At 43.7% G+C, this 72,089-nt stretch overlaps 1 pseudogene; it reads right to left on the minus strand.

Moving 5' to 3' along the window:
• Positions 1–9,397: 9,397 nt before the first annotated feature.
• On the minus strand, positions 9,398–36,617 carry LOC111157009 (annotated as a pseudogene).
• Between the last annotated feature and the right edge of the window lie 35,472 nt (positions 36,618–72,089).

Consider the following 72,089-nt stretch of genomic DNA (forward strand, 5'->3'; position numbering starts at 1 on the left):
AGGATGCCACAAAATGCCCAAGCAAAGTACAAAGCAAAAGCAAAAGAAAAGGCAACAAACTCAGATAAATTGTCCAGTCTGTCTTGAAACTCAACCACCCTTTCTCTTACAGAAAGGCCAACTTGATGTCCTCTTTATGAATGAGAACATGGAAGCCTTGATAGGTGTTGGAAATTCATTCCTAACCACAACCCCTCCACACACACACAATGCAAACACATAAAGGCATGTGTCTACACAATGCACTCATATATGTATATACAAGCATACACATGCACGCATGTGAGTACACTCAGGGATGTGTATATACTTGCACCCACATATACTCACACATGTGTATTCACTCAGACATGTATACACACATGCATGTGCACAAACTTACATGAACACACAGGTGCACATACCATTAGGGACAGGGGAATGGAAACTATGCCTTTTCCTGCTCTCCCACAATAATTTTCCAGGACAAGGTGCTTACACACAGTCCCCTGTTTTTCCACCTCTTCCTGCTCCCAACTCCTCTCTAGTAGTTCTAGAAAAGTCTCAAGGAGAATTTTCATATCTTCCCTGGAGGCCAAAACTATTAATAAATTGGATTGTATAAAAATTTCCATTTTGTTCCTGAAAATTATCTTATAACCAATTTCACACAGTTCAGTCTAATGTGTTGTGTATTTTGACTTACGGAAATATAATCACATATAATAAAATACACAACTTTCAAGTTTGCGGTTTGATGGAGTTTAACCAATGTGTAATCTGTGCAGCTAAGATACAAGTCACTATGTAAAACTACTCCATCACCTCAAAACATGGCCTCACACCTTTTTACAGCCAACCTCCTGCCCTCCACACAGCACCATTTTAATTTTTATCAGTATAGCCTAGTTTTGCTTGTTCTGGGACTTCATATAATGGATTAATGCAGATTTCCTTATGTCTGGCTTCTTCCATTCAGCATAATATTTCTGAGATCCACTGATGTTGTTTTATGTGCTAGCAGACATTCCTATATATTGCTGAGTAATATTCCATGGAATGAACAAACCATAGTTTGTTTGTTTTTAAAGATAGATTTATTTATTTATTTATTTATTTATTTTATTTATTTTAGAGAGGGTGAAGAGAGACAGAGGGGGAAAAGAATCTTGAGCAGACTCCATGCAGAGTACAGAGCCTGATGAGGGGCTCGATTTCATGACACTGACATCATGACCTGAGATAAAACCAAGAGTCAGGCACTTAACCAGCTATGACACCCAAGTGCCCTCAAACCAGTTTTTTGTTCTCCTCTCATTGGGCATCTAAACTATTCACAGTTTGGGCCTAATATACAAAAAAATAGATAGATAGATAGATAGATAGATAGATAGATAGATAGATAGATAGGAGATAGATGATAGATTAAAGCTTGAAAGCGGAGATATAAAAGCTGCTGTGGACATTCTTGAATGAACCTTGACATAGAGGTGTAGACATATGCTATCATTTTTCATGGGCCAGTTCATGGGTATGGGATTACTGTCGCATTTATGAGGAACTGCCTATTGACCAAAGCAGCAGCACTGGTTTTCTTGAAGTGATCCTACATTCTCAATAACAGTGCGTTCAAGATGCCCTTACTATGCATCCAGCCCTAAGCATCGTCAGTCTTTGTAATTACAGTCATTCTACTGGGTGAAAAGTAGTATCTTGTCACATTTTGTCCATGCATAGTGATGTTGAACACTGTTCATGTATACATTGGGCATTTACATTTTTTCTGACATACGATTTAATTGAGATTCAGAAAACAGCTAATTGAATTAGGCACATGACTAAATCAGTAACATGCAAATTCAGGAGCACAAGTGGGAGAATCACTATTTCTGCACCTGAACTGAGGCTAATCAGAAGGAGAACAGCAGAGCAAAAGCTATACATCAGGAGTGAGATGGGACACAAGCATCATAGGGATGCTGAACATTCCAAGTATGTCTTAGACTGAGTCCCAGTGGTTTCCTTGAATGTGTATTCTGTTCCACTATAAGCTTCCTTTTCTTGCTTAAACAAGGTCAAAATAGTTTCTGTTATATTCCATCAAAAGCAACTTAAATAATCCCAAAATTTTTCGATTATTAATTTTTTAGCCTATTACAAGTATTCATGTCTTTTAGTTTCTCTTTGAAGTTGCGGAAAGTATCTTTACCTGAATATTTTACCTATATTAATTTAACCCCTCTTAATTAAAATAAATTAAAACTACATTTATGACAAACACCTCCTTCGGCAGCATTCCAGTTATTTTTTAAGGAAATATGTAATAATTTGTCTTTTGCCGATTTTTAGGGGAAAAATCATTGGCTAGAACAAAAGTAAGCTGAAACAATAAGTAGTTTGAAATTAATATTTTCAGACCATGGATTTTGTGTGTTTTATTTTTTCTCTATAATTAATTACTTTAATGGGGCACCTGTGTGGCTCAGTGGGTTAAGCCTCTGCCTTCAGCTCAGGTCATGATCTCAGGGTCCTGAGATCGAGCCCCACATCAGGCTCTCTGCTCAGTGGGGAGCCTGCTTCCCCTCCTCTCTCTCTGCCTGCCTCTCTGCCTACTTGTGATCTCTCTGTCAAATAAATAAATAAAATATTTTTTAAAAAATTACTTTAATGTATAATGGGAAAGTTTTATAATTTTTAATTTTTTTTAGTTTATATTTAAATCATCTGCTAACAAAGGTAAATGAATTTCTCTCTCCCTAATCTATACACTTTTTTTTCGTTGTCATATTGTGTTAGCTAAAATTTGCAAGAGTAGTGGGGAGATGGGATGTCCTTACTTTATCTCTGATCTTAGGGAAAAATAATTCAGTTTCCCACCATTAGGTAAATATTAGCTGAAGGATTTTTGTTTTTTATCATGGTCAGGAAGTTTTCTTATATTTCTAGTTTTCTGAGAATTTTTTTTTCATGGAAAGGTGACTATTTTTGTTGATTTTTTTCTGTATCTATTAACATGATCTTATGATTTTTCTTTTTTTTTTTTTGACCTGTTGATGTAATGAATTAAAATAATTGATTTTCCAATGTTAACTAGCCTTGAATATCTGGAATATATTCTACTTGGTCATGGTCTGTATTTCTTTATACACATTGTTAGATTCAATATGGTGTTGAGGATTTTTACATTTAGGTCATGAGATAAATTGACCTTTTCTATAGTGTCTTTGTCTAGTATTAGTATTAGGGTAATGCTGGCCTCATAGGATGAGGAAGGAAGTATTCCTTTCTCTTCTATTTTCTTTATAGATTATAGAGAATTGTCACTATATCTTCTTTAAATGCCTGGTATACTTCACCAATGAAAACATCTGAGCCTGGCACATTCTGTTTTGGAAGGTTATTATTTTTTTATTCAATTTATTTAATACATGTTAAGATATTGGTAATTTACATATTATCTCTTTTTCTCTTGGTTACTTGGCTAGGGTTTTATCAATTCTATTGACTTTTTCAAAGAACCAGCTTTGAGTTGTGTTGCTTTTCTCTACCATGTTCCTATTTCAATTTCATTGATTTTTCCCAGATATTTTTTCTTCTTTTTACTTAAAACTTAATTTGCTTTTATTTTTCTAGTTTCCTAAGGTGTTAGCTTACATTAGTTTTTTTTTTTTTAGATCTTGTTTTTCTTTTCTAAGATGTGCATTCAAAGCTGTACATTCATTTAGTGCTACTTTCACTACATTCTACAATTTTTGATAGGTCATATCTTGTTTTCATTCAACATATCTTGTTTCATTCATTCAAAAATACAAAATATTTTTAATATTATTTGAGATGTCTTTGATGCATTTGTTAGTTAGAAGTGTGATTTTTAATGTCTCCACATTTTAGGATTTGCCACTTGTATTTTTGTTATTAAGTTCTAGTTTAATATAATTGAGGTCTGGGAGCACACTTTGTATAATTTCTATTCTTTTACATTTAAGTATATTTTATAGCCCAGAATGTGATCTGTAATGGTAACTCTTCCATGTAAGACTGAGAAACGTGTATTCAGCACCGTTGGGTGAAGTACTCTATAAATGTCAATTCGATCCAGTTGATTGATGGTTGCTGTTCAGGTCCTCTGTGTTCTTTCTGATTTTCTATCTGTTGGACTGTCAGTTACTGATAGAGAAGTGTTGAAGTTTCCAACTAGGAAGGTGGATTCATCTACTTCTCTATGCAGTCCCATCAGTTTTGCCTTATGTATTTTGATACTCTGTCATTAAATAACTTTGTTATATCTACTTGTAGAATTAGAGCCTTTATCATTATGAAATTCTTCTCTTTATCTCTGACAATTTTCCCTGCTTTGACAGGAGCTTTGACTGATATTAATATACCTACTTAATCTTTCTTTTGATTAGTAATAGCATGGTTTAGCTTTCTCTATCCCTTTACTTTTAATCTAAATCATTATACCTAAAGCGAATTCCTTATAGACAACATATAGGTAAGTCTTTTAACTTTTTAAATGCACTCTGACAGTCTCTGTCAATCTCTGTTTTTATTTGATGTATTTAAATTGTTGGTATTAAAGTGATATAACTATATTAATATCAATCACATATGGAACAGTTTTTTTATCTATTGCCTTTTTTCTTTGGGTGTGTGTGTGTGTGTGTGTGTATGTATGTTCTCCTTTTCTACATTCTCTGGCTTTATTTTAGCATTTATATGATTGCATTTCTCTCCTGTCTTAGCCTATTAATTACACTATCTTTTAAATGTTTGCAGCCAACTCCACTTTTGAGTGACATTTTACTGCTTCACAGGTGGTGCAAATATATTTTAATGGAACATTCCCAATGCCCCTTCCCACCTCTTAAAATGTGGTTGTAATTCCCACCAACAGTGCATAAGGGTCCTTTTTTTCTACATTCTCACCAACGTTTATTTCTTTTTTTTTTTTTAAATGTTATGTTAGTCACCATAAAGTACACTGTTATGGGGCACCTGGATGGCTCAGTGGGTTAAGCCTCTGCCTTTGGCTCAAGTCATGATCTCAGGGTCCTGGGATCGAGCCCCATGTTGGGCTCTCTCTTCAGTAGGGAGCCTGCTCCCCACCCCTCACCCCTCCATCTCTGTCTGCCTCTTTGCCTGCTTGTGATATCACTCTCTCTGTGTCAAATAAGTAAATAAAATCTTTTAAATGTTTTTTTTAAAAAGTACACCATTAGTTTTTGATGTAGTATTCTGTGATTTATTGTTTGAATATAATACCCAGGGCTCCATGTGATATGTGCCCTCATTAATACCCATCACTGAACTAATCCCCTTCTCTTCTAATACCCTCAGTTTTCTTTTTCCTGTAGTCCATTGTTTCTCATGGTTCATCTCCCCCTCCTATTTCTCCCCCTTCATTTTCTCCCTCCTTCTCCTAATGTCCTCCATGCTATTCCTATATTCCACAAATAAGTGAAACCATATAATTGACTTTCTCTGCTTGACTTATTTTGCTTAGCATAATCTCTTCCAGTTCCATCCATGTTGATGCAAACATTGGGCACTTGTTGTTTCTGATGGCTAAGTAATATTCCATTGTGTATATGGACCATATGTTCTTTATCAGTTTCATCTGTTGAAGGGCACCTTGGCTTTTCCCACATTTGGCTATTGTGGACATTGCTGCTATAAAACATTGGGGTGTATGAGGCCCTTCTTTTCACTTCATCTGTATCTCTAGGATAAATAACCAGTAGTACAATTGCTGAGTCATAGGATAGCTCTATTTTTAATTTTTTGAGGAACCTTCACACTCTTTTCCAAAGTGGCTCTACCAACTTGCATTCCCACTGAGAGTGTAAGAGGGTCCCCCTTTCTCCACAGCCTCTCCAACATTTGTTGTTTCTTGCCTTGTCAATTTTTGCCATTCTAACTGGTATCAATGTGGTTTTGATTCGAATTTCCCTGATGGCTAATGATGTTGAACATTTTTTCATGTGTCTGTTAGCCATTTGTGTGTCTTGTTTTGAGAAGTGTCTGTTCATGTCTTCTGCCCATTTTTTGACTTGATTATTTTTTGGGTGTTGTTTGAGAAGTTCTTTATAGATCTTGGATATCAGCCATTTGTCTGTAATGTCATTTGCCAATGCCTTCCCCCATTCTGTGGGTAATCTCTTTGTTTTATTGATTGTTTCCTTTGCTTTGCAGATGCTTTTTATCTTGATGAAGTTCCAAAAGTTCATTTTCACTTTTGACCCCCAGAAATTTTGTGGAATATGGACATGTGTTTGTGTGTGAAGCACCATGACTCTCATTAGCAGCTAAGACAATTATGTAATGAGCAAGAGTATAACAGTACAAGAGCAGGTAAATGCTCTGGGAACTCATCCTACAAAATCCTACTCTACCTACAAAATCCTACTCTACCTACAAAAGCTCCCTTCTTCCAGTGAGTTGGAAACAGATATTAGAGAGTGTTTGTAGAGACAAAAGAGGCAGACAGACAGACTTGCATGGATTTAATGCTAAATGCCAAGAAGCCTCACCCACCATGTTCACAATGACTCTTGGAGAGGAGGGAGAACAAACCCAAAAATTAGCAGAGAAGTATTTTTTTTTTCTTTTAGGCTTGAGGCTGTTTGAGATATATCACTAGTATCCATTTATATAACAGATGATCAATCCTTCCATTTTTATTCTGACACAAAGTAACTACTTAATGTTTTAAATTTCATCAGCTAATGAGTAATCATTGTCATTAAACAGCCATATCACAGAAATAACAGAGAGAAAAGTCAAAATCCTCAATATTTTCCATTTTCATTGTAGCTGACTTAGGTACTCTTCTACGGATATCAACTCTGGTATTTTAAGTAACATTTCATGGAGGCTGATTCCTCCCTGCTGTCCTGCTCCCCACAGTTGCTCACACGGCCTTTTCCTTTACCTTTGCCCTCTGGGGCAAAAAAAAAAAAAAGGCCAACATGTCTTGAAGAGTCATTCACCCAGCAAAGGGTAAGACTGCAAAGAGAATGAAATATAATAGACATTCAGCATACAACTCAAGGCACAAGGAGAGAAGATATTTTTGCAGAGTTAGAAGGGGGTGGGAAGCCATCGTGCCAGGGAAGGTCAGCAGCATCCTTAGTTATGGCAGCCAAATATTGCCTCACTAATTGGATCATTTACCTCCCTGAACTGTGACAAGGGTCGCTCATCTGCACTTGTCAGACCTGTAAATGCCTCAGCTGATCAGGTGGCTTGAAACTGAAAGATTCTGTTAATTAGTGCTAATTGATTCCACCTGGCATGACTTTATATTTAACCCTCCACAGGATGGCCAGCTTCCTGACCCGTGAGGAGTGCCTTGTGTATCTGATAGGTAGGAAAAATAAAAAGTCTGGATTAAACAGGGAGAAAAGCACATAATTTTAGCAGAGAAAACCAGTGTCTGTGGATTTATTTGTATGTCTCTCTGACTTCCTAAAGTTCACAGTCTTTTGTAGGGACAGTTTGTCCACACATGCCTCTGAGAATTGCCAGGTAAGGCCAGGATCTATTCCTAGAAAGGGTGGGAAGCCACAAAGCTTATCAGGAAGCTTTGATGGTTAGACAGTACTCTTTCCTGGGAGATTAAGATGCCTATGCTATGTATATCATATATTATTAGGATTATATATATTTTACTCAGAACATAAGATTTTTAAATTAACAGCTCAAAACATGTTATAAAACTCTTGCTGATCACAATCCTGCCCCCCCATATATGATTAAAAACATAAGTACGAAATTCCATTTATCTTGTTCTAATTTTCTTGCTCGTCAACAGCAGTTCTGCCCAGCAAGACATTTCAGGTGAGCAGAATACACTTTGTGCATTTGGCAAATATCCCTCTATCATGACTGGAAGTATTTGAGGAGTACTTATAACCAAATAGCAGGAATAACAATTGAATAGACATGAATAGACTTTCTAGAGAACATTAGTGTGGAGGCAAGTTCCCATACCTACATTTCTTTTCTTTTTATAATTTTTTATAATGTTATGTTAGCCACCATACAGTACATCATTAGTTTTTGATGTCGTGTTCCATGATTCATTGTTTGCGTATAACACCCAGTGCTCCACGCAATCCATGCCCTCTTTAATACCATCACTGGTCTCACCCAACCCATACCTACATTTCAAGAAGCTCAGAGCTCTTTACAGATCTAATCACTTGTCCAAAAAAACCCAGCCAGATCTCATTTCTTTCTTGTGTCCTGTTATGCTGCTGGTGGTTTCTCAGACATAGGATATGGTTACACATCTGTGGAGTCTTGTGTCTTCATCTTAGTGATGTGGGGTTGCATTGTTTTGTAGAAGCATCTTAAGTAGCTCTGGGAGATTTTTTTTTTCTTTTTTATAAGGACCAGTTACACAAAAAATTGCAGATTACATTCTCTTTGTAGAATTCTAAGACGCATAAATGGACATGTCTTCCCAGAAGGCAATTGACAGCAACTATCAAGATTCTGTATATATGTAGTCTTTTTGTATGTATCCATCTATTTCCTTCAGTGTGCATAAGTTACCACTGAAATATACAGTGTATAACATATATATGTTATCTATATATAATTAGATATAATTATCTCATGTTACACATGAAATATTATATATATATATATTATACATACATGTACACGCGTGTGTATGTGGTATATCTTTTGACCTAGTTAAGCCATTCCTAGAAAATTTTCCTATAGTGACAATGGAACAAACATGCATAAATAGGTATAGAAAAAAGTATACTGAAGCTATGTTGCAATCATGAATAAATGGAACTGCCGCCCATGAGTGGAAATAAGTTACGGAAATAAATGAATCACAGTATGTCCATCCAGAAGAAAAGTCTTCATTCATCAGTGATAATGCAGACTTATTTATTCATATAAACAGGTATCAAGAAGATTTAGCTGAAGGAAAAAAGAACATTGTGTGTAATAATATAGTGTTATATATGTTGAGAGAGAAAATAGCTGAAAAGCTGTTTTTATTAAAATGTCAACCTCCAATGGAGATTGTTTTAACTTTCTTATAATATTTAATGCTCTTAAATTGTATTTATAATCATAAGACAATAAATGTTTTCTTTAAGATTTTATTTATTTATTTATTTGAGAGAGAGAGCAAGTGGAAGGGCAGAGGAAGAGGGACAAGCAGACTCCCCGCTGAGCCCAGAGCCCAACACAGGACTCAACCTCACCACCCTCAGATTATGACCTAAACTGAAATCAAGTGCCAGACGGTCAGCCATCTGAGCCACAAAGATATCCCAAACTTTTCTTTCTCTCTTCCTTCCTTTTTCTTTCTTTCTTTCTTTCTTTCTTTCCTTCTTTCTTTCTTCTGTGATGTCTGATCTTATTTATTTGTCACTCTTAGAAAATCTCATTTTTGACTGGACTCAGGCTTAGAAGTGGAAACTCTCATAGAGGACATTCTCCATCTCAATGATCTGTTCCTGGTGTTTTTCTCTGGCCTCCTTCATTCTCTTGGCCAAAAGTTTAACACATTATGCAGTCTCTTCCTTATTTGTCTTAGTACACTGTTTATTCAGAGCAATATACCAACACTTCTCTGAGAGGATAATTGGAGTAACAAGATGCTGAAGCTTGGACAATTTGGTTCTAGGTTTCTTGCCTTCTTTGCTTAAGGACTTTCTCACATCATAATGGTAGATGTCATCTTCTTTAGAGAGATGGAAAAGTTTGCAGATTCTTCTAGCTTTTGGGGGTCCCAGGCAACAAGCACGAATCCAGAAATACCCTTCTTCCCTTTCTTTACCTGACCAAGTTGATAACACTGAAATTGGCCTCCACAATGGAACCCCAAAGAGATTTGTGCTTTCTTTCTCCAGTCCTTCTTGGTCTAGAGCAGAAATGGGTCAAGACACCCTGCCTCATGGGGAAGCCATGTTTGTCATTGCCGCCACTGATTCAGACCATATAATCCTTCCATTATTCACCCAGAGTATCAGCAACAACTTCCATGGCATAACCTTCTCATAAAAGGTACTAAGTTTGCATTCATCATCCACTTCAATAAGTTTCTGGCAGCCAGTAGCTGGGAAAGAGATGTTCAGCTTTATCCTAAAGCAGATTACCACCTCCAAGGTGCCAATAAAAAAGAGCTCCTATTTTCATTTTACAGAGAAAACCCCACATATAGGACACATTTGAAATAGCAAAATAACGGAAAATAAGGGGGCACCGGAGATTTGAACTGCTACCCACACCCAGACACTACCAGCCTAATAGCCTGCAGTGTGCAAAGATCCTTCCAGGGCCTGAGCAAACAGGAGTTCTCACAGCTTCTTGCTGGATCCTCACTCCCAGAGCTGCTTACTGGGCAAGCATTTCTTTTGAGGTTTTCAGCTTAACAACCACTCTGCCCAGTGATTGTTCCCCTACATTTCCACTGTGTACAGCGACTCCCATTCGAACCCCTAGATAGTGCTCCGCTGTTTCCGTGTAGAAAGTTACACCTGCTGAAAGAAATGACAGATTATGATAAAGAACCTTCCACTGAGATAGCAGAGTAGGCACCACTCTGATTCCACTCTGACAGATAACTATCGAGATAACAGAGTAATAAACACAGGAAAACCCTCACGGATGCTGGAACTAGGGAAGTGAGACAGGCTCTGCGAGGAAACAAGACATTTCTGCTGCATATGATGCAGATGGGGAAAAAGCAAAGAAAGAAGAAAACAGCTTCCTGGAAAGGAAACAAAGGATATGTGGCAGGAGCCAAATTATCCCCCTGTTTAAGAGAGGTCAGAACTAGAATTGGGGGTTCTGGGGACACATGTGGACTCATGAACGAACAACTCAGAGAACTCTCAGCCTGGACGGCACCATGGGGGCCCACATGTCATCCTGATGATTCTGTCCCTACCTAACTGTGGAACCATACCCAGGACACAGAGGAAATTCACAGAAATAAAGATTCTGAGCTGAAATTAAATTTACAGCAAATTTTTACTTTTCCTAATCAAATGAAAATCTGGACAGATTCCATCTGAGTCCTTGTCTGAGATACACAGAGGCTCTTCTCTAGAAATATACATTTAAAAAAGCACCTGCTAAAAAATAAGGGGCAATGGACACAGAGACCACGGTGTCTCTCTTTGAGAGAAAGGAGGAAATGTGACGAACCCTGAATCACATCTCCCACACCATTCAGTGGCCTGTGGTATGCATGACACCATCAAGGACAGTCAGAAATATGGGGCAATCCAAAGTCAACCATCAAGTGGAAACAAAAGGTTATCATTGCTGAATTTAAAATTGCAGCGGGGGCAAGGAATATGTGATGGGATACTCAGAAGCTGAATTAAGAAAACTAAGAATTCAAAGTGTAAGAAATTAAGAATTCAAGTGTAAGAAATTAAGAATTCAAGTGTAAGAAATTATCTCAAAATCTAGGAAAAAGTTCCCAAAAAGTTAATGTATTAAAGTAAACATACAAACATATAAAATGAAGAGAAATAAACAGAGCCAGAAAGCCATCCTCAATAGAGAGCCAAAATGCAGAGAAAAAAGAAAAAAATAAGTAAATAAATAATAATCAAAGAAATAAGAGTGTCACTCCCTTGATCCAAAGCCCTGGCTCAGCCCTCAGGCCACACATTGAGCAGTTCTATTCCTGTCTGGCTTGTCTCCCTCCCTCACCCACTGGGCCTGGATGTAAGAGCACTTCCATTGCTGCAGTTGGACAAGCACCCTCTCTCCTGGGGACTCTGTTTGTGCCAAGACACTCAGCTGACCCACTGCCTCACCTCTTCCTGGCCCGCTCAGACTCACAGTCCCTGCACGTGCACATCTGCTTGTTTCCCAGGGGCTCTCTATCCCACCTTCTCTGCTTTCCTTGTCTCCACAGCATTGCTTTCAGAGAACACACAATGTACTAATGTATTTTTTTTTTATCTCATGTCTCTTCAGTTACCTCACTCGGGCAGGCATATTATCTATTTAACTCCCTAGTGTAGGGTTTGGGATCAGGAACAATTTTTTCCCCAGAGCAGCATAGGCGATGTGTAGCAACATTTTTGGTTGACACGACTGGGAGGAAGAGGGGTTGCTACCAGTGCTTCTTGGTGGGGAAATGCTGCCAAACATTCTACAATTCATAGGAGAGCCTTCCCCTTCACAATGAAGAATTATCCGGTCAAAAATGTTTATAATCCTGAGGTTGAGAAATCCTGCCCTATGATACCTCCAACACCTAGAATGTAATAAGTACACAATAATATTATTGGATTAATAGTGGATGAAAGGACAGATGGATGGAGTGATGGACACATAGATGATTGGATGGATGGATGGATGGATGGATGGATGGATGAACTGAAGATAACATTCCTGAGCTGAAGGTAACCTATGGAGTTTAAAAAAAGGTAACAGATTGTTAATTTAAAATAATGGGAAGGGGAAACAAATGCATTTCTATAGGTATTCTGGCACTTTGAAATTCAGCGTTTTTAAATAATTACAGGCACTGAAGCAGGGGAAAAGTTACCAGTAGATAGACAGATAGATAAATGGAGGGAGAGAGACATATAGAGAGTCCTAGGTGCTTCCACACCACAACTGCCAAAGATAATACATAGATGGTTACAGGTTTGGTGGGAAATGATGGGAGCAAGATATTTTAACCTCAATTAAGTGTTGCAATATGCGGCCGTGTAGGATACAGAGCTTGAACTTGCCAAGAGTAAATTCTAAAAACTGCGCTCTAGGTAAATGAGAAATAAGTCAAATCAAATAATTCAAGATTGGTAGGCAGCGCTAGCACACAAGGTTGTCCCAAAGCAATGTAGAGTCATTTGACTAAGTACTATTAACAAGTAAATGAAACTTTATGCAAATGGAAAAAAATGAAGCTTGGAGAGGAGACATAGATAAAGTCTAAAATAAAATCTGCATATGAGATTACAGCAAAGAAACTGGGATTGAAATCACTTAAATATAAGCAGCATTAGAAACATCACAAGAAAATATGGTCAACATTTAACAGATCTCAAGTAGAAAAATGGCTTTCCAAATATCAGTACAAACAAAAGAACTAAAAAGGGAAAATATGACAGACCTCCAAACCCAACTAGACAAAATTTTAAGACCTACAAGAGAGTAAATTTTACAAGAACAAAAGGCAAATTGCAAGCTAGAAAATAGATGAGCAACATATGGGTATGGGCATGCAGTTGGGAATATATCCCAGTGCTCCTCAAGCATTAGAAACAAAACTTCTTCGAAAGAAAGAAGAGAAAGATGAGCCTCTTCGGAAAAACCTGAACAGGAGAAATACATGTGCACATAAATTCTAATGGCCAATAAATACTCTTAAAATGTTCAACATCTACTTGTAATAATTACACTGTTCTCTCATATTATTTTTCCTATTTAAGTAGAAATTTTTGTAACAATTGAAACAATAATTATGTGGAGTAACAGTATTGTGGAGCCCAAGAAAAGGGGTGTACCATGCTCCTTCTGTAAAAGTAGAGAACTTTGGACAAACCACCTGGAGGCCAGTGAGGAAGCATGAGGATTCAAACTCAAAAAACCACGTGCGCTCTAATGAAGGGACTTCATTTCTAGCAATTTGTCCTAAGGAATCAGTCACAGATGTTTAAAAAGATGCATGTGCAGTGCTGCTCTTTGCAGCATAATTTATAAGAGTGAAAAATTGGAAACAATCTAAGTGGTTGCCAATAAGAAATTGGTTTTTAAAATATGGAACATATAAACGATGATGAAATTCAAGAGAATGACTAGCAGTCATGTGCAAGAATACCAAATGAAATGGAGAATGATCAGTGAGGGAAATAGGCTCAAAATAATGTGTAGTGTGACCTAGGGTTGATTAAAATATGTTTAAATATAATGGTAACTATTTACATGTATGAAATATGTGCAAGGGAAAAGGTTGAAATTAAATATAACAGTGTGTTATTGGACACTCTCTAAGTCAACTTTGAAAAACAAGAGCAGAGTGGAAGAACGTTCCCTGCCAAATCTTAAGACACATTACAAAGTCTTGGCAAAACACACATTTATTGGGCCTGAGGAACAGTCTGTAGGAGGAAGCTTGCTTCTCCTTGCTAGACGGAATGCTTCCTTATTCACGAATTGCTGAACAAAGCCAACTCGATCCTCATAAAAGAATATAAAAGAAAAACAAAGAAACAAAGAAATGTCTGGAGGACAATGGAATCAGGTGGAGATGTCAGAGATAGACTGATTTATAGACGAAAAATAATAATAATAATAACAATAACCTTTGATAAAGATGCCACCAGAATTCAACAGAAAATGTACAGGTGGTTTAATATAATGATGAGAAATTGGTTCATTGAATGAAGAAAAACAAAAATTGCTTTCTACCTAATGTCATGTATAAAAGTGGAGTCTGGCTTTAATAACAACTTAAATGTAAAAGTAGATTTTTTAAGTTAATAGGGAACATTGTAAGAGAACATTTTTCTGGCAGAAAGAGGAAGATTTATGAAGGAAAACTTCAGATATATACACCCTATCAAAGAAAACAGTGAATTTAACAATAAAATTTAATGAGATCTCTTCACTTTTAATAGCTTTCCTTGAGGTATAATTGATAGAAAGAACCACACATATTTATGTGCATGGTTGATAAGCTTGGACACCCGCAAACACCTTACAATAGCATCCCATTGCCACCATCAAGAGTTTCCTAAGTTTTTCTTTTGTGGTAAGAACCCTTCACAGGAGATCTACCTTATTAGGGAATTCTGAAGTGCCCAGTACCATATTGTACAGACCCTCAGCTGTGCAACAAATTTCTAGCACTTACTCATCTAGCACAATTAAAATTCCATTGCCGTTCAATAAATTTTATGAAACAATGCCAAAGCGGGAGGAGATATTTGTCATACCCAGATGAAAGGGATCCATCTCTATAATAGCCAATAAGATCTTGCAAATAATGAAAACAATTGCTTTAATTTTAAGAAGGGTAAATGTTAAAAAAGGAGTAAGTGTTATAAAGAGAACACACAGACAAGTAAACCTAAAAATCTATAAAAATATGAAAAGACGCTCAAATCAAACAGTAGTCAGAGAAATACAAGTTAGAGAGGAAATAACACATCACTATATACAAATGAGACTCGGAAAACTTAGGAAGCTGGAAAATGCTGGAATGGGTGTGTAGAGAAGAGAACAACATACCCTACCATGAAAATGTAGATTGGGAAGACATTTCAGAAACCAGTCTGGTTGGCAGCAATGGGTCAAATATTTCTATGTTTGTAACATAAGTTACATTTTGACTGCTGAGTATGGAACCTAAAGATACTCTCATGCAAATGGATTAGAGTTATTTATGTAAACAAAGCTAGGGAGGGATTTTACCAAGTTGCTAAGTGAAGTCATACAAAATGTTTTAAGATAAAATTAAGGGGAAATATTCAGGCAAAGACCTTTGAGAAGAGTGTTACCAAAGCAATATTCATAACAAAAAAGAGAATTGAAGGCAAATGCATTTCTAGATATAAAGTATCAATGCATAATGATAAAAGTTCACATAATGGCTAGATAAGTCATTGCAAACACTTGTGCATCAAATATACAAAAAACAAACAAACAAACAAACAAAAAACTTTACAAAACAAGGTGAATTAACAAATTAATACATTTCCTTTAGTACTTTATAAGTCAGGGAGTCATAAAAACAAATAAAGCAGGAAGACTTTATTTTGATATGGAGAACACATTTAAAACACTTGGATGTTATACATAAACAACGAATCTTGGAACACTACATCAAAAATGAATGGTGTACTGTATGGTGACTAATATAACATAATAAAAATAATAATAATTTTAAAAATTAAAAAAAAAAACACTGTACCCAGCAGCTAAAGAATAGGCATTACCTTCAGGCACACCTGCAATATTTACCAAAAGTGTGACCAACCATCAGGTTACAAACCAGGCCTTGACAAAATAAGTCCAAGGATAATAGAAGGAGAAATGATGAAAATGAGAGGCAAAATGAATAATATAGAATAGATTTGATTCGACAAACTACATAGTGCATTTACAGAACATATACAGAATATAATATATAATAGTATCAAATACACAGGTGTATATTATATATTTTAAAATGTAGGTTTCATAATATATTTTATACAATGTTATAGAGCATCTAATATTTCAGCGTATATTTGAAATGAGTATAAAGTTCTAGTGGGAATAATTAAGCAGAAGGCTTCAACACAAGGTTAGAAAAAAATTATAAATGCTGTGGTGACAAGGATAAAACGGTATTGCTGTGAAGAAAGAGAGAACACAGCAGATCTGATTTTCTCAATTCTTGCTTCTCTCTGAGGACACCTGGAGCCCTGGCACTATCCCAGGGTCAAATGCTGAGGGCTTAATCCCTGGAATATTCAGGCAGTCTGTGGTTAGGGTTAGGGTGCTGTTCTGTGTGCCCAAGGCAGTGGATCAGGAAGTCTCAGGCTGGCCACCTCATTTAAAGTGACCATGAAAAATCACCCAGGACACCTGGTTTGGGATCAGCACCATGACTGGCTGTAGAGCCACTTGAAGACTTTATAAGAACTCAAGACCCCAAGACCCAAGTGGGCTTCCCTGGGTGAGAACACACCTCACATCTGTCTCTGGGGCTTACAGCTAGAAGGAAAGCATACCCATGCAAACCCCATGGGGAAGGACTGCTTAGATCCTGTGCCTGCCCTTCCAGTCTTCACTTCGCAAGTATGCTCTTTCTGCTGTACTATATCCCATGCTGCAATAAATCCTATTTGGGAAGAAAGCTTTATGTGGAGGAGTGTGATCCCTCTAGTGAATCACTGAATTAGTGAATGGTCTAGGGCCCCAAAAATAATTTTAAACAACTTTATAACCATAAATATGAAAACCTGGAAGAAATAGCCTCTTAGACAATATAGCTTAGAAAAACTGACTCGAAAAGAAATAGAAAACCAGAAGTCCTGTAACAATTATAGTAACTATAATCGAATCTGTAACTATTCCAAAAAGTAAAGCACTAATCCAGATGATTTTATAAGTGATTTTATCAAAGCTTCAAAGAAAAGATAAATTCAGAGACTAGAAAAGTGGTAACATCCCAAATTATTTTATTAATTGTACAAAACAGAGCGTAAGGTTATGGGGCCAGGCAGACATAGGTTTAATTCCCCAGTCTACCAGGTGATAGGTGTGTAACTCTGGAATAATTTAACCTAAGCTGTAATAGTTTTCTCATCATCCACCCAACAAATATTTATTTGGCACCTACTATGAGCCTAGAACATGTGTGCATAGTAGAGATACAAGAGGGAGTAAAAAAGGAAAAGCTCTTTTATTCATGGAGCCAGGGAAAGAACATACTGACAGGTAGGGAGCAAGCATTTAGACGAGGGCAACGTGCACACAAGGCCAGGGAGGGAAGCAGGGCAGAGATAGCCATGGCCCCAGATAGGAGAGACCAGAGACTTAGAAGGTATGGTTGGGCAGGCTACCGGGGCCTGGGCTACATTTGACCTTGTTTGGCAGGAGTGATAAAAATGAGACAAGGACTCCAAGGTTCTTAACATGAATAAATGGAGTTGTTTTTAGATGATGGGGAGCCGTTTAGGGAAGAGTGCTTCTTTTCTTTTTATGGAATTTAGGAATGGAGACTAAAGTAATAGCAAGTAGGGAAACCACAATAAAAGTAACTTCAAGAAGACCAGCCTTTGATAGTTTAAATAAAGGAAATTCAAAGATTGTCTTCAAGTTGGTACAGAAGACCATCAGTCAATCACACTAAATAACATTTGGGCGTAGGTAGAAAGGCATTTTAATATTTTTCTAATCAAACCTCTGTATCTTGTAATAGTCAGTGGGAGAAAAATTATTCTGGGTAATTAGGAATCTTGGGAAGGACATCAGGTGGGAACAAGATCAAAAGGAAGGATGGAAAATCAGGATCACAAAAGGATTGAAATCAAGGTAGCTTCAGGGGGTCTTGAAGGTAGAAATGTAATAATAATGTTGATAATAGTGTTGGCAGCAATAACAATAGTAACCTAGCTTCTTCTGTTGATAGGTATCATGCCTGACGAAGTCATTAATTCTCACGACAAATAACTATGAGATACTTGTTAATATCCCATTTGGAGATGGCAAAACTGTGACATGGACATCCCTTGCCAAACCTTTATGAGCTTGTACATAGCAGGAAGCCTCACTTGAACCCCACTGTTACCCACAGTGACTCAGTTTCTTTCAAGGGTACCAGCCAAAGGACTGATTGGCTCTAACCAGTTTCTTTGTTACACCAGTGCCTTCAAGGCTCACAGTACCGGGGGATCCCAGAACCTGGGGTTGTAGAAGCAGACCCCCTATACAGGTCCTAGAAGTCTACCCCACTTTCACGCCTACCTCATAAGGGTACACCAAACCTCACACTTATATGATCATTTGGCCCAATTAACTCCCTTGTGTCAATTAACTTATGAATAAGTTCAAGGTAACAGATTCCTTTTTCACTGAAGAAGTTTGACTTCACACACACATACACACACACAGAGCACACCTATCCCTAACCCCATCTGGCCATGCCTAGAATTTACCAGTGACAGATAAAACAGAGTTAAGGAAGAACAATCAGGATTCTCCAGGAGTCTTGTCCACCAAGCACTGGGCATTGTATTTCATGAAGACATCTTCATCCCATCCTCAAAAACACCCGGTAGTGGAGGTCATATTAGCTCCATTTCACAGCTCTAGACATCCTGTTTAGCGAGGCTAGGAAGCTGCCCCTGGACAGCCAGTCGGTGGTCCCAGCGTGATCCCCATCTGGTGCTCTCCACTTCCAGAGCTCAGGCTCCTGTTGCCCAGGTACGGTAGTGTGCACATCTGCCAACAGTCATAAAAAATTAATGCCACTTGCCATTGGTGGGACAGCTGGGTCATCTTCTGCAAAAAGGCTGAAGATCATATCCTAATTTATCACTTTAATTTCTTCTACGCAGAGAGAAGTCGGGGAAGTCATTGCAGTGCCACGGTGCTCAACGCAGATGGTCCCAGAAAAAGTCAGCAGAAGTGCAAAGAGCCAGCAAATTTGAGGCAACTAGTTTTACTACACAAATACAATTTAATTCTCCTTGAAATAACCAGTGTAACTCCATTCCTGCAACTTCCTGGGTTGTTTTTTTGTTTGTTTGTTTTTTGGTTTTTTGTTTTTTGTTTTACTGCTTTGTTCCCGCCCAACATTTCCTCCATTGCTGCAAACTTTGATTATTTCTGAGACGTCTCCGCTGTATTTTATCTCTCAGTTCTATTTGTGGCACTGCTTTTAGATTACAGGGTGTTGACACAGACACAAGCTTCAAACCAAAATTCAAACAAACAAACAAAAAAAAATCGCATACATAATGGTTTCCGCATCAAAGATCCCATGGAGGTAAAGAGGAGTGGCAATCAAGGACCAAATTCCCAGGGTAAGTCCAGCTGAGAGCGATGAAGAGGGTGGGAGGTGAAGGTTACAGAGGAAGCCTCTAAGCGGATTCCTCATGGCCAGCAATCCAAGTAAAATAAGCTAAAGCCGGCCATCTGCACTTGAGAGAATCATACTGACCTCAAGCTGCAAGAGGGGAAAAAATGGCCATAAAATGTTGAAAACTCTAGAAGTAAACATCCCAATTGAGCCTAAAAACCAAACTGCATTAAGTCTGAAGTCCATCTTTTTCTCTCTTCTCAATTTCACTCCCCCTCTGCCCTTCCAGTTGGGCTTTTTAAATTTAACTGTAATTAGATATTTTCACGACATTTTTTTCTGTAATCTAATTTTTGCACAGTTCTTTAGAGCTCCTAAAATAATGTTTCAGTGTGCAGTCTAAAGAGAAAACTAGGACCAGCCTCTCTCCACAAGCCTATAAAGGTTCTACAGGGCAGTATACTGGGCAGTATACTAGCAGTATACAGGGCAGTTTGGCTAAGACCACAGGGGGTCATACTGGGGAACAGGGACCCTCTGTGTGAGCACAGTGCAGGAGTCCCAGGGTATGGAGCCCCAGGGACCGTCCGTGGGAGGGTCACTGGACCATGGATTGCCTCCACCTACTCTACACCTCTTCCGTGTGTCTTACCTACTGCTAACTTGCCTACTGTTGGCAGATCAGCCAATTCAGGACTCTCCAAAAACACACTTCAATCCCCCAATGACACAAATATACTAACTCACTCCAATTCCGTGAGAGAGAAGAAGAAACTTCTTCCCCCAAAATGCAGGGCTGTGCCTTCCCCCTCAGCTGAAGTCAATGAAATTATTTGTTCTCATTTTCCAATCATTGCTTCACACTCCCACTGCCTCTCCTCTGTCCCCTCTTCCTACAATCCCCTTGATACCTCTGGTTCCTCCAGAACATTCTCCCACCTTAGTACTGAATTCCTTGGGAGTTCTGATCACTGTTCCCATCCTAAAGGTACCTAGGACATCAGCCCCCTTCAACTAAGGAGAATATCTAGAATATCTACATAATAAACATAAACGACAGTGCATATGGAATTTTTAATTTTCTAGTAGACACATTTAATAAAATAAAAGGAATAAGGAGAAATTCATTTGACTAATAGATTTAATTGAATCCAATATATTCAAATATCATCATGTCCATGTGTGATGGAAATTTCCACACTTCAAGTGATTGAAAGTGACACATGGCCAGTGGCTGCTGGTGGAGAGGAGACCTACCCCCTGCTGAGTTCTTGCTGTGCAGAAGAACTTAACATATATTCTCACAATGGGGTGATCATCTCCACTGCATAGTGAGGAAGTCGGAAGTCAGGGAAATCATGTGTCCTGCCCAATGTCACACGGCTTGTAAACGGAAGAGCTGGAATTTGAATTCAGTCTCTCTGATTGCCCAGAGCAGGCTCTTCCACATCATCATGAATCTTTCTGATTCCAAAACAGGCAGACTCACCGACCTAGTCCTGCAGCCAGCTATGCAGAACATGCAAAAATCCTTGAGAACTTCTTCTCTCCAGGCTAATTATGCCTCAGTCACCTCCTCCAAACTCTGTGCTCTTGATACAGAGAGAAGAGAGGAAGGGAGAGAAAGAGACAGGGAAAGATTAATGTCTATGAACTTATACTACCCAAAAGCACAAGGAAGTGTTCTCTGAGCACCTTGACAGGTTTGCTACTTCCCGTTGACACCCCCATGTGGCCTGAAGTTTCTTAGAATCCGTAATCTCGGAGTCACATGACTTCCTTTTCTACCACTCTATTGGAATGTTTTTGGAGGTCTTGGGTCATCTTTTGATACCACGTAATGATCATCTTTTTTTTTTTTTTTCACTTCCACAACAAGAACCCAGTGCCTTACAAATAAATTATGCTCTGTAAACATTTTTCATGAATTATTATTCACATGAAGTTCTTAGTACTTCTCTGAAAGATACTTATTATGCTTCCATCTCAATCTGCTTTAGCTGAAACTAGACCAATTATAGATCCATCAGAAGAGGATTTCTGTTTTTTATTTTTTTAGTATGTTCCTACATTCCCCTACATTTTAGTTGGGAAATATTCATTAACCTGCTTTGGTCTCTAAATAAATTCTTTTCGAGTCTTCACTGGGGGTTTGTGTAAATCAACGGCATAATCAATTCTCATTTTAAATATGGCTATTTCAACTATGGTTATAAGACATACTAAATGGTTGTTAGGGGAAAAAAGGAAAACACAACTATTAAGTTCCTAGAACACAATATTTTTTCTTAAAACAGTTTCACATATATTGATACTTTGAATCAAACCAAAGGCCAGCACTGCCCCAAACACTGGCTTTCACATGGCCCATCGTTTTGCCCCATCTCTTTCTCTACCTTTTTCTCACAGCTTCTACCTACATCCTTCTCCTATGACTCGGTCACTTCTTTCCTTCCCAGAGACCTTCTGATATGCATGGTTTCCTGGAGGGACCCTAAGGGTAGCAGACTTCCCCTCAGCCTTGATGCACTTTCTCTTTACTGACTGGGTGTGTTCCCATCTGTTCCCAGTGCCTCACCAAGTGCCTCACATGTAGTTGGTGCTCAGTAAACAGCTCTGGAATGAATCAACAAATAAATAGATAATGATGGACCAACTGAGTGGACACTAGTCTTAGGAGATACTCAACAATAGACTTCCACGATATGGGGACTGTCCCAACCACTCCATCATAGGACAATGCATTGTCGATCCCAGGTCAGTATGACTGCAACCAGTAAGCAAGGCATGTGGGATGCTGCAGTGTCTCGGACACAGTTGGCGTGAACCAGGGAACATTAGGGATGTACATTCATAGGGACTCCAAGCCACCCTCCACACTGCTGCTAAACACAGAGCTAAATCATGGCTGTCCCCACCTCAAAAATCATCTTGGTCTCCCTAGGGATGGTAGGAGAAGCTTCAAGCCTCTGTTACCTAATATGGCTCATGTGGTAAGGCAGGACCCACGGAAGACCTGCTGTGCTAAACGTTCAAGCTCCAAGGTTCCCAGATTTGCCTTCAGGTTTCACAGCTAACTCAGGGCCCTGAGGCCAAACCAGAGGGTAAGGTATGTTCATCCCTGGAAAGACTGGGGAGAAAGGAATTCACTTTTTCATTCATCGAGACAAGCAGTATATAAGCATAGTACATATAACAAATAGTACATTATGTTATAAATGGTATATATGTATACATACACATGCACATTATATATGGTATGTGTGTGTTCATGTGTATGGTACATATTTTTATTTTTAAAGATTTTATTTATTGCGAGAGAGAGAGCCAAAGAGAGAGAGAGCACAAGTGGGGGTGAAGAGCAGAGGGAGAAGCAGACTCCCTGCTGAGCAGTGAGCCCAAGGCAGGACTCGATCGTGGGACTCCAGGATCATGACCCGAGCAGAAGGCAGACGCTTAACTGACGGAGCCATCCAGGTGCCCTTATAGTATATATGTTTAAAAACCAGGATCCCCAATTAACATTCTTATAATTCCACGATGATTTCCATTTCCAAGATTACCTGGTACTTTCAGTGTTAGCAGGGGTTCTAATAAACACTATTTTTTGTAAATTTCTTCCTTTTAAGATTTTATTTATTTTATTAGACAGAGAGAGAAATCACAAGTAGGCAGAGAGGCAGGCAGAGAGAGAAGGGGAAGCAGACTCCCTGCTGAGCAGAAAGCCCAATGCGGGACTCTATCCCAGGACCCTGAGATCATGACCTGAGCTGAAGGCAGAGGCTTAACCCACTGATCCACCCAGGTGCCCTGTAAATTTACTTTCGAGTGAGAGAGAACACCAGCAGGGGGAGGAGCAGAAGAAGGACAAGCAGACTCCACGCTGAGCACAGAGCCTGATGAGGGGCTTGATCTAATGACCCTGAGACCATGACCTCAGCCAAAACCAAGAGCTGACCACTTCACTGATGGAGCCCCCCAGGCACCCCACAATAAATGCTATTTTAGAACAAGGTGAAAACTGGACAATCCGATTTTACCAAAACAGGACAATCTGATTTTACCAAACTATGATTATTTAGTTCACAGACGATGGTAATGTTGATTTCAGCACATGCTGAACTGAACAATTCTAACATTTGGTTCATGGGGAAGGCACTGAAGGAATCCACTGGAGGAGTGCCAGAAGTTTGGTCAACTTCACACAGAAACCTAAGCAAGATGAGAAAACTAGAGTAAAACCAGATGGCACATAAGTTCCTTTCTCTCTCAGAGATAATCCAGGCAAGAAGGGTCCTTTTCTTTCTTATTTTTTTTAAAGAATTCAATTTATAAATAAAAATGTAAATATTTTTCTTGTTCTCTGCTGTAATGCTGTAATTTCTGATTAGGACCAAAGCATCAACAGCTCCTCTATGTGGAGGTAAGGAATGAGAGGGATAAGGGAGATAGTCTGAAGGGGAAAAAAAAAAATAGCAAAATGCAGAGAGATGGAGGGGAGGGAGAGGGAGAGGGAAAGAGAGCAGCTTTGAGCAAGAAGCTGCATTTTTTTTTTCAGTCTCTGAATACTAGACAGTGACTCCCAGGAAATATGGAATACGGTGATAGTAAAACAGAAGATTTTAAACAGCTTTGTGGTCGGACGCAGCTCTCAGTTGAAAAGAAAATAAGACAGAAAGCAAATTTATTTTTATCCTTATGATGTACCTTAATTCTTTCAATTAATTGATCTGAATGACAGTTGTGGATAATTAATGAGTTACAGATGTCCAGCTCCAAAATTGCAAGCAAGAAAAACACGGCTTATCAGTTCTTTTTGAGAAAAAGATAAGGATTTATCGTGCCTTCTTTTCCATCAACTCTGCCATCTTTGTGAAATCTCTCTGGCTCCATCTTCAGAGAAGTCCTGTGTGTGCAGCTTGGAAAGAGAGACTCATCTGTGAAAACCCAGGCTAGTTTATCAGAGCAATAACGCACGCCGCCTTCCTTCGCGATGCAGACCGATTCCCGGGCTGCGAAGACAACAAGACACAGACCTACTGCCTGATGGTGACTTTCTATGCTGAATTCTTTCTTGCAAGTTGATAATGTATTTATTTCTAAGATACATGCACAAGCTCTTCGGAAAAGGAGTCCTATTGCGAGGGATGCTGTGGACGATGATGCAAATCTTCAGAGTTGACCTGAGTGTTTCAGGGGGAAAATCGGAGCAAGACAGGTCTGGCATGGGCAGCCCAGTGCTAAAATGACTTTGGATGGTTATGCATCAACTTTAAATACCAGAGGTGGAGGAGTCAGAAGCCCGCTCAGATTCAGAATGAGAAAGCTTAATTCTAACATCCTAACCACACGTGAGGTTCAGAGACTGCGCCTGTGGCCAAAGGACCGGTTGGAACACAGATGAGCTACCAGCAGCGGTGGGAGTGGAGAATGTCCCTCAAAGGAGACATCTGGCTGACACCCTGACAGCTGCTGCCTCCAGCCAGTCCTGCAGCACACCAACGGGAACTCCCAGGAATCAGAAATGTTGACCAAGGGGTACGGTGGTGCGCAAGGTCAGAGAATAAAAGCAAATAGAAATCTAGATTTTTCTCTTCTCCTCCTGAGGCCCACATCAGAACAGATTGAACCTGTTAAGCTCACAATTACAAGGATAGTGTGGCTTTTAGTGGGGCCTCGTGTAACAGATCAGGGGAACTTTTTTTTTTTTAAGATTTTATTTATTTATTTGACAGACAGAGATCACAAGTAGGCAGAGAGGCAGGCAGGGAGAGAGAGGAGGAAGCAGGCTCCCTGCGGAGCAGAGAGCCCGATGCGGGGCTCAGTCCCAGGACCCTGGGATCATGACCTGAGCCGAAGGCAGAGGCTTTAACCCACTGAGCCACCCAGGCGCCCCCCTTTTTTTTTTTTAAAGATTTTATTTATTTATTTGACAGAGAGAGATCACAAGTAGATGGAGAGGCAGGCAGAGAGAGAGAGAGAGAGAGGGAAGCAGGCTCCCTGCTGAGCAGAGAGCCCGATGCGGGACTCGATCCCAGGACCCTGAGATCATGACCTGAGCCGAACGCAGCGGCTTAGCCCACTGAGCCACCCAGGTGCCCCAGATCAGGGAACTTTTACAGGATATCTTTAAAAAGCCATCCTGCCGTGATTCACCAGACACTCAGGCGGTAATGAAAATGCCTTGATGCCTTAGTATTTCCAATAACTGAAATTTAAATCCAAGAGAGTCAATACTTACATTATTTATGCTTTTCAATAAAAACTAATTAAAGCTACTTAAGTTTTTAGCGATGGGCCTGGGAATGTAATTGAGCAAGCTCAGATTTAGCAGGCCATTAAGTGAGATCTCGATAAGGATCTGAATGGAGAATGAATCAGTGGCTTGTGGATGTGAGTGCATCCGTCCCCGGAGGTCTACCAGCAGGCAGGGAGGGAAGCCTCAGAGTCTGGCTTTTTCTCTTGGACCCTTGAGGGACAGAAACCCAGATTCTTTTAAAGGCATTGTCAGGAGTTCTCAGAGACAGAGTCTAGATGACGTTTGTTTTTAATTTTTCAGCTGGGTCATTATTTCTTGAGTCTGTGAATGGAGGCAAATGCCAATCACGGAACAGGAAAAGAAGGAATAATTAGTCACAAGATGTTCAGGTCCCTTTTAGCTCTGACTTTTGTCTCGAACACTGCCTAGAAAACACTCCAGTTCTATTTTAAAGACATCTTTGCATTCACAAAAGGCTACGGCACATGCTCGCTGCTGGCTGCTGTGAAGGGAAATTCAAATTCGGGCAAACTGCTGCTTTCATCTGGTCCTTGAACAAAGAAGCTATTTTGAAATTCTGATTGCATCTTGGGGAAAATAAGACATACCCCAAAATTTAGAAAATAAATTTAGCACATTCCGTGTGGAACTGTTAACATCCCCAGGGAAAAGGTAGAGTCCTTGCACCAACACAACGTTCTAGAATTGGGATGATTTCCAGATCAAAGGCAGCATCTCCCCACTGGAGCTGCCTGCATGGATCCAGGAAGCTACGGGGTCCAGCACTGGCCAGTGGGCAGCAGCAATACCTAACCTAATTTAGAGCAATGCCAGGGGGACTAGGCACAAGCTGAATTTTGTAGTAACACCCTTCAGCTTTACTTTTCAGGATTTTTCCTCCAAATAACCCAGGCTCTCCTGTAGGAAATACACAGTTAGATTCAGATACGAGTGATCATTCATCCCTAATGACCCAGTTTTACTCCCTTTCCACAAACAAGTGCTACTGAGGATGTATTTTTCCTGAATGACACCTTGTCTTCTGCTCATCTCTACTCACTGGACTCTCTAAGCTTCTCACTTGGAAGAACTGCAGGATGAGGTGCAATGCTCCTCTCACACTCTCCAACAATCAGCAACACACAATACCAAGGGCACCCCCACCCAAACGCTGCATTGCCTGTTCAACATCTGTCTCCCCCCTGGGTGGAAACATGGTAGGAAAGGGACCTTTGAACATCCAGTTTGGTCTGTGCTCCCCAGGGCCTAGCACATTGTAGGAAAGCAAAATGAATGATGGTTGAGCTTATAAAAGAATTAATCATGGAGCTGATTTTTCCCCATGATCATATCACAATATGATCATGCGATTACAACTATATGTAATAGCTCACAAGATTTTGTTTCATTTTTCCAAATCAGCTCAGTGTTTTATAATATTGTATGCCCAGAAAGAGGCTTTTGATTGGCTATTTAATTGAAAATATTTCTCCTGTAATATTCTGTGATTTTTTTTTTCTAAAATAGTTGTTCCAATACAGTGTTTTCTGGTGCTATAAACTCCTTGTATAGGGAAATAACCCTAATCATCCATGGTATTTGCAGTAAGAAATGTTGTGAAGGCACAAATTTAACCTCAGTGTCTGGGAAACATTCAGCAAACCTAGTCAACAGCCCCGTGTCCGTATCTCAGCCTGTTTTTTTTTTTTTTTTTATTTGATATAGGTCCTCATCTAATCATCACATCAAACACAGAGAATACAAACTAAGTGCTATTTGCAAGTTTGTTCTCGAAGGTCTAAAAATGTCAAGGATCTTGTTCAGTTTGCCTCAAACACAGCTAGATGCAAAAAAAAAAACAAAAACCCTACATTTTAAGGCATAACACTTTGCACCTGCTTTCTGTGTAAGACAGTAGTGCGTTTTCGTGATTGTGCTCACTTTTGAAGGGCATTATGTGCGTGCGTTATGTACATGCACACAGTCATCGTGCCATACGTGGCTCAAGCTGAGACAGAGTGAAGCTTTATAGGGTTGGACAGATTCACATACAGACAGCCCAGCAGAGGAGAAGTCCCTTAATTAATGTTTCATTAATGCATATCCTACTCATCGAAGGTGATTCAGGCAATTCTGATTGTATCTGGCTGACTTCCCCCCATGCAGGCTTTCTCAACCTTTGACATGTAAGGCCCAACAATTCATGTTCATTGTGGGTTAGTTAGCAGCATCTCTAGCCAGACCACAGTCTGCCAAGAGCACCGTCCCTAACGTGATACCCGAAAAGATCTCCAGGCATTGGTAATGATCTCCTGGTGGGAAGGGGATAAAATCACCCTACTTGAGAACCACTGCTTTTTGTAGAAATAATGCTAAACGGTGGTGCTGGTGAAGTAGACAACACATGTCCTCAGCATCCCTACCACGTCCCTACCACAAACGCCCCCTGTTCCCGCTACTCAGCAGAGAGAGTGTAAGCACCGCTCCACGGCAGACCTCTATCAGAAGAGCAAATGCACCTAAAAGAAAAAAAAAATGACATGTTTAATGGCTCCCAGTTGAGACATTACAAAGCTGTGCTGAAAGCCCGGCGGTCATCATGCAGGACTGTGTACAAAGCACACGTTGTGCGCTTAAATCGTTTCATTCAATCTTCTGCAAAACCTCACAAAGAAAAGAATGTCAGTCCCTGTTTATAAATGGAAAACAGGCTTGGAGATGTTAGGGATTTGTTCTACGTCACACAACCAGGGAGGGACAAGAGTGGCTTTGGGTTCTGCACTACCTAGTCTCAAGTCTTCTGTTCTCACGTTGGCATCATGGGATCTCTCTTAATCTGCAGTTTCTGAAAGTGGGATTCAATTCATTGACACAAGCCTTGAAATGGAGTCAAGAGGATGGTGGTGAAAGACAAGGTCTGTGGCAAGCCTAGGGCAGTGACATCATCCTCTAATGTAGCCTGCTTCTGCCTCGAGCTCTACTCACCCCTGGTGGTTCCCAGATCTAGGGACCTTCAACAGCCCCTGCCCAGAGCCTGTGCCATCTGTCCTCCCTCCAAGTGTTATCTCCCCAGAAACCACCCTATGATGTGGAAAAGCTAACCCGACTGTCCCAGGGGAAGGCGAGGAGACCTGCAGGCCTTATCTGGCCTCTTCTGCTCCAGGGCTGATGATGCTTCTCTCCTACAGGACAGGAAGACAATTTGGGGCCCAGAGAAGCCCAGCCGAGTCATATACCTTGTGGGGGAAAGGAGTTCCTCAATCCTTCACCCCCAGTGGTTCACTGTTCCTAGTGTCTGGTTTCCCACCCAACCTTCTATAACTTGATTTTAATATGGTATCCTATTTCCCGTGGTCTTGTGCTTTTCCATAGGGAAGTGTAGGTACCATGGACAGGAGAAATGGAGGTGGGGGCTCCTAAGAAGCCCCTTTCCAACTCCGCCAATCTCTCCATCTGCTCAGCCCTGCTCACCTCCTCCGATTTCTCCCTTTATTGGCATTTTGTCCTCCTTTTCCTGCAACTTGGATCCATTAACAAGAGACTAAAGCAGGAGCTTTCCTATGAGGACAAGGTAAGGTGTCTAACCCCCACCATCCCCAAGGTTTACCGAGCCCAGAGCATCAGGAGGGGCCGAGCCTTCTCCAGCCTTGCCAAAAGGTCCCAGAGCCCAGGTCCCCACCTGAAACTGAGGCAGAGGTCTGTCGCCCCCAAGGCCATGGGCTCAGCAATTCCTCCGGCCGTTCATCAGGCTGTGCTCATCATGCTAATTAGAGTGAGCAGCTCAGTGCAATCTGTCTGACTAATGATGTTATGAGAGATGGACAGAGAAATCAGGTCATGAAACAGGCTTATTAGTGATCATCAGCATATGTGCCTGCAGCTGTGTACCTGTTTTAGCAGCATGAAGACTGGCTTGGGCATCTCTCTCCATTATCTGAGCATCCGGGCTTCACTCAGCACTCAGCACTGAGTCTGAACAGTCACTGCCTCTTGCAAATCTTTCTTGTCCTCCTACAGATGTGTCTGAGAGAGTGTAGGCTCTGGCTACGTGGAGGGGCCCCTGGGCCAGCAGCACAGACTCATTAGAAATGCAGATTCTCCTTCCTATCCCAGAAAAACTGCACCATGACCTGAATTTTAATACCATCTCCTATGGATTCATGTAAACATCACATCATGGTAGGGTGAGCACATTGTGTAGGGGGGCACCGTTCATCTAGGAGATGTCAGTGGTCTTAAAACGGCTTAGGTTCCAACAGAAATGGTTGTGACAGGTGAATTGTGATCCTTAAAAATTCGTATGATAAAGCCCTAACCCCCAGGAACTAAGAATGTGCATGTACTTGGAAATAGGCTCATAGCAAATATAATTAGTTCAAATGAGTTCATCCTGGAGGAGGATGGACCCCCTAATCCAAGATGACTGCTGTCTTTATAAAAAAGGAAATTTGGAGATAGTCACAGGACAGGCAGACCACCAGGTGGAGAGGGAGGCAGAGATCAGGGTGGTGTTGCCATAAGCAAGGAACACCAAAGATGACCAGCAGCCACCAGAAGCCGGGGGGAGGCACGGAAGAGGTTCTTGGAGCCCTTGGAAGGAACCCACCCTGCCAACACCCCAATCTCACATCCAGCCTCCAGCACTTGGAGAACCGACATTTCTGTCTTGTGAGCCAGGGTTACAACCCAGCAAATGGACACAAGAATGCAGAGTGTCAAGTGAGAACATGGGAGATTCTCTGTGCCATGATTTCCTCTCCTAGAAATTGGGACCATTGGTTTCTTTGTCCTGGTTTGTCATGGGCTTAGAGGAAGCAAGTATGAAGACCCGGCCAGGTATCTGTCATTCTGTTGCAAGCCAAACCTCTCCAGACAAAAATCAGGACCAGTGACTGTCATCTTCTGTTTGAGAATGTCAGAGAGGTGGTTCCTAAGAAGTCCGCTCTTCGGCAAGATGTTTCTAGGCTAAAATCCATGAGTATGAATATTCATTGTATTCGTGTTACTATTAAAGCACAATGACTGTCCAACCATGTGAGAATATCTTCACACTCACCAACACACAAGTGGCTCAGGAGGGCCCCCACCACACCAAGTATAGTGTCTTGATACATTGTTTGGCTGCAGACCCTTTGGTTTCTCCTGACGCCTCCAGGAATTGTTGTAGAACACTGAGACTTTTCCTTTACTCCTCTGCTCTTCACCATGTCCCTTGCAACTCTGCCCACTCCCCAAGGGGTGTCCCAGGATGTGGGATATCCAGTTTTCACCCTGGGGGAGTCTCAAGACAACTGGGATAAGTTGGTCAATCTTATAGGTGAAGTGTGACCCCCAAATTCACATGACGGAGTCCTAACCTTCAGTGCTCAAGAACAAGGACTTCTTTGATGACAGGGTTGTTGCAGATGTCATTAGTTAAGATGAGGTCATCTTGGGACAGGGGACCCCTCCCCTGATGTGGCAGGTGTCCTTATACGAAGAGGGCACTTGGAGATAGTCACGCACAGAGGGAGAATTCCGTACGAACATAAGACTTACATCATGACCTGCCAAGAAATGACTAGAAGCAAGGAGAGGACTGGACTAGATCTTTCCCTCACAGCCTCAGAAGGAGCCACCCCTGTGGACACCCTGATCTTAGACTTCCAGCTTCTAGAACAGTGAGACAGTGCAATTCTGTGGTTCGAGCCTCCCAGTCAGTGGTGTTTTGTTATGGCAGCCCAGCTCAGCATCACCCTGACTGATATCGACTCCAGAAGTCTGAGATAGACAAAACTTACAGAATTCATCTCAGCAGTGCTCTATAAATACCAGACAGAAAATCAGGGTAATCTCCCAAATTAAAAACAACAACAGCACCACCCTTCCTTGGACTTTCTGTTCTGAGGTCTCAGTGGCCAAACAGTCCCTGTCCTTGTTGTCTCCCCTTAGACTGGTGACCATCCTTGAGGCTTTATCGAAGCCATATTGTCTTGTCTACATCATCCTAATTCCCATGATGCAGGCTGGAGTTAGCATGGGAGGATATCTACAGCATTGATAAGATGCAGAGACATAATTTCACAGCCCAGGACAAGCTGGCAGAACCAGACTATGTTATAAGAGGAAGCACTGCATGTTTAAGAAACGAATTTTACATCTCTGGCAGGGATGGATCTCTTGCTGGCTGCTCGTTCATGTTAACACAGACCCTAATTTATTATTTATGTAGTTTGAAAGGTGCCAGCTATCTGTCATTTAAAAAAAAATTAACATGTCAGTATGGTTCTTGGGATCTTAAATTTTAAAAAATAATAATCCTTTAATTAAATTTACAAATCTACTTTTAGACCCATTTAAGACATGAGTAATTGAAGATCAAGAAAGACAAGTGAGTTGTTTAGCATCCCAGAGCAAGTAGTGCTCGAAACTTTGGTTCAAAGTTTTCTTCCCCTGCTTTGTATGAACAAGAACGACTTGCTTGCTCTTGTTTGTTCCTGGCATCATTCCCTGCTCACAGAAGACTCGATAACATAGTGCTCAAGTTCATAGAATTCAGTGGGGAACATTTGAAGAATTAAGGGCCTTCCTTCCCCCTACCTTCCAAGCCCTACAAACGAATGACAGCCTCTGCCTCTCATGCAAGGGATCCATGGAATGGGATTCAGCCGCTGTGCACCTGCCACGTGGATTGTGAGCAGATGGGACAGTTCTGGGCCACCGGCAGCAGGAGCAGCCTCCAGGGCTTTGGGTTGGGTCATCATAGCAAGTGACACTGAAAGCGTGCACAGTGACAGGGAGCTTTCCAGAGCCAGGGGCAACCAGGTCCTGCACTGCAGAGGTCTGTCCCCTCCACAAGGCACCTTGGCTTACTCTCCTGGGAGCATGCAGGGGATAAGGGCACAGACCTTAGTGCTCCAGATGTGCTTTCAAATATGGGTCTGCTGATACCTTAACTCTTTTGCATTTCAGTTTCCTTGTGTATAAAATGGGGCTCTAGTGGTATACATGTGTCAAGAGTTCTTCTGAGTATTAAAGTGTGTGTCATGCATGCGTTCCGAACCCACCAGGAACATCCAGGCAGTGAGCAATGCCTGCTTCTCCAGAGCCCCTGCCAGGACTCCCTCCGACTGGGGAGACTTTGGGTGGGGGGGATCCTAGCTCCTGAAATATGACCTCTTGACCCCCTTCTCTGTATGCCCTGAATGTAGCACACATGCTACATCTAATGCCCTAGACCCACTCAAGCTAAAAGAATTGTAACCTTTCTCTAGTTAGACACCCAACCTTAGCTTTGCTCCAAGATACTGGTGATCAATTTCGCAGAGACTGTGGGAACCCAGACTCTAAATACCCTGGCCTTTGGGCTCTGGCTGCCTTGCCAACCTGGCTCCATCAGGCCAGCCGATGACACAGGCTGCACTTGGATAGCTGTGTTGCCTGCCTGCAATGTCACATGGCCCATTTTTGAAATGTGCAGAGAAGAATGACTTATGTCCATGCTTACCGCATAAAGTCCCACAAGCTAGTGCTCAGTCTCGAGCAAGCATTCTCTGTTGCATTTCCTTGCCACTAGAAAAGCCATCCTTCTCTTCCCCTAGCAGTCTACAGGCCAAAGCAGGGGAGAGGACCCTGCCCATGTGAGTCCTAAGGGAGCAGTATGTCTGGGGTCTGGCAGTGCAACCTCACCCTTGAGTCCAACTTCCAAGAGCCTTAGAAAACCAGGGGAATCTGTGCTCCCTCCTTGGGAACAAATTTCCATGCAGACAAAACTATAGGCGCATTCTGGAAAAACTACCGGAGACAGTGTGACGTTCTGTCCGTCCCTCCATCCTTAGATGTCACCCTGGGAAGTGGATCAAGCATTGACTTCTTACAGCATCACTCACCAAGCTTTTAAAAATCCCCTTCTCCGAAAGAGAATTTCAGTGTCAGATAGAATTTCCCTGTTTTTGCTTTGTACTTACATTTTTATGAAACTTGTTTCCCTAGCACAGCAACATAAACTGTTGATGCATAAAGATGCTTTCTTAAGTAAAATGGCAAAAAACAGCACGAATCAGGATCACCTTGAATATCTGTGGTCTTTCATCACAGCACGTTCAGAAAGCATCTTTCTTCACAGAACATATATCTAAGCTTGTCAGCAGAGAGACTCTAGTAATTCGGGGTATTATAGGGTTTTCCACATAGACAATAACTTCAGCAGAGCCTGGATTTATGTCCTTTTGCTCAGTGCTGTCTGATCTGCATGGAGTCCTGTAAAAGAACAGTGGACCGTAAAATCAGAGGTTTTCCTGAAAAGATCTGTTAGAACAGGCAGCCTATCGCCACATGGCCCAGCCCCTCAAGATAAAAAGATGCGATTTCTCTCATCTTTATTGACGATTTTCTAGTTCTTTAGCAAGTGTAAAGCCCTCCCCTTCCCCTGATTAGTTGTCACAGCACCAACTTTTTCTTCCTCTTTCCCCTTTGTCATCCTCAGCACATCACGCACTTTCTGATAGCTGTTTGTACTCGTTTGAAGTTCCCTACCTTTTTTTTATCCTAATATTTAAGGTGTTATAAAACTAATATACATTATTTAAAAGGTGTATTCTCATTGGCTGACCTTGCCAAGTTACAGGAAGTAAATAAAGCCTCATGATGAACGCAGCACATAGAGACTTTGTGCTGTACTAAAGCAGTGGGAGCACTCCTGCGGGAGCCACTGATGCAGTGGGAACACTCCCACAGGAGCCAATGATGTGGTGGGAGCACTCCCCTGGGAGCTTCTGATGTGGTGGGAGCACACCTGTGGGAGCCTCTGATGCAGTGGGAACACTCCCACAGGAGCCAATGATGTGGTGGGAGCACTCCCCAAGGGAGCTTCTGATGCATGGGAGCACTCCTGCCAGAGCTACTAATGCCCTGGGAGCACTCCCACAGGAGCCTCTAATGCAGAGGAGTAGTTCCATAGGGCCTCAACTTGGGTTCAACCCCAAAGTTATTACATACAAGATGCTGGTTTTTAACCTGCATTTACCCTAATTCTCAGCTGACCAAGCTTTGGAATCCATGGAACAATATATATGAAATACATAGAAATATTTTTTGTTTACATATTATACAAATATCAAATATACATTTTTATACAAATGTAAAGTTGCATAGAGTCCATACACCTCAGGGATATTTATGTGTGTGTAGTTCTTTCCATTCATACCAGGTAAATCACTCCACTACGTCTGGGATTTTATCATTCCATGATTTAAAAGGAAAGGCTGCGAATGAGTGGAAATCTATACAACACCTAAGACAAATGTTACACCCAGTCAGGTTTCTAAATTTAACTTCTAAAATAATATTGATGTGAAATGCTCTGCTACCTTTGAAACTCTCCAGCAGTCACAAAATAGCCTCCAAATGAGATGAGCTTAAAGCTTTCAACTGTATAAGTTCTAAGTTCCTGTGAGGGAAAATCCTTACAAGTAAAATGTTCACGCTCTGACCTAAATTCCAAACCAAGTCACGTCATTAAGATGTAAACTTGCACTTCTACAAATTGTTGGCAAGTCTATATACACATTGACACTAATAGTTAATATTTTGAAATTAATTGGTGGAAAAGTAGAAACACCTGTCCAGGTGAAACAGCCACTTTCTAAGGATGTGCTTCACCCAGACACAACAACTCATAATATCAGATGAAGTTTCTGGGCCTTTCTTCATCTGGTCCAAAGTGCTTACCTCTGGGTATGTGACGTTTCCAATCATCCCTCCCTGCCCTCTTTGGGGGAAAAAAAAAAGATGAAGGAGATACAAGTCCAATCAGAAATTTGATGTCTAAGAGTGATTTTTTTTCTTTAATTATCTACTTGTAAAACTCACTCAGCATCATCTCCTCCAGTCCCATCCATATTGATACAAAAGTTGGGTATTCATCCTTTCTGATGGCTGCGTAACACTACATTATTTGTAAAACCTTTATATACAAAGTCTCTAAAACTGTAAACATATGCAAAACTTTCAATGGGATGGCATAAAACATCTGTAAATGTGACACTTAAGAACAACTCCAAAGGTCCAGTCTTTGAAGGCATGGCTTCTCTCACTCTCCAGACAACCATTCCTAAATGTCTATGACACCATCAGGTAAATGTCATAAATTGCTCCATAGACCTGAACATCGATGGTGGAATAAAGCAATGACATACCTACCTCAGTTTGAGGGCCTCATGGGCTTCTGACCTCCTGATTAAGAGCAAGCCTTCCCCAGGGGGGCAAATCAAGCTTCCAATCTCTTCTTTGCCACTTACTTCCCATACAAACTTGGACATATTTCTTAATTTTTGAGTCACCGTTTCCTCTTAGTGACATAGAAGTAATACCTGGTCACCATGTCATTCTAAGGCTGTAACAAGATATTGCATGTATAATTCCTGGAAAGTTTTTAACAATCTCAATGCATAATAGTTAAAACTAGAATTGCCTGTATCCCATGGATCCCCTTTCAGTTGATAGGACAAGTCCCAGGATGGTGTTCTGTAATGACATAGGTTTGGTACTTCCCCACACAGCATTTCTGTCCCTCTCCTCTGCAAGCCTGCATACCTCCAGAAAGGGTGGTTACTCATCTCCTTCCTGAAGGCTCTGCCATTGTGATCACCCAACTGCTCCAGACAGCAAACAACTTTCCACTGTCCCTCAGTGTCTTCTTCTCTGAGAAGCATAGACATACAGCCTGAGAATAAAAGTTTAGTGTTGGACATACTATTTAGTGCAAAACAAAAGCTTCTCCCAAGTGGCTGATCAGAGCAAGGGATCTGCTCACCTGGAGGGTTCCATTATCCACCGGGAAGTGTGAACCTCCAGAAGCTCCTTGGCGGCCATAGGCATTCTGACTCTGGACACCTCACCTAACACAACATACCTGTGAAAGAGTCCCCATGTCCCACAATAACTATAACTGATACGGTGTTATGGGAGTAGAATGACAGTCAACCGGATGAGTCATTGTTATATTTTATAGGAAGCTAGGCATCCATTCTATTTGATTGTGGAATCTCTTTCCATAAATTTGAGCCATTTTCCAAAGTATTTTACATTTTTAAGCCTTTAGAAGACCACATGTCTACTGTGACTTTGACTAGAGCTAAAGTAAGGTCTGCCTGCAATGAAATCAAGAAATTGTACCATGATGTAAATGCACATACTGTTTCCTGCATCAAGAAAGTTTTACTAGTTAAAAAAAAAAAAAAAAAAAAGATCAGCTGAATGAAGCATTGGTTTAGTGAAGTAACTGATTTATAGTCTGGCACAAGTTCCTTAATGCTTTGCACACTGGTGACAGACTTTGGCAGGCAGCTTTCCTCACTAAATCATGTCTGAAATACTCCTTGATTACCCCCAAGGCTGGTGCTATTACAGCCTATTTTATTCTTCTTCCTGCATAAACATAAGCACAGGGGCACTAAATATTTCCCAATCAATATTGCCCATAATTGTGTGGACCTAAGAAGCAATTGGGGATCTTGTGGAACACAGATTCCAGGGACTCATCCCCTTTAAATCAGTAGGTTTTTTCCTAGGGCTCAGGGTTTATATATACTTTTTTAAGATTTTATTTATTTATTTGACAGAGAAAGAGATCACTAGTAGGCAGAGAGGCAGGGAGAGAGAGAGGATGAGGAAGCAGGCTCCCTGTTGAGCAGAGAGCCAGATGTGGGGCTTGATCCCAGGACCCTGGAATCATGACCTGAGCTGCAGGCAGAGGCTTAACTCACTGAGCCACCCAGGTGCCACCAGGGTTTATATTGTTAACAATTACACCAAGTAATTCTAATATTGGTGATTCATGAGAAACACTATCCTTTGGGCTGTGCTATCAGAAGTGTCTCAGTTTCTTCTCATAGAGAGGTGCCCTCCCAGTCACATCCAAAGACCCAAAGGGAGTACTGGAGAGTAAGAAAGCTGTAGACACCCCTGATGCTATGAAAGCTTTCTGTATCAACAACCACATCCCTTCATCTTATAGAATACTCATCCAATGGGAAAAAGCAATGTTGTGGTCCTTTTTCTGCCATTTGCAACCAACTATAATCCATAGAGTCATCTCCCAACTGGGATGAACTACTGTGAAGTCCCTCTCTCCACGAGATCACTTCTCATTAGAACTCTTTTTATTCCTGTTCACTCTTTCATCACCTTACATCATTTCCCTTGTGCGATTCTGTATTATGGATGGCAATGTTGCCATCCCAATAGGACTTTAAGTGATTTCAGAAGTGTTTTCATAGTATCAGCCATGGTGTAAGTCCTAAATATTGGGACTGGTGATCCAAATCAAAATGGCTGCCCCTTTCAGCTTATCACGTGCCATTCCCTCATAGGCTCTAGGTACTTAAGCCACACAGGAGTTTTGGAATTCCTTGAACCTACCTTTTTTTTTTTTTTTTCCATTTATTTTTTTTATTTTTTTTTAATTTATTTTCAGCGTAACAGTATTCATTGTTTTTGCACCACACCCAGTGCTCCATGCAATCCGTGCCCTCTCCAATACCCACCACCTGGTTCCCCCAACCTCTCACCTCCCGCCCCTACAAAACCCTCAGATTGTTTTTCAGAGTCCATAGTTTCTCATGGTTCACCTCCCCTTCCAATTTCCCTCAACTCCCTTCTCCTCTCTAACTCCCCTTGTCTTCCATGCTATTTGTTATGTTCCACAAATAAGTGAAACCATATGATAATTGACTCTCTCTGCTTGAACCTACCTTTCTGTTGCAGGGCTGTTTCATATTCAGTGCCCCTCTCCTGGTGTACTCTTCCTCACAAACTTGGTCTTCCTAATCCCTACTCACCCTTCAGGTTTTAGTGTGAATTTATCCTACTCTCACGTTAGGTACTCCTTTCTAACATTCCCAGAAGATGCTGAATTTTCCACTGATCCTACTTACTGCAATACAAATTACTAGTTGGTTGCAGGTCATACAACCAGCTCTGGAGGCTACACAGTTCTTCCTAGGACCAGTGTGGAAAACAACGTATTGTGTCTATCTTTCTGATTGAATGCTTAGCTCTTAGTCCAGTGGCCATCACATGGTTCGCAATCAATCAATGTTGAAAGAAGGTAAGGATAAGCTAACAGATGGTTCGAGTTTCACAACCTCTGACTATGACTTTGAAATTGGCACTCAGTTTTCCACCATCCTCTGGAGTTATTCACTCTTCAGAGGTTATATCCCTGAGGTCCAAACAGCATCTTGGATCAGATACATCTCTCTGAAACATCTCTTGAGCCGTGAGAGCTCCAATTGCTACAGCATCATGGACGGAAACCATCTTTGAGGCTACAGGACTCAAGTGGTATGAATAAGCTCAAGATTAATGGCTCTGAGCAATGGTTGAGGGAACCCAGAAGAACACTGATGAAAGATGTTTTTTTTTTTTTTCATTATCTTTTTACATGTAAGAGACAACTGCCATGATAGTCAAGTAGGTTTTTTAAGAACACTATGAGCCTCACACTGACCCTTTGTTACAATATCTGCAGGAAAGTATCTTCAATTTTAATCCAAAACCCTATTAAATAAATGAAGGAGTTGGGGAGACACCCAAATCAGGTGGAAACCTAGGGACAGCAAGGCTACCAGCAAGGAGAGGCTGACATCAGTGGGGTAAAGACAAGAGTTCTCTAGATTTGGGAAGTCTCATCAACCTCAGTGTTCCTGCGCCCTTCTGTCTAAGCAACGTGTACACGCTGACTTACAGCAGGGATGGGGGAGATGGATGCTGAAAGATGTCTGAACGTCTTTTGTAAACTAATATTCAACAATCGGTTACTCTTTCTATGAATAGGATCAAGGTGAATCGTGGTAAGTGAGTTGTCTGAGCAAATGATTTTAGGTTTCTGTTATTTTATTTTGTGCACCAGGGGGGAAAATACGTAATAGTTTAAAATGGGGCAAGAAAATAATTAAGGACCCCCCAAAAAAATCTCCCCAGTAGTGCAAGTGCAGATACACTAAATTAAAACATTTCACAATAATATTTTTGAGAATACATGCTGTCTTGTGGTCACCATAGTTCTCTAGGCAGCCCTATCTCTACCCAATTTTGAGCATGCTTTCCTAAGAGAGATTTGAAGCCACTTTGATTGAAGAGACTTTTAAAAATACCACTGCTACCAGTGAAAGGTATTAAAATTAAAACCTAGGGGCGCCTGGGTGGCTCAGTCTTAAGTGGCTGCCTTTGGCTCAGGTCATGATCCCAGTGTCCTGGGATGGAGCCCCGCATCAGGCTCCCTGCTCTTCCTCTTCTTGCTGGTTCCCTTACTTGTACTCTCTTTCTCTTTCTGTGTCAAATAAACAAATAAAAGTCTTTAAAATAAAAAGAAAATAAATTTAAAAATAAAAGTAAAAACTAAATATGGCATATCACCATACTGTATATAGTCCACATACCACAATTTATATTTGAAGATGAAAACGTTTGAATACTTTCTTAGCATGATTAAGGAGAGGCAGCCAATAAAGTGCAGTGTATAATAACTAGCTTTATTTCGTAAAAAAAAAAAAAAAGGATATTTTCTTATAATGATTTTATGACAAAATTAATGAATGCCCAGGCCACTGCATTAAGAAATAATGATACTCTCCCCATGATACTTTCCGACTAGGATAAGACTTTCCATGTGGCTTCGCCTGTGGGGAGATAATTCATCGGCTGGAAGATGTAGGCTGTTATATTTTTCATCTTATAATAATTAAAATTATTTTTTGATTTCTACAAAGAGAATCAATGGTATTTTTTATTAAATTTAATCTTGCAAAGGAAAGAGGGAAAAATCCTTTTATTACTAGACCTCAATGCAATATGCTTCAAAACATCCTGGAGTGTTCTCAGTGCCCCACGGTCAGCTTGCAAAGAATAAAGAAAGGCTGAGTATTAATCTCCCCCTCATGGAGCCTGCACAAGCTGGTCCAGGCAGAAGCCAACAGACAGGGTTCAAGGGCGTGTCTCCAATAACGCCCGCGGGCAGGGGACTCTATCAGTTAGTCCAAAGTAGGGAAACCTGACAATTCAATTTCATATCAAAGTCTTTGAGGGAAACTTGATGGAATGCTAATAAATACCATCTACTTTTTATTGTATGTATAATTGATGTGCTATACAGTCTTCATAACAGTCATACAATCACTTAAACATGACGATATCGGCACTCTAAGAGGTTAGAACCCACCAGTTATATGGTGATTGAGCCAAAGTTGAATTCCAGTCTCTCCACCACTCTGGACCTTTCCAGTTTGCTCATGTTGACTCTCCAGTCCCCAGGGGGAGAGGCCAGTCACAAATTAGGAATCCAGAAGGGAAGGATGGTTTCGTCAAAAGAGGCAGAACAAAGCACCAGGTGCATACAGGAAAGGAACTCACAGGAAGCATATAAGAAAGGCCCAGGTCATTTGCTGCCAAGGAGGTGGAGACCGCTGGTCCAGGGGTTTCAGAACCCCGGGTCCTGGGCCAGGGATCAGGTCCAGCTCAGACTCCATGGGGAGAGAACAGAACCGGCAACCATGCATCAGATCTTAAAAGCCAAAACTCACCAGCCACTGTAATCATTTCAACTGAGCACAGAACCGGGGGGTGTGAATCCTCACGGGAGTTAGGTTAGAGAGAAGGAGGAAAGAACTAGCACTTCCAAACACTAATCAGCTATTGAAACGGATTTTACCATCAGAGAGCCCTTCATCTTCTGGAGCGGGGAAGTCTTGTCTTCCCTGAAGCCTGCAGAAATTACTAGCCAAGCTGAGCAGACGGGACTCTGTTCTAGGAGCGTGTAAGGTTTCACATATAAAGACCGTTTTCTCAAATTCTTTTATCAGACCCCCTGCTAGATTGCTCTCCTCAGACATTTAAAAAAAAAAAAAAAACCCAAGAAGATTGAAACATGATACGCTTTGAGGTCAGAAGAGCCAGCCGTGAAGAGCCAGGTAAGAAAGACGATTCCTGGCTCAGGTCCCTTGAAACAAGAGCTCTTTTCCATCACTTCTCTTCAAACCAAAAATACTGCTTCCTCTTCTTCTCCTTTTCCTTGCAATGAAAGCTATAAATATTCATTAGAGAAGAATTACAAAGCATAGAGAATCTAAAAGAATGACAGAAATCCCCATCTGTACAACTCTGATACAGGACAGTGGTGCTTTAGTATTGTATGTGTAGATCTTTATTTCTGAAACGTGTGTGTGTGTGTGTGTGTGTGTGTGACTGTGTTCAAAAGAATAATGAGAAAGAAGGGGTCTCATCTCGGGTGATAGGGCTTGACAAATACGAGGGAGAACTTCCAGGCAGCAAGTGTAGCTGACAGATCTCTAAGACCAGTGGTGGCCAATATGACCAGAGTATTGGCTGTAGGTCTATAGTTGGTTGGCTGAATGAGGTACATCCCCAAACACCTTCATTCTCCTCCTACCTTCCCCAAATTTTCTCTGTACAATCCCTTCTCCTAGTGGCAACTTGGCTGGAAACTAAGGAAAAGAGGCCCTGTAATCAACCTTTTCATTGACTCCAAGTAGGGAAAATTCAATACTCCCAGATGCAAAGTCACAGAGCGGACATAAAAAATTCAGTGGAAAAATCAAGTTGACCAGAAAACCACAAGCCCTCAAAGAATTCTTAATGGTTTGGGGAAAGATCCTAGGCTCCTTACTCTTTAAAGGAACTATCTCTGGACAGATTCCTAAAATCATGAATGGGAGGACTGCTCGAGAATGGTATAGAACACGGGGACTCAAAAGTCCTGACAAATCTTATCTGGTCTCAAGCAACCCAGCGTTGAGGATGACATCCCATTTCCATAAAACACAGTCCAGCCACCTGAAGTGACTCCCAGCACTTTAAATGTTTGTGTAGTCCTTCAAAGCAGTGCCCAACAGAGTTTGCATTTGGGCTGTGTGACCTTGAGGGATTTTGTCCCTTCCCTGAACTTCACCTCCTGCTCTGGAAAATGGCAACACCACCCTAGAACTGTGGTGTGTACCTACAAGGACTTGGGGACAAGGAGACCAGCACTATGCCTGGCACCTGCTCGGTAACTCACTAACACACATTCCCACCTTCCCATCTTGTGCCGGGCTTTGCTGACACCCACGCAGCTCAAGAGTGTTCCCAAAATTGCCATTCCCCACACCAGAGTTTCCTGGCATGAACTTTCTCAGTTTCTATCTCACCTTCCTTGGATTACATGTTCAGTGCCTTGCAAGGTGGTAATGTCATAGTTTAGTATGTTTGTTGGCAACAATCTGCCAGTGAAAGAGCGTGTAAGCAGAATGTCGGGACCCTTCACCACCTGCTTGGTCTCTCTCTCTCTCTCTCTGTTCCCTCTCAAATTCTACCCTTCAGAGACATCTAGACAAGCTGGGACAAGTGCAGAGGAAATAAAACAGTGAGGGGAAGCTCTTGTCATGCTACATGTGAAGATTTGCAGGAAGCATGTGAGGAGAAAAGCAGAGAGAAGATCCAGAGGACTATATGGTCACCGACTTCAAGGGACATAATCTGGGATTGATGCTACAGGATTCAATATTCAGTAACCTTTCCATCGGACATAGCATCCATCTTCTGTCACAGTGCATCGTGGACTCACTGGATGACTTCGGAAGTAGAGCCCTCGCTGTGGTTTCCAAGAGAAATTCAGCTGCTATCTCCTTCACACCTAAAATCCAGGGCTCTCGGAACCAGAGAGAATTAGAACTGAAAAAAGATGGCTCATCTTAGCAATGGCGGAAAGCCCACAGGGTTAACAACATTGTAACCTGCAACATAGGAGCTACCCTGTTACCTGTCAGGGAGGGGTCATGACTAATAAAGCAGTAAAATAAAGCAAACCTCATGCTGATTTCCACCCAGGTTCTCTCTGAATCATTTTTATTTTGCATCCAAATGGCTAAGAATTGAGTGGGCGGGGGGGGGGGTGGATCTCTCATGCAGGGGAATGAGTGATCTTAGCTTAATCTTTATTTCTTCTATCGTCTAGAACTAGGACCACAAGAGAACCTATTTAGGTTAATGGGAAAAGGAGCCAGGGAGATGGGGTGATGGGCTAAGCCATCTCAGTGGGAAGTGTCTTCCTCACAGGATGCACTCCAGCACAGGCTGTGTGCCCACGCTGCGGGGATGCGACAGAGAAGCCTCCATGGCCTCACACCCTCCAGCTAGACAGCACTGAGGTTGTCTTCTACATCTGAGAAGTTATATAACTGTCTGAAGGAGGGAACTCAGTGGAGGGAATTTCAAAGCAGGTAACAAGGGAGGACCACAGACATTACAGGGCAATGATGCAGGATCTTTGATCTGTTGAGATCCTAATGCATCCCTTACACCATACTGCCACCGTTTATGGGAGTGGTAGAATTTTACCTACTCCTTCTATCCCCAGCATCACTGGAGATCCTACGACAGAAAGACACATCAGTGTCTGCTCTAGGAAAGAGATGGAATCCCCAGGTTACACGGTCCAGGAACTTTGGACCAGATGGAGACACTTTGAAATGCATCGGTCCAGTCCTCCAGAATTTGTGTTCCACTGAGAAAAAAAACTCGTTGTGGATTCCAAATTCTTCTCAGTTAATCTCCAGATCACAACTTCTATAGGCAGCCATAGGGCATCCTGAAGAAAGAGGTCATTGGATGGGCCAAGTCACTCGGTTATCCATGGAAAATATGAAAGAACAGTGATTTCTCTCCCTTGTAATGAACAGTGAACTCATCCTGATTTTTCCACATCTGTAGCATCTGTGCATTTGGATTACTCTTCAGCCCATGTTTTCAATACTTCCTAAAATGCCCACCAAGTTCATGCAGGTCAGTTTTTCCTTTTATGCCCAACTGATATATTGTTATTTTTATCATCAGTATTTCAATAGATCTTTAGTCCAGCCCACGACTCCCGCACCTGGAGGAAGGTGGAAGCAGGGTCTGTGACCCTCCTTGAGCTAAAGACGCTCACTGGATTCCATCACTATGGGGAGGTCTCAGAAACCCTTGACATTCAGGACCTGTTCCATTTTTCCCATTTCCAAATGAGCTTCCTCTACTCTCCACGGGCACTCTGAGCGTCTCCAAATACAAGTGGCAAAGGCAGGGAGCTCCAGAAGGAGGGATGCAAGACAGCTGTACATCACCTTCTCGTCTACAGGGACAGGCCCGCGGAAGACCAGCAGAGCCACTGAGTCCTGCTCTGCTGAAGCACACAGTTTCCAGGAAACAAAAAGGCATGTACTGTTTGCATAACTCTACTTGCCTATGAAATGTGGCAGGTGTCCAGTCCCTGTTCCTTGTTCTTATACAGCACAATGAATATATCATTCCATTACCCAAGGCTTAGATCAGCTTAAGCTTAATCGGCAGCTTAGAGCTGACTTTGCTATCATCACTCGTTCAGGACTAATAGTGTTTACCGAGGCTTCCATGGGGTTCTCTGTGACAGGCAGCCGAAGCCAGCCCGGCAATTGTAGCTAAGGGGCTTGGAGCAGAGCCGTTCCAATGCAAGCTCACTGGTTCACGGCGTCTCAAGGCGTTTGGCCAGTGTGATCTGAAAAATCAAAAGGTTCTAACAAAGAAAAATTAACTGCTAGCAATCAGGATGGGCAAGGAAAAGAACAGATCACCTACAAAGAAGCATTAGGGTTTCTTAGCAGCCTGGCATGAGGAGGAAGGAAGAGAAAGGAGGTGTTGGGGCCCACTTATCAGATCACACCAGTGGGAGTCAATGCCTGGACAGAAGCCCTGTGACTTACTACTGGCCTCCCACAGACACCTGGTGTGACTCAGCAGTGTCTGAGTGGGGGCTGCTGGCTGCCACCACGTGAGCCGCACCTTCCCCCCACCTCTGTGGCCATCAGGACTGCGCCTTGCATGAGGAGAAGCCACGCCCACTGTGTGCAGAGCAGCCAGCCTTCCTTCTGGCCTGGCCTCCTCTCCCCCAAGCCCTTCCACAACCCAGGGCTCATCAGCCAGGGTCCTGCCACCAGTGACCTGCATCTAGGATAGGGGCTGGGCCCTCCTTGTGTGTGTGTCAGTGTGCAAAGTCTGCATTCACAGTAGTCATCGGCATGCCCTGAATCCCAGAGTCGCTAAACAGGAGCCTTCTAGAGAATCATACTTTCTTTGCTTTTTACAGGTTTTTCAGAGATGTTAGATTTTCATTGCTCTCTAACCTCAGTCCTGTCCTACTCCCTTCTCAAGAGACTGACCACTCTCCTTCCCACTTCTGTGTCCAGCATGGTGACTGTGTTTGGTGCTCTAGTCCTTGCAGGAAGAGCATCTCCTGATAAAGGACAGCACACAGTGACAGGTGGCCTTGGCTCCTGATGTCTGAAAACACCTTGAAGGTGACAGGCTGGCACATCCAGGGAAGAGTCAAGCTCTCATGGCGAGGGAGGAATGTGTCCTGAGCTCTCAGGTCTGGAGAGCTGGACCTCCGAGGTCCAGAGCTTCCCAGCCTTCGCCCAGACGAGGTCAGCTGGTATCTACACTGCTGTCTTCCCACCTGATTTCCCCATTTAACTCTGGATTTCAGTGTGCTCATCATTAGGACTAAAGTCACATGGGCCTCTTCCCTGGAAGAAGGTGGGATCACGCACCCAGCCCAGAACACAGCCTTTGCGTGGTGCTCCCTACTGGCAGCCGATGGGGCCAACTGATGTCTCCACTCACCAGTGAGGCTGGAGACCCAGCCAGAGGACAGCCACATGTCAGTATGGACTGGAAGTGCTGCTCAGCCCTGGGGACATCAGTGGCAACCCCAGCCCTGGTCTCTTCCCTTCACAGCTGTGATGGGAACCCCTCACCACCACCGCCTTGGTCCCACAACCAGACTCCTGACTCCAGCTGTCAGGCTGCGCTCGCCCCCCAAGCTGGAGAGGGGCTCTCTTACAGGACTCTAACCCCAGCTTCCTGGAAGCAGTTCTGTCTCCGGGAGGGTGGTAGAGCCGACCAGGGTGAGGGGAGGGAAATCAGCCTCCAGGCTGGGACTCCAGGATGGTGAGATTCCGCCGGCTCCGGGAGGTTCCGCCGGCTCCAGTCCTGCCCTGTGGAGGTGAAGTGGCCCAGGTAACAGCTTTGGGAGACTCCCAACCAAGCCTCCTTGGACGGGATGAGACAGAGTCTTGTGCAGGAGGAGAATCAGGGTATGGAAGAGAGACACCGGTCGGATCCCTGGTTGGCTCTTATTTCTAGCTGTTGCCAAACTCTATGACCCGGAGAGCAAGGCTCTGTGCTCCTGAATTCCGTGAGTGGGGATGCGACACAGAGGAGGAGTGGGCGGGCGCAGGGATGCTGCTGGGCGGGGGTCTGACCCACAGTGAACACCCAGTAAACAGTGGCAACTACGCCTACCTACAGCTTCGCGCTCTGCCGACATCTGGAAGACCCGCACGGGGTGCCTCGTGTACGGGACGGGCACGAAGGGCTGCTGCGTGATGAATGGAGCCACTTAGCTCCCTCAAACCTTGAGACACCAGACATCCATCAGCAGAGATTATCTGTCTGGCAGGAGATGCCACGACTCTCGTCCCAGACAGAGCCACACAGGGCCACGTGGGCAAATCCCGAGGCTGGGCTCCCTGTACAGGGAGCTGAGAGCAGCCCTCGGTTCAGGCCGACCTGGGGGCTGGAGGTTTCAGAGTGGGTCTGAGGACCAGCCTGTAAATGCCCACAGCGGAGCTCCCGAGACGTCGTGTGTGGGCTTCCGAGCCGCAGGGACCTGAGCTCCCCCTGCAGGAGGCTGGAAGGTTACTGGCAAACGCCAGGAAGGAGGTAGAGCGGAGGGGCAGGGACCAAGACTTAGGGCAAACTGTCAAGACCCGGCAGAGCGGAGTTTGTGCAGGAAAGTGGGTAGGGGGAGGCCATGTGGGTCAGCTGCTCCTAACAGGAAGTGGGCAGCATGTCTGTTATGAGCCGAATTGTTTCACTCCCAAGTTCACACGCTGAAGCCCTAACCTCCGGTCCCTTAGAACGGCCCCTTTGCAGACACAATGTGTTGAGATGAGGTCCCACTGGAGTCTGGTGGGCTCCTAATCCAGTATGACCATCGTCCTTATACAAAGGGGACATTCAGAGATGGGGACACGTATAGACACGATGGCACATGAAGACTGGAGTTCATGTCTCCTTGATGGGAGACAATGTCACATGAAGACAGAAGTGAGGAGAGAGGCCCCAACAGACCCCTCCCCAGAGCCTGCAGAGGGAGCTCAGCCCTGCAGACCCCTTGACCTCAGGCTTCTGACTTCCAAGACAGCAACGTTCTGTGGCTTATCCCCCTGTATCCAGGCAGCTTGAGGCAAGCTCACATTCTTGGCATAAAGCAATGAGATTGAAGTAAAGAAATACACAAAAGCCGAAATTCAGCCCATAGAGGTTCTGGTTTCTGGTTCGGAGACAGGAAAAACTCTGACATGTAGTTACTTAGATGTGGGAAGCAGGGAGCGGTGGCTGACATTTTTGAAGGGCTGGTAAACATTTTTCTAAGCTGCCTGGCCATGTAGAAACACTGCTTTTGTATTTATTTACTTGATAGAAAGCATCAAGGCTTCTCGGGGTTTTAGAAGTCAGAGTGGACTGTGAAGGTTCTCTGAGCTCCTGTCCAAATGCTCCGCATGCTGGAGAGGAGGTAACACCAGCTTCCCAGAAGTGCAGTTGGGAAAGGGCACAGCAGAATCCTTGTGGCAGGACTCTGATGCATGAACTGACTGTGTTTCGATTTATACGTTGCACCTAATTTCTGAATACTGCTGGTGAGCTTTCTAAATGACCTCTCCACCTGTTTCTGGCACCGGAGGCTGGACCCATCACCGTGTGGCATGGGAGCCTCAGGAGCTGTGTAAGCCATAAGCAGGGGGAGGGGTTGGAGGTGAGATCCTGGGTGTCTGCGACCTTGAGGGGACTGGCATCTGTCATCATGAGAGGAGGAGGGTGTGAAGCTGGTGTCTGTTGCCCCATCACTTATCATCACTCACCTCCTGGTTCCTGTGACCCACGTTGGGGAGGACCGCCGGGGGAGGGAGGAGGACCACTCCTCAACCCACCTCCTCCTCCCACAGCCATATTCCACTCTCTCCCCTGCTGCCCTCCCTCCTTCTCACCTGACTTTTATTTTCCTCAGCTTCAGTGATTTGCAGCCTTGTAACTCAGATTCTCGGGGAGGCACCACGTACAAACGAACTGTCTTATATGTGAGTAATTCTCCGATAAAGCTGTTGTGAGCAGCTACGGTACCGAGCAGTGGCATCCAATTGAAACAGAACGTGAGTCACATATGTAATATTCCACGGGCCACCTTTAGAAAATAAAAAGGAACAGGTCAAATTCATTTTCATGACCTGGACTTAGCCACACGTGTCCCAAATGTTACCATTTCAATATGCGATAAATATGAAATGTCCATTTTCTCTTTCGTAGTAGGTCTAAACCCACTGTGTATTTTTTGCTGACAGCACATCTCGATCCAGATGCCACATTTCCGGGCGGTGCCCCGTGGCTGGCTTCCTGTTGCACAGTGAGCTCTGGAAGCCACCGTGCAGGTGCAGGAGGATCCCTGTCCCCAAGACCTGTGCCCTGGGTGGGGCAGCAGGAAGCTCAAGGGCAGAAGCCATTGAGGTACAGCTTATGCCTCCCACCCCGAGAGGCCCTGGGATCATGACCTGATCCGAAGCAGATACCAACCAACTGAGGCACCCAGGGGACCCTGCTCAGGCACAAGCCTTACACACCCAGAACAGCTGACCCTGGGTCTCTGACCTGGAATTAGCAGGTAGTGTCTGAGGGGATCCTAATACTCAACTGGACCTCAAACAGCATAAAGGAAGGGGGGATAAGACAGCTGGGAGACCCCAGCATTGCCTGGAAGGGTGTGGGTTGAAGGAGGACTGCCGATGGCCTGGGGTTGAACTATTCAACTTAAGAGAGACCATGACTGTGGCACTTGAGTCCGTAGTGGGTTAAAGCCTCTGCCTTCAGCTTGGGTCATGATCCCAGGGTCCTGGGATCGAGCCCCGCATCTTGCTTTCTGCTCAGCAGGGAGCCTGCTTCCTCCTCTCTCTGCCTGCCTCTCTGCCTACGTGTGATCTCTGTCTGTCAAATAAATAAATAAAATCTTTTAAAAAAAGAGAGAGAGAGAGAGAGAACAGCTCTCTCTGTCTTGTGGTCACAAGAGCTGTGTCCCTGTGTCTGTAGGGCATGCCTGTAAACGGGGCCAGGCGAAGTCAGGGGCAGCTTGAACTTCGAACTTTTTGGACTTTATCTATTCTTTTTCTATTGCAAGTCCAATTATTCTTTATTTTTATTTTTCATATTTTTGTATTTATTATATATTTATTTTACATTTTTATTAGGTTCTCAAGCAAATTTATAGTTGTGAGTAGACACTGACATGTTTCTTTTCCTGCATCTAAGTCTGAAACTTAATAGGACATGGAAATAACATTCACGATCAAAATAATAACACCGCCATTCACTGTTAACTCCCAGGGCATTTCGGCGGCAAACATTTACAGAAAACATGTTGCCTGGAGTACACTCAGACTTCTTCCAGAACTTCAGAGACCATACGAAAAACAGGACATTTCTGTTACCATAGGCTAACCACAGGAATCCCAGCGAACACAGAATTAAGAATACTATAAAGAAGTAGGTGAGACCAGCAGTGTCCCTATGACCCAAAACCTTATTTGAAATGTGAATTTCATGTCACCTGGGTGACTCAGTCAGTTAAGCATCAGGTTCTTGGTTTTGGCTCAGGTCATGATCTCAGGGTTTTGAGATTAAGCCCCATGTTGGGGTCCTGCTCAGTAGGTGTACACTTGAGAATCTCACCTCCTCTGTACCTCCCCCCACACTCTCTTTCTGTCTCAAATAAAGAAATCATTAAAAAAAGTAAATACTAGGGGCACCTGGGTGGCTCAGTGGGTTGGTTAATCCTCTGCCTTCGGCTCAGGTCATGATCTCAGGGTCCTGGGATCGAGCCCCACACTGGGCTCTCTGCTCAGCAGGGAGCCTGCTTCCTCCTCTCTCTTTCTCTGCCTGCCTCTCTGCCTACTTGTGATCTCTGTCTGTCAAATAAATAAATAAAATCTTTTAAAAAAGTAAATTAAAAAAAAAACAAAATCCTTAGGCCCCACTGAAACCTACCAAATTAAGAATTCTAGATGAGCTTAGAGCTGAGAGACATTACATTTCTGCATTACATTAAGACTGAACACCCCAGCAGACTCTCTGACACTCACATCTGATTCCCACAACTCAAATCTCTCTGTCCTTTGTTGCCACCATCTTTCAACATTTCCTGAAACTTCTAAATGTTCTGACCCCCACCTCCTCCAGGACCCTCCCTAGGTACAGTTTTTCTGGAAAATGTTGCCCCTTATCCCCATATCTGTACATTATCCCATGGGAAGCAGCATTTGTTACTGCATGTTTCTTCTCTACTTCCTAGAGTTTTCTCAGATATGACCCCAAAGAGGGCCAGGAAAAGTGCCTACTTGGCTTCCCTCTCCTGAAAGATCCAATTAATTTATCTGAGTTAGACTCAGATTTTACATAATGCTGACGGGGATATAAAAGCACACAAGTGGAAAATCTTTACAGACCAAGAGATCATTTTTAAATCAATAAAAAGTGAAATAATGGTAAGGGAAATAAAAGGCCTTGGGTTTTCATCTGGGCTCTGCCCATATCTTATTAGCTGATGTTGGGTATCTACAAGACTTCTCTGCTCATCACTTTCCTAATATTTTAGGGGAGGAGGTGGAGACAGACCCATGTCTCCCAATTGAGTTCCACATTCAAGCAAAGATATTAGGCGAAGAAAGTTATGAAACAGAATGCAATTTCAAGCCAGCAGACTCTCTGATCCTTTCAGCCAGTATGGAATGTACAGGATTTTGTGGAGTTTCTGGGGAGGAACCTGCCAATGGTGTGCATGACAGGAACGAATGCCTGGGCATCCAGAAAACCTGCGTGAGGTCCCAGGAAGCCGAGGTTTGGACAGCTGGACGAGAACGGAAGTCAAGTCAGGGATGAGACCACTGCTGAGCGAGTCTGAAGTTACGGTAGATGAGGTGTAGTCCTGGAAGTAAGGTAAGAGGAATGTAAGGAAGCAGGGTCTGGCCTTGGAGGCCTGAGAATTTGGGTAGGAGCCTCCATCCTGGGCCACCTGGATGCCCACGCTCTCCCTGGACAGAGGTGCAGGGTGACTGTATGACCGCATGTGGCTGCTTCTTTGCCTTCCGCTCACCTTGGGTGATGCTGAACCAAACTCAGGTCATAGATGCCACGCATCCTTATTTCTCACAGCTAGCATTTATTTGGTGGTTGGAGAAATTAAAGTTTATCTGATTGGTACAAGCAGAGACTGGGGGAAGCATACATTTCAGTAATGATCTTATTGACGTTTCCATAGACAGATCATGTCAACTAACTTAATTACAAAAAGAAACTTGAGAACTACTGGATATCTCTAAAGAAAGCAGAACTGGGGTACCTGGGGGTCTCAGTTGGTTAAGCGAGTTTGCCCTTGTTTTAGATCATGATCTCAGGTCCTGGGATGGAGGCCCACATAAGGCTCCCTGTAGAGCGGGGAGTCTGCTTCTCCCCCTCCCTTTGTCTGCTACTCCCTCTGCCTACTTGTGCTCACTCCCTCTCTGTCAAATAAATAAATAAAATCTAAAAAAAAAAAAAAAAACTAAGTAGAAAGAAAAGAAAAAGAAGCAGGGGAACAGACAGAAGGACTGCATATGGGAAGCCCCTGAGGTTGAAGGGCCAGGAGCAGGTGACAGAAGGGATTGTCACCCCAGGGCACTACCTGTGAAGGAGGGGACTCCACCATCTCTGTCTTTGACCAGTCCATGGAACAATCACAACAAAAATTCCTGGGAAGGGGACAGGATTGGCCATGCTGGGACCCATGTCCATCCTTTACCAGGCAGCTGGCCCCGAGGCATGAGGCAGATGGTATAGTCTCTCAAAAGCAGAAAATGTGGTGATGGAGCAATTCACCAAATGCAAGGGTCAGACGATGTCCCGGAAATGTCCTCCCTGTGGATGGCAGAGCTGATTCGGCAGCGATGACTGTGGGCGACCTTTGGCTGGGCCTGTTGGGGGCCCAGGATGGCAGGGGTATTTTTGCTTTTGTTGATTTGGGTGGCCAAGATGAGGTGTCTGGCAGGGACAGTCCCAGAGGAAGACAAGCAGGAGGAAGAGCGTGCTTCCCTCTGGTCCAGGAGCCATGGTCACTGCTGTTTGCTTTGCCTCCCAGTGAGGTGCTTGCTTCAGGAGATGCAATGTGGGGTCCCCCCCCCGGTCACCCTCATACACTTAACCACCAACCGGGACAGAAGGGTCCTGGCAAACCTTTATTTTCGGAGGTGATTTGGCCAAAGAAAACATTCTGCCTCCACCCTCCCTGCTGAACACACAAATTTTAGCTTTTCTGTGTTTTGACCTGGGCCCTGACATTTCAAGTGCTGGAATGTATTTAAAGGCTTAACCCAATATGGGTTTAAAACACTGTTCTTTCCTCCTGTTTCTCTCCAACCATGGGATTAAATATCGGTGTTGGAAACAGCAACAAGTTGATGTTCACCACTATCTTCTCGGTATGCGTGTATCTGTGCTCTGTCTAGATGGACCGTGTTCAGGGAACTGGGAATGCAGAGAGCAGGTGAAGGAAGTCCGTGGTGGTCAGGGACCAGAGTCTGCGGGACAAAGTCGCACCAGGACGGCTGGCTGTCCTGCGAGCAGGGTTCCTGAGCTGCAGGAGACTTTGCTAGTGAACAGAGCAGCGGGGGTGCACCTCTGAGGCCCGGAGATCTGCTAACCATGTGGGGATCTGGTATGACCTTGGTACAGTTTTGTTTTTATTTTCTTTCTTCTTATTTTCTTTTTAGGAGCAGAGAGGGAGAGAAAATCTCAAGCAGACTTCCCACAAGCACAGAGCTGGATGCAGGGCTCAATCCTACAACCCAGATATCATGACCTGAGCTGAAATCAGGAGTTGGACACTTAACCAACTGAGCCATCTAGGTGCCCCTGACCTTGGCACCCAGGCTTAACTGGGCACAGAGGAGAGACCTCCTCAACATTGAGGTCAGAAGTCATCTATCTCAGTATGCCAAAGGCTTAGAGGAGATGGGCAGGAAGGGAACCTGGCCCCACGGCCCGCATCAGCTCCTCTGCAGTTGATGTGAGGACAGATCCCATGCCCTCACTATGAAGGCAAATCCATAGCATCATTTTTCCCAGGAGCACACAACGGGGCTCAAACTTGGCCCTGCACATCCCATCACACAATAACCCCATCTGCTGCCCTGCCTGAGAAGTCTGTGTTTCTGAAACAGAGTCTTCTCCTTGGTTCTGAAACAGGTAGGACCCAGGAACTACAGAAGATGGCAACGCGGAGGGAACAAGGGACATTACTTTTATTGAGCACCTACTACGTGCCTGTGTGCCACATCACTGCCCATAGGTTTTCTCTGTCCACCTTACAATGCCCCTGTGAGCAAGGTGGCAGCAGCCCCTCTTAGCACATGAACAGACACTTTGTGTGACTTGTCCTCCAGGAAACATCAGGGTTTGATGGAAGGGGGCCAGGACCAGAGCTTGGGAGGCAGGGCCAGCCAGATTTGCTTTTGTCTTTGCTCTCGATCAGGCGTGTCTCTCAAGTTCCTCATCTGCAAGATAATGTATTTGTATAATAACAGATGTCAATGTATACCGTTCAAACTCATCGTGAAAATGGTATTTAGTACACATCATGCGTGTGGTCTGGCACATGAGCATTTCATAAAATGCCCCTCTACCCCCTCCAAAGATATGTACCAGTCAACTCTGAGCTTGGGCTAGGAATTCGGCCCTCCAGGCTGCAGGCCTTCTGGGCTGTCTGCTTCATTCTCCCAGACTGAGATCGTTAGAAAGCAAGCTTCAAGTGCATTCAGAAGAGAAGCTGGGAGTCTGTGTCAGGGTCTCCAGCTTGGAGACAACTGCGTGCAACCTCACCCATCTCGTGTCCGTTCTATGGACACACTCGTCTGTTAGTCCTTCCAGATTTTTCCCCAAAATATTATGAGCTAGGCACTGCCAGACAAACAGATATTAATGATTCTTTTTTATAATCTTCAGCTGTGAAGCTGGCCCCAGTGTTGTTAATACCGAGGTCTCCATCCCAGCCATGGACTTCACTAAGTGTAATGTGAGCTCCTTTCCCGCCAAGCCTGATGTCTCTTTAGAACAAAGCACAATAGGCTTTGCTTCTGGTTTCTGGTTCCTTCTCACATCTTCCACTGGGTTTGTTCTGATCTCCAGAGGTCCTATAAACTGGAAAATATCCTCCCAGAAAGCACTAGCTTTTACTCAATCTTTTGTTCATGCCCTGTTCATCCAAGGCCATACTGATTTAAATGTCTGACAGCCACACACACACACACAAGCACACACACACGCAAACACACATGCACACAAAGACACACACGTGCAGACATGCAGATGCACACACAGGGCACACACACCCCATCTCCACTCACATACACCAACACGTCTGAGAGCACAACACTCTGACTGTTCTGGTTCATGTTACTGGTGTGCAGCTCAAAACTTCACAGAACCTAGTTCAAGCACTTAATGCCCTTGAATCTCAGTCCCCTACTCTACTAAAAAAAATGGCAACACATGTCCCACAGGGATGAGACCACTCCCATGAGACAAAGGAGGTAAACCCTTAATATAGCATCTTCACTATGCTAGGCACACCATTAGCTCCATTTTTTTTTTTTTTTTTGGTACTATTTACTGCTGTTCAACTCTGTCTATCTAACTTACAGAGTTCAGGAAACCATCAGACTGACTCTCAAAGTCTCCCTCATTAAGGCTCATCCTCAGACAACTCTTTATTTTCTCGTATTCATTATGCATATGCTGAACCAGAAAACAACAACAAACAAACAAACCTGTCAATAAAGGGAAACAGAACAGGCCAGAAAGGGACATTTACTGTACAGTGTGCTACCACAAGCAAAATGCAATTCAAAAACAAAAGCAGATGGACACATTAATTGGGAAAGCTGACAGCACACCTTTCGCTAAGTTCACTTCATAGTGAGTAATTATCCAGATATACTTAGATTGAGATGAAACACGGCACGGGGCCCAGAACTTCTTTAACAATCTACAGTGGAGCCTACTTGCACCGTGTGTCATTATCCCAAATATCATGACAGATACGTTGGTCACGCAATTTCCTCCAGCACAGAAGGGCCACGTGAGAATTAGGCAATATATAAATAAATGTTAACATTGCTGTTAAAAACATTTTCAAGAAACATACCTCTCATTTAGTAGGTTAGACTTCCAACAAGTTTCACTGATTTAGGGGTACGCGAGAAGGATTCGCTCTCCCGAAACACTTCCCTACCTGTTTACTGATGCATCCCCCACCTTTCTCTGTTCAGTTCAAACCTGGCTCTCATTTTCAATGCTAATATGGGTGGTCCTGCTCCTGAGCTTATTAGTGGTTGATGTTGGGCTGGGCGTTTGTGCTCCTCCTACATTTGTATGTTGAAACTCTAATCTCCAGTGTGATGGTATTTGGAAATGAGGCTTTTAGAAGGTAATTGCATTGGGATGGTAAAACCATCATGAATGGGATTAGTACACTTATAAGAACACAAGAGAGCTTTCTGTCTCTCTGTCTCATCTCTCTGTCTCAGTCTCCATGTCTGTCTTTTCTCTTTCTCTCTTTCTCTCTCTCACACTCAACATGTGACTACCCAGTGACAAGGATGCTGTCTATTAGCCACCAGGAAACAGGTCCTTCCCAGGAGCCAAATCTGCCAACACCTTGACATTGGACTTCCCATCCTTCACAACCATTAGAAATAAACGTCTATTGTTTAAGCCATCCTATCTGCAGTGTCTTGTTATGGTACCCTGAACCGACTAAGACAGTGGTCCATGAGGTCATCTATGTCCTCATTTTCCGTGTCCGCACAGGGGCCGGTCAGTCTTCTCCTGCTCTTTCCGTTCACTGCCCAAGCCCACAAAGGCCTATCACAAGATCGCTTGGCAGAAGAGCACCATGTGTTTAACAGTTAACTAACTCAGTGCCTGGAAGCTGGGCAGGATATTCCCTCTGAAGAGACACAAGATAGGGTCAACTTATGACACATGGCAGATGAGCAGAAGCCATCAGCAGGACACCGAGCCAGATGGAGGAAGAACACTTGAAGAAGAAGCTGGACCTCTGTACTTAGTGGAAATAGTACAAGGGAACTGCAAATTTAAGCTAGCCTCTGGTCTGACTGGCAACTATCTCCCCTGGCCATTTCTTCCTCTCAGATATTTCTAACTATAACACGTCATGGATTTTTCTTGTGTCAACATCTTGCTCACTGGCCTATAATCTTTCCACTATTCTGAGTCATAAAAACCCTTGGAAAATTCCTGAGAACCTTGAGTAGCACCATGTAATTTTTTTTCTTTCCCTTTGAAAGTAGATCACATTATAAAAACCATAACTACTCTTATTCTTTTTAAGAAAGTGGCATCAAGAGTTGTGTGGCCCTTCTGCATAAAATAGACCCATAGTAAAAGACAGTAGGAAAGGAAAAAAGAAGGGAAGGGGGGAGGGAGGGAAAGAGGGAGGAAGGAAGGGAGGGATAGAGGGAGGGAGGGAGGAAACATAACACAGAGATCTCTTATCAAAGTCATTCTGAAGCTGTAACAGGGTGTTTGACATGCTTCTTCTAGACTAGATGAAGGAAAGAAGATTGCCACCTCGAGCCCCAAATAAGAGAGAATGTGAAGGTCACCCAAGCATCCACCCAGTCGTTTTGAAAGATAAAGACAAATGGTCCTCCTACCCTTTGACGGTTTTCAAGTTCTGATCACAGAGCTTAAATGTGCAGAAGGCCTAACTCCTGATGTCTAGCCCTTCAATAAACAGGACAGCATGTGGCTGTGCCAAAAAATCCTACCCAGGCACAGGGCCAGCAGGTGTCTATGCAATACTGGAATTGTGGTTGGCATGGTCTCAGGGAGCAGAGGGGCCACAATAGAATGTGCTTGAACTCTGTCTCTTCGTTTCCAGAAATATCTTACTTCCTTCAAAGTGTATCCTCCCTAATGCAGCTAATTATCACCATCTGCACCCCAACACCAAAACCCAAGCGTTATCTTCCCTCACCTAGACTATCAAATGGTGCTGTCAGGGTCTCCTGAGGCCAGTTATCCACCCAGCAGGCAGGAATGTACCACACCTCTGCTAATCCCTTCTTTGGATTTCCATGTAACTTAGAGCAACAGCATTCAACATTCTGCAGAACCTGCCTTTTTTCCAAGATCCCACAGGATTTGTCTTTCTCCAGTGAGCTCCCTTGCTTCCAGCTGCCCTGGCATTGCGGAGCCTCAGACAAGCCTGTACCAGCTCCACTGGAAGGCCTAGACGCTTCCTGCCCCTCCCCGGAACACTCCTGACCACGTGCTCACACAGCGTCCCCCTCACCGCCTTTTGGTGTCCATGCAAACATCTATCAGAGAGACCTTCCCCAGCTATTCTGCCAAAGGCCACGTCCTCTCCCTGTGCTTCCCTCCACTGCTACCCTGACGGTTCTGTCTTAGCACTTACCACCTCCTGACATCCATACTCCCTGAAAGCAGGGCATTTTATCATTCCTTGACCCTCAGCATGCATGGTAGTGTTGAATATGGTACGCACCCAATAAACACGAGAGAAGGGGTGCCTGGGGGGCTCAGTCAGTTGAGTGCCCAACTCCTGATTTCAGCTCAGGTCATGATCTCAGGGTCGTAAGATGGAGCCCATATCGGGCTCCGTGCTCAGCGTGGAGTCTGCTTGAGAGTTTCTCCCTCCGTCTTCTCTTCCTCACCCTCTCTGAAATAAGTAAGTAAAATATTTTTTTTAAAAGTAATAAAATAAAAAAATAAATGAACACAAGAGAAAGCGGGGAAGAAGAGAGAGTGCATCGGAGCTGAAGAAAATTTGTGACTTCCTTCCCCAGGCTGATAAAACTTTGTGCTTCATGTGGCCAAGCTACTCAGTCCTTAACCCAATTTGGTGAGCTACTACTCAGTGTTCTTCCAGTGATTTTTTTTTTTTATTAAACAAAACTGGAGCCCATTCTATGACTTCCAACCATAGATCTCTGAAGGACACATAGCCCCTAAGTGTCGTCCTCTTGAACACAAGCACCCTGACACTGTTCCTCTGAGACAAGCTTTTCTGACATCTTGCCCTTTTTGACCTTTCTCATCAGGTAATGACCCAACCTCTTCTGCCTTCTGACTGTTTCACCTGGGATATCTCCCTTGACATTTCCAGATCTCAACTCATTCTTCAGACCCTGGAGACTTTAATAAACCTTCTCTTCATTTGACTCTCTCAGAGTACGGGAATGCATCTAGTGAAATAAAGTATAAATAGAGAGAGACTTTCATAAGGACAAGTATAAAATGTGTAAGTGTTTGCTGCTTTTATTTAAGGCAGGGAAAAGGAAACAACAGGAGAATCACAGGGGCAGTTTGGATGGGATCCATTTGCTGAAATTTTCCACTTACAGCTGTGTTCATGTTAACAAGCTGAAAGGCATTCTTTTTGTCATTTTTCTAAATGTTTACCATTTATACAGGACCTTAGGTCCATAATGTAAAGCTTCATATAAAATTTAGGAGCATTCTTGAAGTAAACAGACCTCTTTTATCACACTATCTTTCAGGCTTTACCAAACCAGAGGCAATGAGGACCACAGTATCCTCATAAAAATGTCAAGCAACTTCAACTCACTACACTTAACTTGTGGAAAGATTTAACAGATTATGGTCATTTAACATTTTATGACAATTCGAGCTGGTCATATTGTATGCACAAAAGGCCATGTCATGCACAATGAACCTTCACGTTTCATAAAAATGCTGTGTTTTGGACAGCATGCCTTCAGAGGCGTGCCTGTTATTGGATAATGTCTTCTGAGAGTCCCACGTCCATGACCCACGCCATCTCTCCACAGCTCCTGAGCTACAACCCATGCCCCAAATACTATAAAGGCCTGACACTAGTTACAGAAATGTGGGAGGGGCCCTTCTTGCCGGAAGGGGTTTTAGAAGGGAAAGGTGGCTCTAGGACCTATCCCTCTGGCCCTCCCAGCCGAATCCAACCCAGTTCCTAAGTTTTTTAAAAAAGTTACTTTGGGACCGTGGGTGGCTCAGTCAGTTAAGCGTCTGACTCTTGATTTCCACTCAGGTCATGATCTCAAGGTCATGGATCAAGTCCCACATAGGGCTCCATGCTCAGCATGGAGTCCACCTAAGGATTCTTTCCCCCTCCTCCTCAGCCCCTCCCCTCTGCTCCCCTCTAAAATAAATGAATAAGTCTTTTTAAAATTGTTTAAAAATAACTTTGGATTTATTTATTAAAAGTGAATTTGACTAGAACTCCTATGATATTGATCCTCTTGACAAAGAGTTGGCTCCTTGAGCCAAGGGGCCAATATTGACCTCAAGGCATCGCCTGAACAAGTGGGACACTCACCACCTGGGTGGCTCTCAGCTGTCCAGTACTGCACACCTCCCAGTCAGAAGGCATGTTCCTCCTCAACCTCTCCCTCCCAAAACTTACTCAGTAAGTGAGGTGGGTTTTTTTGGGGGGGGGATGGGGGGGACTGTACGTATCCTTGGCCCTAGTGCCTTATCTTGTTTAGGGTTTGCAATTTAAAGATCAGATCCAGGAGACTTTGACCATCAGCCTGTCCACCTAGATCCTGAACAGGGCCCATGCTTCCGTTTCTCAGGGAAAAAGATAAGCAAGAACATCCTGTACCATAAACCCCCTCCTCTCTCTTCTCACTTCCTCTTCTACCTCTCCTCAAAGCACAAAACAAAGTGTTGTAGAATACCAACCCGAAGAACTTTGAGAATTTTCCTCTATATAAATCTCCAAAGCAAAGGAAACTGTTCTCCTCTCTTAGGGTATCCATTTCCAGGAAAAATCGGCTGTGTTGCTTCCCAGGAGGGAAGCGGGAGGCAGCAGAGCTTCTAGTCCCAGCCCCAGGGGGCCTGATAAGCTGAGATTGAAGGAAACGGCATTTATTAAAGATTATTCAGGTAAAGATATGATTCTCTTTTTGGAGGTTCTCGCAGCTGGCCCTGGTTCCCAGGAACATGGGAGGCACTGAGCTTATGGGATGCCGCTGCTGGTTGGATTCATGCTTGGCAGCCAAAGGCGGCTCAGTCAAATTAAACAGACTCATTTAACAATTCAATGAGCAGGACGGCACTGGCAGCCAACAGGGGAATTAGTGGGACCATGGGTCCATCTGAACAGGCACCGGCCATGCCCGTGGGGCTGGAGGAATCTGAAAAAGGTCTGGCCACAGTCCCTACCTTGTCTCCGGACACCTGCCACCAGGACTGTCCCTCCACGCTGGGGCCGGCCAACAGACACCCACAGTGGATCACAACAGGCAAGAGGCACCTAGAAAATCCACGTCCTGGTTCAATCTCAAGATTGGCATCATGCAATATTGTTTTGACATATTTCTAGCAGGTCAATGGCCTTCTTCCCTAGATTCAGAAGCATTAGTCCACAAAAGCATGGATTCTAGCTTTGAAAGATGCCTTGAAAAGCATCTAATTCTTGCCTTCAAATTCTGTCTCCAGTTCCCAACCCAAGTCTGCTCAGACAGCACATACCCATGTTCTCTTTGACTCACAGCCTGTCTGCCATTGCTTTTGGAAAGCATGCTCCCTTGATTTAATTGCAAATGCTGTCAGAATAAACCATTTTTCTCACACCAAACTCTCTCCTTTCTTCCATCATGAATTGTAAAAAATGAAAAAAAACTAGTTTTTAGGAGCACCTGGGTGGCTCAGTCTGTTAAGCATCTGTCTTTGGCTCAGGTCACCATCCCAAGCCCGTGTTGGGCTCCCCGCTCAGTGGAGAGTCTACATATCCCTCCCCAGCTTGTGTCAATCTCTCTCTCTCCCTCCCTCTCAAATAAATAAATAAAATCTTTTTAAAAAAAAAACCAAAACACTAGTTTTAAAAAATGTCCCAAGTTGTTTTGTACCCACTAATCAAAATCACTCAAAGATTCCTCTTTTGGACATCTTACTGTTGGGTCCCTCCAGGCTTTCCTGGGGCTTGTTGGTTATGTTCATTCTCTATGTTTCCTTTTAAATCAAGAGGTTTAAAGTTTCTGTGCCAAAAAACATGGTGATTCAAGGAAGGTTCCTTGACAAACAGGGCTAATCGCTGAAGTGTTTGTGTGGATAGGGGAATCATGGACCCAGCCACCTGACACTAGGGAAGGATGATGGAGGGAGAAGCCACCAGAGCCTGGGAGTGGAGATCTGTGGCCAGAAGAGCAGTAACTTCTGTGTCAGGGAGCCGGGGAGTAAATGCCCCCATGATTCTCCCTCCTGCAGAGTGAGGGAGTATGTGCAGAAGCCTTCACAACCACCAGCCTGAGGAGTGGGTCTGGGCCAGGTGCCCCACGCAGACCCTGCACTTGGGAGCAGCAGCCCCCGTCCTTGCCACACAGCTGTACAGTAATCCCTCCTGAGGATCTTCTCATCCCTGAGCCTCCTCTCCCTCTTTGTCCAGTGTCGCTGTGTAGGGTCTTGTCTGCCTGTTTGATGAACTACTTAAAGCATCTTCCCACAGTTTCAGTGACCCAGCAGACGGCACCCTTCTCCCCAACTTGACCACAAATCATACTTTCCATTGCCTTCCCCCTTTTTTAGCCACTCTCATGTCACCAAATGTTGGCAGAGCAGGGGGACTGAGGGGTGGAACAACAGAGCCTCAATGGGACTAAGGGAGCAGTGCCCATTGGGAGGGTGGACACAGAAGGACAAGGACTCAGGAGAAAGAGGCCCCCACAGTGAGGTGGGAGCCCACGGACTGCCTCTGGGTGTCCGTGGCCAGTGCAGAGCTAATCCTTTCTAGAACGCCTCACTATCCTGAGTCAGCATATCTATGTGGTTTCATTTTCCTGGATTTTCAGAGCTCTCTCCTCCCTGGGAAGCAAGCCTGGACCTTTGCAAAACCACATCTCTTTTGTGTCACATGCAATCCTGGGGGTCGCTCTCCAGTCCCTAATGGCCCCACTGAGCCCAGGCTCTGATGGGGCATCACCACTCAGCAAAGCCCCTCTACTCTGCCTTAGTTTCCGCCTTAGTTTCTACCAACACAGATTGCAAGTGAGGGCACATGTCCGACAGGGACACCCCAACAAGCTTCACCTGACCTTAGTAAAGCTGCTCACCTGCCAAGCTCCATCTCTCATCTACCGAGCCTGGGAGCTCCACTCCAGGACTGCCAGCAAATCGTATGGACACATGTCCAGTACAGAGAAGACGTGCAAACCGTTCCTGCCTACCTCCCACCTTCCACACGTCTGCCATGCAGGCGATGCTGTCTCTCACTTCACCTGCCAGATGCCAGCTCCCAAAGCCACGTGCAGGGCCAAATTAAAATTCATGACTTGGTGACTCCCGTCCCAAGAGGGAGAAGAAATGTGCTTTGAGCCGTGAACCCCTAAAACCTGGTGCTCCAAGGCGCCTGGTGGCTCAGTCGGCTAAGAATCTGCCTTCAGCTCAGGTCATAATCTCAGGGTCCTGGGATTGAGTTCCGCATCAGGCTACCTGCTCAGTGGGGAGCCTGCTCCTTCTCACTCTCCCTCTGTGCTCTTTTTCTCTCAAATAAATAAAAAAATATTTTTTAAGTAAAATAAATAAAATAAAATAAAACCTTGTTCCCCCTAAAAGGCTGCCACCTGCTCCCTGTGCAAAGAAGGACTGGGAACCATCCCTGGTGTCCTCACCAGGGAGTCACTGCTCGTGACAAGATATTCCTCTTTTCCCAGAGCAGACATGCCCTAAGCTGCCACAGAATTGCTGTATGTTGACTTCTTCACAGAACTTTGCAACAGACCCAAAATTTCAGGGTGCTTTCTCCCCAGGGAACTACAAAGCACCCACATCCTCCAGCCTAACACCAGTGACCCGGAAAAGTACCAAATAAAAAACACCTCAAACTTCGAACATAAGCAGGTGCTGTTAAGTGTAATAAAAGGACGAGATCCTACATTTGAGGCCACATGGACAGACCTCGAGGGCCTTGTGTTAGGTGAGATAAGTCAGACAGATGAATACATTAGGATTTCACTCCTATATCTAGATCCTATTCTAGATATATAGATCTAGATCTATATAGATCACTCCTATTTCTAGATCCCTAGAAAACAGAAGAGATGAATGAACAAACAAAAAGCAGAAACAGATCCATACATGCAGAGATCAAAAACTGATGAGTGCCAGAGGCGCGGGGCAAAGGGGAGTGGGAGGTGCAAGTGTCCAGTTCTGGAATGAACAAGTCACAGGCACAGAAGGCTCAGCACAGGGAACGCCACCAGTGGTACCGAATCGGCTTTGTATGGGACTGATGGGAGCTACACTTGGGAGCACAGCATAAAGTAGAGGGATGAAAAATCACTGTGTTGTACCCCTGGAACCCATGTCACACTGTATGTCAACCATACTCAAATTTAAAAAAAAAAAAATTCAAGAATCAGGTGGAAAGATTTACCCAATTTCTTTTCTCATGGAATGTTTAAACTGTCTTCCACTTCCTCCCTCTGAGGGCAGGGCCCCTAAGACTCCATGTTCCACCTGCCGCTGTCCCACGATGTCACCTTCTCCATCCTCTGGTCCCCTCTCTCTCCTGTGTTTCTAGGAGATCCCGGGGGCGGCTGCTGGGTTGTGGATATACTGGAATTGTTGCTATGGGAGGAACATGTGCCTTTCTGTGCTCCTGGAGGGTCTGTGTGTTTCTGTACCCTCCCCCACCCCGGTTTACCGCACCCTTGCTTCGCCCAGGCAAGCAGCTCGGGGTCTCAGAAAATAAGCGCATCCCTGAGCGTGGCCGGCTTTTACAAAGAAAGTTAAACACTCCTCTGTCCTAACTAAGGGCTCCAGTCTGTTCATAGCTTTGCCTGTTGAGCCCATGCGCTCCGGAGAAAACCAGACGTCTTCATGCCTGTCCCACCACAGCCTTCGGAAGCGCTCGCGGTGCAGCATGGCCAGCCTTCAGCCTCCACTTCCCCGTCTGTGATGTCTCCACATTTCCATTTGCCCTGATCTGTCCTGCTTCCTGCCCACGGGTGTTTGCTCTTTTTAGTCAAAGAGTAGACAGCATAACATTGTCCTCTGTTGGTTTAAGATCCCAAAGCATGTGCTTCCATCCCTGCTTGATTTCCCCCCCATTCTTTCTCTTTCTTTCTTTTCTTTATTACTGGCATTTGATTCAAGGCCTTTGTGAGGCCCTGTGGCATTTCTCCGCCACATTGGCCATGCACCTTACAAGGTGCTTTTTAACAATTTTGCAGAGTGCTGAGCACAGTAAATGAATCATTTCTCTGCCATTTATATGTTTGGGTACAATGAAAGCTCTTGACAAGAGGCAAGACTTTCCCAGCCTGGCATTTATGATCAATTTCTGTAGCTATTCAACAAGGTCATAAGCTTTTTGGAAAAGTCTACCCACCTGTGACTTTTTTGTTGTTGTTTTTCTAACTGATGCAGTTTATGGCTGCTGAGTGTTCTTTTCTAGCGTCATGAATAATACACCAAGGGTAATAGACTGGTCTTTATTTTTTATTTATAAGTCTTGGATATGGGGCAGGAAAATGCAGGACTTAGTTTTTCTGTAGAAGGACTATCCCCCACGTGTGCCTCTATGATGCCCAGGCCCATGTGAGTGTGTGGCTCACCTGGAAGACCAGACGCACGGCCGTGACCTTTGAGCCCCAACCGTGAAGGGCCAAACAGCACGGCCCTCCGGGTAACTCCCCAAGATCAGTCTTCACCAGAAAGGAGCTTTGTGCAAATTATGGAGACAACTTTTATCACCTTAACCTGTTCGAGACAACATGCTAGACTTGCGTTCGAATTCACAAACGTAACCACAACAAATGAGGTCGCATTTCAGGAATAAAAATTAAGCAGCACATGAGCGGTCAGGTTGCCCAGTGCGGGAAGATTCTTCTAGAGCCGCGCTTCAGCTGTGCATTTCTACCATCCATCGGTGACTCAGAAATGACTGAACGGCCCCGATGAATCAAAAACCCCATCGCCCCAAGCTGAGACAATCATGCCCCGGCTCGGAAGCCAAACCGCAGGGATCTTTCTGGGCCTTCATGATGAAGATAAGTGGACAGTCCTTGGTTTCAGGTCAGCTGGCCCAAGGAGGCTGAGCCGGCGGGCTGTTTCTGCTCTCCTGGAAATTCATAAACAAACACAGAAGGATCCATCTTCCTGGGCTTCAGCTTTGCTCCGCTAGTGGTTTCCCGGGACCAGAAAGCAAGGCGCCGTGCCAGGCTCCGACAGCGACTCCAGGCTATGTGCCACTTGGCTCACCAGCCCTGGCAAAATGTTTGCTTAGATATTCAAGAATTCGTCATGAGAGAAGCAACCTTCGACAGCGGGAATGGTGGACTTGGCTGAGATCTGCAGGTTCATCCCGTCCGGCCTCCCCGCCCACAGCCACTGGCTTAGCCAGAAGAATATAAAATGCGGGAAGAGTTCATCTTCACCCTTCCTGATCCACTGCCCCCCCAACAAAAGCCAACAGGATCCAGTATGCATAGGGCAGAGCCTTAAACCAGATGGTTTCGGTCGTGCGGCGGGCGTGAAACAGGCGAAGGCGTCAAGCCACAGTGTGTGCACCTGCCTCCCGCTGTCTGCCCCTGGGCCCCTCCCAGGGCTGCGCTGATCTTGACTCTGCCAGACTTACGAGAGGTGACACGCTACTCCAACAAGGTCAGCTGCCTTTCAGGAGGGAAGTCAAGAAATTCAGTAGGGTAATTCTGCCTCCCAGGCTGTCAAGCTTCAGGGAGAAAGCCTTGGGAAGATAGACTGAGAAAACCAAACTGAGAAAGATCAATTTTTCCTGGCCTCTGTGTCACAGGCCCTCTCCTCCCTTGCTGACGATGCCGCACCTCCTCGATCCCACTCTGACCTCGACCCTGGGATTGTGCTCCTGCCTGCTCCCCGGGTCCATCGGATTCAAAGCTGAGATGTGCTTTTAATGTGTAGATTCCTACCTAACTGACTCCTTAGGCTCAGTCCCTACTCCATACTGATTTGTCCACTTTTTCGTACTTGGAGAAGCAATATTTAGTACCTCTAACACTAAAGAAGTAAGCCCACGCTGATGAGTGCAAGGTTTCTCTAGTGCCCTTAGGCAGGACAGCACCTTCCAGTGCTCTCATAATATTCCCTTCTCTTTTTTCTCTTTTTTAACTTAACTTTTTTAACTTTTAAGATGTAGATCTGTGAGCATCCTGGGAAATTCTCCAGGTGTCAGGTCAATGCGGTCCTTACCAGAAAGGAGCTTTGTGACAATTTTGAAGGAAATGATAAACAGATGTGACAATTTTGAAGGAAATGATAAACAGATTTCCCTTTGATTTGACTTATCTGTGGCTACTTGGCCACAATGTGCTACTTGGCGTCCTGGCCTTCAGTTCAATGCTTGACTATTTTCCCTGCCGTAGCCTATTGTCTCCTTCACCTTGATATTTTGCAGAGGTCATGGAGTGCCCACTATGTGCCAGCCATGGATATAGGTGCTGGAATTCAAAGATAATTAAGACGGCTTCATGCCTGTCCTAGGAGCTCACAGACCCCAACACAATGTAGCCTTCCTGGGAGTTGAGGACAAATATGTGTAAGATATTAAGATCAAAGCATCCCCAAAATCAAAAGTAGCCCATATAACCATCTGCATTCAAACAAATACGTAAACTGTGTCATATTCGTACCATGAAATAATTCAGAGCCACGATAATAAATGGCAATGACAACAAACAACACGCAACACCGTGAATTAGGCTGACAGAAGTAACTGACATTGAGATGACAAGCTTCTGCAGATGGTTTCACTTCTGTAGCATAAAATAAGTGGAAACAATCCATTATTAGGGTTATGCACAAGGAAGGTAATCAACTGTAAAAAAAAAAAAAAAAAGCAAGGAATTGATTAACGTAGATATCAGGACAGTGATTGTCTCTGGTGAGAGCAAAGATGTTCTGATTCAGAGGGAACATCTAAGGGCACTGTGTTTGCATCAGAGCCAGTTTCATGGGCCACCTGGGCATGGACAGGGATCGATGTGTGGAAACACCATACTTCGTCAAATGACTCTGCTGACTCCAGGCAGAGATTTGGGGCCAAGACATCTAGGGAGCTCAGCACCTCCTTTGTGGCTTCTTTGAGCGAACAAGTGGGTCTAATGCCTGTTTCCAATAATGTATGCCTTCAGCTCTCGTTCGTACTTGGTCTTCATAGTCTCATTTGCTAATATCATTTTTAGTCCCCCTTCTTTGTGAAAGGTGCCTCAAGTGCATTCTGGAACAAACTGGGGAGAAGGCACAAATAAATAAATAGTTGACCAAATGAAAATCACGAGGTCCTTGGTTTCTCACAGGAGAAAAAGTGAAGCTTTGGAGACAATTCTAGCCGCCATGAATCAAGTCGGTGATTTTACCTTGGAAGGTTCAGGAAGCATGAGCATGAGGAAATGAGTCACTAAGCAGGTAGCTTTCAGTGAGGGTCAAAAGAGAAGAGCCACTCCAGCAGGACATTCTAGATGATGGTTGGAGACATGATGCTGAGGCGATCTACAGGTGGGCTGACCCTGGGAAGATGCTGGAGAGCGGCAAGGGGGTATGATCGAGCCAGGCCCCAGGAGTTTTGGCATTCTAGAATATGGCAGTGTGAGCAAACCTACATGAGCTTCTGAAGGCAGCATCAACCTCCCTAGTTTCAGTCTAGTGACTAAGAGCACATCATCTTTACCTTCAGTGTTAGGCACCAGTGATTGGTTGGTTCCAGACCAAGATTAGATGCTGTCCATTCCTGGGATTCGTGCCTGCCTAAGCCTCTGGGAAGTGGGTAGGGGGTAACCAGGATGGCAATAGCACCCACTGACATCCCCTTCTAGACTTCCCCCATCCCCCATCTGGGGTTTCTCTAGGAACACTGCAGTGACACGTGCCTTCTGTGGGGTCAGCTCAAGGATTTTTTTGATGATCTTCCACAGGTTTGGTTCCAAGGATCTTAAAACAGGAAAAAACTATCGGGAAATTTTTTATGCCATCCTCAACTTTTTTTTTTAATTTAATTTTATTTTATCAGTGTTCCAAGATTCATTGTTTATGGACCACACCCAGTGCTCCATGCAATACATGCCCTCAATACCCACCACCAGGCTCACCTAAACCCCACTCCTCTCCCCTCTAAAACCCTCAGTTTGTTTCTCAGAGTCCACAGTCTCTTGTGGTTCATCTCCCCCTCCAATTACCCCCAGCTCCCTTCTCTTCTCCATCTCCCAATGTCCTCCGTGTTATTCCTTATGTTCCACAAGTAAGTGAAACTATGATAATTGACTCTCTCTGCTTGACTCAGCATAATCTCCTCCAGTCCCATCCATATTGATACAAAAGTTAGGTATTCTTCCTTTCTGATGGAGGAATAATATTCCATTGTGTATGTGGACCATATCTTCTTTAGCCATTCATCTGTTGAAGGGCATCTTGGCTCTTTCCACAGCAGCAATGGCCACAATCACCATCCCTTGCTGGGTTATAAACCCCTGAAAGGCTGGATTTCTTTTTAACCCAAGCTTTCCACCAGTGCCTGGGACATGGCAGCCCCTTAACAAAGATGTGTTGGAGAGGAGGTAGGGTCACTGGGCGCAAGGCCAGGTGCTGCCCCTAGTGGGCCAGACATGACACTGCCTGAGCAGCTATTACCCAGATGACAGGAAGCAACTAATCATCTCAAAGGCTTTCCTACTCTGGACCTTGAGACAAAATGTTTTCCAGATCCACTTTTCTAGAAATGCTGATGAATACTTAACAGGACTTTGATTCATCCCTAAATGGGGATAAAGAAGCAAAGAAGCAAAATAAATAAATAAACAAATAAATAAATGCGTGCCTGGGTATGGAAAGAAAGTCTGCCCGTATGGAAAGACCTGGAACTCAAACCCTTGAAGGCTGCAAATGTTTGTAGCTTCCCCCGGCAGAGCTGGTTTGAAATAAAGAACAAAGCCGTGGGAGTCCTGAGTAGGAGGGAAATAACTTAAAACAAGGAACTCTACTATTTTGGCAGTTTATAAAATTTTCTGTCTTTAAACTTTTTTGTGACCCTAAAATCAATGCTTGAGGAATGAGTCTGTGGAGGGTCAGGAGACATTTAGTGAGCTGAGAGCCAGGAGACCTTGCTTCCCACCGTTTAAATTACACCTCCCAGGCTGCAAAGCACAGGTCTGAGTTTAAAAAGGATAATCTTAATTGTAATAATATCAGCTTGCCAAATAACACTGTGTAGCACAGTGTTACATCTAGGATCTGCCCGAGTATCCTTGACACTGCTAAGGGCTGTCCAAGCACGGGATGCAAGAGGACAGAGCCCACCTGGATGGACCTCCTGGTTTCTACGGATTTAAGCTAGGTATCCTAGACCAACGTTCTTCAACTCTGACCCTTCAATTCCCACGTTCGTAAAATGAGGAAGGTTCTAGTTCAGCGCTCCTAGTCAAGATCATTTCCGCACCTCTGGCCCCACTCAGCCCCACCATTAATGCCAGCCGGACAGCTGCTGCCCACCTCCCTTGTTCAAGACCAGATACACCCCATGCAAGCACTGGGCTTCCATATGAGCAGCTCCACTGCATACCCTGGTATATTTTCTTTCCTTTTGGGGGATACTTTAGAATCTAAAAAGGGAAACTTGAAGCTTATATGCCCCCCTAAAAAATTAAAAGTACACATGTTAAGATCACTGGAAGGCAAGTCCAAACTCTCACATTCACTTAACCTCAATTTTCTTATCTTGTAAATGGAATTAAATCATTATAATGCCTTTCTCCTGGGTGGTTGTAGAGGTTAATTGAGATAGTGCCATGGGAAAGAGCTCGGTGCCTGGCACACTGCACACATATGATAGATTTTGTTTCTCTCGGCACAGTGCAGTGTGGTTATTGAATGACCACCCTAGCCTTTGCTACCGAATTGTTAGCTGTTGGAGGTCAAGGACTGCCTTTCTCATTAAGCACTACCTAGTATAATGTAGTAACCAGTTGCAATTATGCTATAACATAATTAAATTGAGTAGTATATTTATATATTCTGACCTATTGGCTCTCAGCTCTGATACCTCAAGTGTACATTGAATCACTCAAGCAGTTTATGAAAATAACTGTGGCAGCCCTTCGCCCCCAGCCAATCCAATCGGGACCTTTCGGAGAAGTTCACGGGAGTGTGTATTATATAAAAGCTCCGCAGAGAAGTCTTAAGTACAGCCAGCGCTAGAAGCACAGCTCCTGACCTGCACCCACCTGTCCACTCATTGATGGCTACACACTCTGTGCCCGGCGCCCCTGTGCGCAATGGTGACTCCCAAGTCAGTAGGATGGTCCTTGTCCTCACGACCTACAGAAGCATGCATAAATCACTCGCTAAAAAGTCAACACAGCACCCGTCGGGCAAGAGAGTCCTCTGCAGAGAGGACCATACAGGCTCAAGGAGACCGGAAGCTCATTTAGAGGAGGAGGGGTTTATAAATGAAGGAGGGAATCCACCAAAATGACCTTCGGTGAATTGCGTTTCATTGTTATGCGCTCTATATTTATTCAGGATCGTCATTATGAAATAAACGTTTCCACTGTCTGACTCAGGGTCCCACTAAGGATTGTCATGACAAGCTTCTTTAGTTTCCTCTTGCTTGGCAGAAGAGAAGCGGCACCTCACTCTCCCCTCCAAGTGTGGTCTCTTAAGACACTTCCAGACTCCCCTCAAACTCCAGAAATGTTACAGACAGGTTTCTGTTCATAGGTGAATCTTGTGTTTACAATCATGGCTGAACTAAAGGTTTAATTTTATTTTCCTTTGGACCAACACTCTTATTTTTTTTTTAATTACCTTGAATTCTCTATTTAGAAAAGATGGAGAGAAAATAATTAAATTTAAATGTCAATGCTCCATAATCCATTCATAACCAAGATCCACAATTTGTATGTTTTAGTTCTGTTGAGTTAGAATAGGGGTGGGGTAATACATATTTATTGAGCTCTTAACACGTGCCAAGCAATTTGTTATTGCTTTACATACATTATTTAAATTTTGTCTCCCAATAATATCATGACTTTGGTATCAACCTCCCATTTTACAAATGAAAGGAAAATGAGAATCATCGAGGATGGGGTAAGACAATTGGTAGGTAACTCTTTGAAGGGCTGGAAGATA

This window comes from Enhydra lutris, unplaced genomic scaffold, assembly GCF_002288905.1.
Source record: "Enhydra lutris kenyoni isolate GAN:26980312 unplaced genomic scaffold, ASM228890v2 scaffoldscaffold51, whole genome shotgun sequence".
NCBI classification, from domain to species: domain Eukaryota; kingdom Metazoa; phylum Chordata; class Mammalia; order Carnivora; family Mustelidae; genus Enhydra; species Enhydra lutris.